This window comes from Nicotiana tomentosiformis, chromosome 1 (assembly GCF_000390325.3).
Source record: "Nicotiana tomentosiformis chromosome 1, ASM39032v3, whole genome shotgun sequence".
NCBI classification, from domain to species: Eukaryota; Viridiplantae; Streptophyta; class Magnoliopsida; order Solanales; family Solanaceae; genus Nicotiana; species Nicotiana tomentosiformis.
Window position 1 is genome coordinate 159,147,225 of NC_090812.1, and position 64,846 is coordinate 159,212,070.

The 64,846-nt window shown below is 39.0% G+C and overlaps 3 protein-coding genes across 6 annotated transcripts in view; 1 reads left to right on the forward strand and 2 right to left on the reverse strand.

The window, feature by feature from the left end:
- The window catches only part of LOC104110861 (protein EMBRYONIC FLOWER 1), a 6,927-nt gene extending 3,036 nt beyond the window's left edge, over nt 1-3,891 (forward strand). The window contains exons 5-8 of one of the 2 annotated variants that reach the window (XR_011413395.1): nt 1-984; nt 1,842-2,805; nt 2,952-3,729; nt 3,793-3,891. The exon at nt 1-984 is cut by the window's left edge and continues 404 nt beyond it. Coding sequence is in view for 1 of the 2 variants with exons in the window: in XM_070192685.1 (XP_070048786.1) it covers nt 1-984; nt 1,842-2,805; nt 2,952-3,424 (2,421 nt within the window). In the remaining variant the exon portion in view is untranslated. Of the gene's footprint in view, nt 985-1,841; nt 2,806-2,951 lie in introns of both variants that reach the window. The other variant, XM_070192685.1, reaches the window with a different exon arrangement.
- Nucleotides 3,892-13,824: 9,933 nt separating this feature from the next.
- LOC104110860 (TOM1-like protein 9) lies at nt 13,825-48,414 on the reverse strand. Of its 3 annotated transcripts, XM_070192688.1 has the most exons (11): nt 48,126-48,414; nt 45,549-45,696; nt 45,068-45,146; nt 31,567-31,665; nt 31,355-31,468; nt 26,364-26,524; nt 18,212-18,293; nt 17,884-17,969; nt 16,068-16,256; nt 15,218-15,648; nt 13,825-14,764 (listed from the first exon to the last, which is right to left on the reverse strand). In XM_070192688.1, exons 4-11 carry the CDS (start codon nt 31,621-31,623, stop codon nt 14,106-14,108), a joined length of 1,779 nt encoding a protein of 592 aa, XP_070048789.1. In that variant the 5' UTR covers nt 31,624-31,665; nt 45,068-45,146; nt 45,549-45,696; nt 48,126-48,414; the 3' UTR covers nt 13,825-14,105. The 3 variants fall into 3 exon arrangements, with proteins under 3 accessions (XP_070048789.1, XP_070048788.1, XP_070048787.1); XM_070192687.1 differs by lacking the exon at nt 45,549-45,696 and having other exon boundaries at nt 15,224-15,648; nt 48,126-48,413; XM_070192686.1 differs by lacking the exon at nt 45,549-45,696 and having other exon boundaries at nt 48,126-48,413.
- A 2,368-nt stretch (nt 48,415-50,782) lies between these two features.
- Nucleotides 50,783-57,905, reverse strand: LOC104104693 (D-amino-acid transaminase, chloroplastic). Its single transcript, XM_009612835.4, has 5 exons — nt 57,618-57,905; nt 56,882-56,931; nt 53,615-53,793; nt 51,982-52,655; nt 50,783-51,176 (listed from the first exon to the last, which is right to left on the reverse strand). Exons 1-5 carry the CDS (start codon nt 57,787-57,789, stop codon nt 51,082-51,084), a joined length of 1,170 nt encoding a protein of 389 aa, XP_009611130.1. The 5' UTR covers nt 57,790-57,905; the 3' UTR covers nt 50,783-51,081.
- Between the last annotated feature and the right edge of the window lie 6,941 nt (nt 57,906-64,846).

Below are 64,846 nucleotides of genomic sequence, written 5' to 3' on the forward strand. Positions count from 1 at the left end.
GGACAAGTCAATTCAGAGACTAGGCATGCCAAAGCAGAGCGTAGTTCATCGAGTACCACGCCCACGGTGCCTTCTGAGCAAGAAATAGTTGGTGCTTCTAAAGATAAGGGATCCTTTCAGAAGAAGAGGAAGTTGTCTCAAGAAGATGACAGAAATCTGTTGGAGATGGGCATACAATGTAACGTGACTAAAAGGGTCAGGTCCTCTCATGGAGGAGCTGGGAGGAGTTCCATGGCAATCGAAATTGATGATTCACGTTCAGATGAGAAGGAATCTGATGGAGAAGGTATAGCGAGTGGTACCAAAAGTCTGCAAATTAAGCATAGAAATGGAATAAATAAAAAGAAAAACAAGCAGCTTCGACCTGTCGATGGATATTCTCCTGAAATGCCCTGGAAGGATACAACCATAGAAGATTGCGGTTCAAAGGGATATGGTGCTGCGAATAGCCTCGTTCATTCCGCGCAATGTTATCAGTCATTGGTAGGAACATATAGAGACTCCGATTTGTGTTGGAACAGTAGTAAGTTTCCTGAAGTTGGACGTGTTCCCTCAAATCTTATGCATCCGGACAATAATTCTCTGGGGGAAAGTTCAACCAGGAGGAAAAATCTCGTACTGGTGACACCTGATATGGAAATGGTGACCTCTCAGCCAGCGCATGAATTGTCTGATAAAGTAAGGCTAGACCTGTCTTTGAACAGCTTCAGAGACTCTGACAAATGTGCTGAGAATGATATTACCCAAAAAAGAAATATGACAACCTGGCCGTTCATTCTGCAGAAGGGAAATAAGAGTAGCGATCCTCGAGGGAAAGATAATACTCTTGTCGGACAGTCAAATGTGACTGATTCACAATCTTCAAGGAAAGGAGTGATTCATGACCTCAACCAGGGAATTTTCCAGACATCATCAATGTGGCAAGGGATCCAAAACTCTCCAAATCTGCTTCAGAAGGGGAACCTTCATGTTTCCGATATAATGGTACTGGTTTATTTCCGTGTTTTACTTTTAGCCTCCCTTTTGTTTGCGATGATTTAGTTTCCTCCCCCTCCATAATGTCCTGTGGGGTCAAAGGATCTAAATCAAATGGCTAAGAATGCATCTTAATTGAGTTGATTTAGAAACATTTCTTTTCTTTGGTTGCTCAGGCTATAAAGTAAAGCTGATACTTTTTGTAGTTCTTGAGTGTAGTTTTATATACCTAATGCTACTTTGTTCAGAGATGATGGAAAAGAAAAAATACTGTTAATAAACTAGCAATGATATCTTAAATAGCCAGATTGATTGTTTGGATCCAACACATGGGATTGAGGGGGGTTGAAAAGCTTTTGGAAAAGGGCAGCAGGATAACTGAGATCTGTTTTCTATTTCAAAATCTTGTTCTTGATATCTTAGAAGACTGATTGATGAAAGAACGTCTTCATTTGAGAAGTTGAATTTCGTATACGCTACAATGTCACAGGTGAAAAGAAAAGATATTCACATTAGACAGTGATGCCCCCTTTTTACGTTAAATTTCTTTTTATGTTCTTAAACTATGAAGTTACTTAAGTGACTAGCTAAATATCCGATCCGAGTGCTAAGAGACAATATCATTACATTTTCTGATCTGGTCATGCTTATTAGTGCGAGCCTGAGTTTATTTGGTATTGTTTTATATGCTTAATACTTCTCTATAGGTCTTTTAGGTGAAACAAATTTCAATCAGTGGACGTGTGACTTCTTGTTTTATTATTTCTGTTTCATGAATGTTGTAGAGTAAGTCAATGCAACTTATTAGCACAATTTTTAAGGTAAGTGTTTGTATTCAGTGAAGTCACAGAGATTTGCCTTTGCAGGAAATGCCTCACCGGCATAATGGAGCCAATCTTAATGAATTTCTAGAGCATTCAGATGTAATTAAGCATCACAGAAATCAACACTCTGAGAAGGCTTTAGAACGAGGGTTGTCAGATGATATACCAATGGAAATAGTGGAGCTAATGGCGAAGAACCAGTACGAGAGGGGTCTTACTGAGACCAAAACCAAATGCATGATTGAAAGAACTGATGGTATTGCAAGGCCATATGCTGAGATACGCGAGGGTGAAGCAGTGACATGGTCACGTCCTGGTTTAATTAGTTTCCATCCATCTAATTCAAATACAAAGACCGATGTTGGAGCAAGAAGAGGAAGCTCCCTCCAATTCTCTCATGTTAAGAGGAACCACCTCGGAATGGCCCAGGTTGAAAGACTGCCGGTCAAACTGTTTGGCACCTTTCCACAAACTCAACAGGAATTATCTAATGTAGGCCAAGGTTCTGCTTCCATGAACATCAGATCCGGTTTGCAGCATAGTGAAGAAGCAAACCCGGTATGGTTTTCAAATGTGCAGAACACACCATTAGGACTTGGAATTGCACAGAAATCCATTGGTCAGCCAAATGACAAAATGATTCAGAAAGGGAGGACTATTAGTGACATAAAGAGTGTTGATGTGAGAATGCAGAATGAGCCTCATCTTGTTTTACCCAAATCAGGAGGCAATGCCGATTTGAATGTGAAAAATATGGGGTCTTTAGATCCTTATAATAATGAGACAATCCCAGCTATGCAGTTACTCAGCCTTATGGACCGAAGGATGCCATCAAGTCCTCCTTTCAATCTGGATACAAACAAGCTCCGGGAGAAACCTTTTTCTCCATGCAGTTATCACCCGAGGTTTCAAACGGATGGTAAGCAGAGTATTCTCAATGGATCGTATTTATCACATCATCAGTTGAAGGAGTCTTCCGGGGTACACCCTGGTGGTTATCATGCAGGTTAGAGCTCTAGATAATCTTTTTGTTCCTTTATTGATTAAGATTCAACTTTCTTAGAATATTTTCATCTTCATTTCCGGTCATTAATTGGTCCCATCATCGTTCCATGTGTAAATGAAACAAACTCTAATAAGCTGATTTTACAGATCAAATATCTTTCAAGTCTCGAGGACAAGAGAAATCAAGAAAATCTCACGCATCTTCGCGATGTGGTGGAAGCAAATCGGAGAGATTTGTATCTTCAAATGGCCTGCTAAGCATGATTCGACATTCTTGTCCTGAGAAGGATGAGCAAAACAAAATCCTTGGCACATCAAGTTCTCAGGTGCTTCCACTGCAGGATCATAATGCTTCAAAATTCTTTGACTTGGAGGGCCACAGTAATGCTAGAGCTGTATTTCCAGTCAACGGAAGTAATGTTTGCAGCCTTAACCGAAACCCTGCTGAATTTAGTATTCCAGAAGAAGGGAACCCCTTCACTAGGAGTGTAAAGGATCCAAGAATTGGGAAGAAAATCTCATCAAGAGAGAGATCTCACACTGTTGATCTGAATAAGCGAAAGCAGCGGAGAATCACAAAGGAAAAAGAAGGGAGACTACTACCATTAGGCCGTGCATAGTGAGTTCCACAAATTGTCTATCTTTTTGCTGTGGAGAATCAATTCTGCTGAAAGCATACCTCCCAACTTATACTCGGGTATATGGTTAATGCTGGTTGGTTTCCCAGCATATAATTTCATTTACTATACCAGTTAAAGTTTTCAGGGTAAATTAAATCTGTGATAATAAGAAATGTTTCAAAATGTTCAGAAACTTTGAATAGAGTTATACTCTGGACACAAACTTGAACTGATTCAAAAAACCGGAGCTCTTGATTCCGGATCTTGATCCAGCTTGGAGGCATGGTGAATTTTAGATAACTTGTGTGTTGTTGTGCTTCTATTGTAAAAAAAAAAAAGAAAAAAAAAAGAAGAAGAAGAAGAAGAAGCTTAAAATGTGTATCTTTTGTATGTTGAAAAGAGAAAACATGAGATAAAATCAGCTTTGCTCTTCAATATTATAAGGGTACCTTCTATTTTCTGGTATATATTCTGTTGTTCTGTTTTGATCTTCATATAGTCGACTCTAACTAGTCCGAGACTTTAGTTCTACAGATGATGCTTGCTAGTTGCAAGCCTGAAACACTTTAGTAGTGTTCTTTTACACTTTTGTTTCAATTTTGAACAACAAACATTCTCAGATAAATAATATATATAGGGATAATTGCAGTTTTGATCCCTCAATTATTGGTAAATTTTGATGAATCTGGATTAGTTCGTTACTAGGTTTCGGATGCCATATGGTTAAACAAAAAAACTACAAAAAATTGAACGAAAAAAGTACTTCTTTAAGGGTCAGTTTGGACAAACTATAGTTAGATTCATGTAATCAAGAGAATTAATTAAAAGTGGAACAACATCCGACTGCTCCCAGTTACACTTGATCGAGTGACAGAGGCAGAGTCAAGATTAGAAGCTTATGGGTTCGTAATTTGTACATCTTTACTGGATTTCTTAAGACAAATACAAAGTTTAGACCAAAACGAACCCGTAACCTATACTCATTCTCCGCCACCGTCAAGGGAGAGTTACATAAATAATTTATATGGTCCATACTTGCTACAAATGACTGCTTGTAATTAGGTTCTAATTAATCTAATTAGTATAAGACTTTCGAAATACTCAATTTTTTCATGATCTTCTTGTACGATCTTGAGGTTTTGTAAAAGAAAGACAAGGAGAGGACTCAAGAGGAGTGCTGTAGAGTTAAAATCCACCTATTCCCTGAGTGAATGTTACAATCTTTATACTTGTTGAAGAGTTCTCGCCAACCCTTCAGTCGTACTCATAATTAGAGGCGAATTCAATATTTAAGCTCTATAGATTCAATTTTAAAAAATTTAGTGTTAAATATATTATACTTTTAAAATTATAGGTTTAATCTACTATTTATTACTATAATTTTAGTGACTTTTTACACATAATTTTGTGTCCACATTGAAAGAACTAGGCTAAAATGAACTAGGAAAACTTTAGACGCGAGAACTTCATACGAACTTTAGACGTAGTTGTTTGAAACTTGCACTATCATGAGGGAGAACTTCAGACACGAATATTACCCGAAATTTGTAACTTCATATCACGAAAGAACCTCAACGCGAAAGCTGCCCGAATTTTATAACTTCAGATGCGAGATTTTTGTAACTTCAGTTGCATATGTTCCAAAGTGGGTAATTTGCAAATATTTGTATAATGCAGTTATGACTTCAATAGTCGTCACAAAACTGGATATTTCTTCTTTTTTTCTTTCTTTCTTTTTTGTGGGTCCAATCTGATGATATATAGCTGAAAATTTGATAATATTGGTTTGATTCTGAAAGATCTGATGCTCAAATTAAATACCTAAACAAGAAAGAATATATCTAAATTATATATCTTCCATATTTGTTTTAAAAAAATTAGGAATTTAATTATGAATTCTGGAGTCTGGACCAAAAGAATGTGACTTTAATTATTTGACTGCAATCGCGCCAAGTTAATTGTGATACTTTCCGCATTCTTCAATTGTCTTATTAACTTCATTCATATCACACAGAATTTCTTGAATAGACTATTCTTTTAAAGTTCTATGCAATGCGAATCCGAAATAGTTGGACTAGTGGAATATCACAACTTATATGTCGCTTGGCACCAGTATTTTAAAAGTTTTTTTGGAACTCGCCTCGGGGCACTATCAAAACGCGTTGAGGCTTATGTGTGGGGTTTAGTTCTGTGAGACTTACGCCCTGAAGCGCCCGACTATGCGCCCAAAACACGCGTAAAGCTCAACGTCTGGGGTTAACTCAACAGTTCCTATGCAAATCGTGTGTCGAATTCACTAATTAGTACTTTTTACTCTCAAAATTCTTTAACAATTGAATAATTAAAGTTCTTTCATCTATATAAATATGAAAATTTTGAATAACCCAAATAATGAAGCATAATATTGCATATTTATTAATTGAGAACATTATGAGGTGTATATCATTTGAATATTTTTTTTGAAAATAGATAGCCAAAATTTATATCTTTACTTGCTAGATCTTCATGTCTTAGTTCAATGTCTCTCAAAATTATTATACATCTATTATTTTGCTATTTAAAAATAATTTTGTATTTACTCATGAAGGAGTAATAATTTTAAATTATAGTATTGATAAAATTTATAGTGTATTTATTATTAGGGAGGTAAAATATGTAGTTTGATAATATTTTTTAGAAGTTATAATTTATAATTGTTTGAAATAAAGACGTTATAGTTGATTTATTAGTAACTTTAACATTATTGCATTATTTATATTTGTAAAACCTGCTAGATATTTTATTTTCTATGAGTTTCTTTAATATTTTCAGTTTTCTTGAACTTTGAATTTACTTTTTATATTTTTTGTTTTACAATGCTATATTATTAATTTATAAATTAAAAAATTTAAAGATCCGTGGGGCTTACGCCTCGCCCTGTATCAAGTAAAACGCCCCGCCTCACGTCCTCGCCTTTTAAAACACCGCTCGGCACTAATCTGATTTCACTGCACATTCAATCGATCTTCAATTTATATACCAGTGCCATTTTCATAGGAATGAAATATATGTATTCTTTTGTGATTCATATGTTGCTATCTTTGCCCGCAGCCCCACTCCGGCATATGCCGTCACGTCTTTAATTCTACCCAAAGACAAATTTAGAATTTAAATTTGATGAGTTCCGTGTCAAAATCTTGTCATTGAACATATTAAACACTAGAAATTAAATTTTAGTAATATATATACACACGCGCGCCTCAGGTTGTTTTCTATGTCCACGTCCAGAATCCTAAAGTTATGGCGTTCAAATATATTCTGCCATGCATGCCTTAAGACCAAAAGGTACGTAGAAAAAACAGCATTTTTCTTAACCATAGTTGCTTTTATTCTTTTATTTCTTCACTTATAATTCATTTTGGGGTAAAACGAAGTAATATTACGGGTAGGGGCGGAGCTAGAGTGTCAGGAGTATAAGAACAAGAGAAACACAAAAAGCTAATTACTTTATTGAATCAAAGAAACCTTTAAATACAAGAGTGAAAAAATCAATTCCCTAAACTAATTTCTCTGGAAGAGGAGGACTCAACTACTTGCTGAACAAACTCCTTGAATAAGGAGAAATTTTTGAAAAAATAAAGGACTAACAAAATCCTAACTACTAACTAAAGAATGGGTCAAAACAGTAAAATAGCGGGTGATTAACTTACTGAGTATAAATATGAACAATGCGAACTTGATTATGTTGGACTTGCTTTCGAACAAAGTGAAAGTCCACTGCAATGTGTTTCATGCGGCTATGGAAGACTGGATTTTCGCACAAATAAGTTGCACCAACATTGTCACAGTAAATGGTTGGTGCTTGTGGAAGTGAAATATGTAGTTCATTTAGCAGATTCGTCACCCAATTTGTTTCAGCAAGTGCACTTGCAATCACTCGATACTCTGCTTCGGTTGATGAGCGAGCAATTGTTCTTTGTTTCTTGGATGACCAGTTCACAGGATTTTGGCCAAAAAACAGCATGTAACCAGTAGTGGAGGCTTGATCACTCGCATCTCTAGCCCAATCCACATCAGAATACATATGTGTAGCTTGAAATCATTATCTCTTTGAATGCGAAGACCAAACTGAATTGTTCCTTGAAGATACCTGAGTACTCGTTTGAGTGCTTTCCAGTGTACTTCAGATGGGGAGTGCATAAATTGAGACAATTTGTTCACAGAGAAACTTATGTCTGGACGAGTGAACGACAAGTACTATAGTTTTCCAAGAACTCTCCTGTAGCGAGTGGAACTCATTGGAGTTTTTGCGGAATTGCAGTCTTTCATATTTTCTTCAGAGAGGATTTCACTGATGTAATTGGATTGTGATAGAGTAATTTCATCTGCAACACGGAGCACCTCAACAACTAGAAAAAAGTTAAGGTTTCCGAGATTCTTAATGGAAAAACGGCCTGCAATACAACGTATAGCCTGATTTACATATGAGCTATGGCTTCCGGTGATGATGATATCGTCGACATAAACCAGCACATACAACACGTTGTTCGACACTTTGCGAATGAAAGGCGATGCATCAGATTCGGACTTGACAAATCCCAAATAAAGAAGGAACGTCTTAAGTTCATTGTACCAGGCCCGAGGAGCTTGCTTGAGTCCGTATATAGCTTTCTTTAGGCGACATATATGTGAGGGGAACTACTCGTCTTCAAAACCCGAAGGTTGGACCATGTAGACTTCTTCTTCTAGGTAACCCTGCAAGAACGCGTTGTTGACATCAAGCTTACGTATGGGATAATTCTGATGGACAACAATCGAAAGCACCAAGCGCACAGTAGTCGGTTTGACAACCGGACTAAAAGTAGCATGAAAGCCAATTCCAGGACGTTGTGTAAACCCCTTTGCAACAAGACGAGCCTTGTAGCGATCGATTGTTCCATCAGTTTTTCTCTTTAACCTGTATAAGCACTTGCACGAAACAATATTTTTTGTGGGGTCATATGGTACCAATTCCCATGTCTGATTATTCAATAATGCATCAAATTCACTTTTCATTGCTCTCTGCCACTCTCGGTGTTTGTTAGCTTGTTTAAAGCTGGTAGGGGTGATGGTGGGGGATAAGTGAGCCATGAAGTCAAGGATCGTTTTCGGTTTGTGAATGTTGTTTTGTGAACGAGTCACAACACGATTTGGAGGAGGGAGAGAAGGTTGTGTGGGTTGCGGAGTTGAGGCAGTGGTATGAGCAACAATGGTTTGGCCAGTAGTTGTCATTTTGGTCGTTCTGCGATTGTATACAATTGAAAAAGATGGTGGTTGAGGATGTGGGACTGAGGTGAATGGTTGTTGAGAATATATAGGTGTTAAGGAAGGTGGTGGTGATAATGTACGTAGTGATTGTAGAGGAAATGAGACATTTGAATTTCTTGGGATAACTGTTGGGGATGGCAATGGGGGATAAGATTGGGTATCATTAAGATCGGGAGGAACAACATAATTTGTAGGAGGAGAAGTAGAAGACGTACATGTAGTTGCAGATTCTGTTGGAGCACAGGCAGAGGATATGGTGTCTTTGTGAGCGCTGGTTTCTGTATTTGGGATAAGTATAGGGTTGGGTAATTCACTAATTATGGGAGGAAAAAAAAGAAGGAGATTTTGTTGGTTTCAATTAGGTTTTCCCACGCAAGAGTTTTAAAATTTAAGAAAATATTTGAAAAGACATTCTAAAAAGGAAAATTATTTTCAATAAATTTTACATCTCGAGATAATATATTTTGGAAGATTTCGGATCAAAACATTGATGACAATAATAATTTAAAGAATAACCTAAATATACACAAGGTGTTGACCGTGGATCTAATTTATTTTTTGAATAGGGTTTGAGCCAGGGATAACAGAGATACCCGAAAATTTTTAAAGAATTATAATCTGGATCGTTACCAAACAATATTTGAAAAGGTGATTTATTTTGTAAAAGCGAGCTTGGTAGGCGATTTATAAGATAAACCGCATGTTGACAAGCAAAAGACCAAAGAGTCGGTGGAAGCGAAGCTTCATGAAGTAAAATTCTTGCCATTTCAATAATATGTCTCTGACGTCTTTCGGCAAGAGCGACTCTTTGGGGGGTGTATGGGGGAGATAAAAGATGTTCAATACCCTGAGAACGTAGGTATGGATCAAGACTTTTATATTCGTCACCACCATCTATATAGATAGAAAGAATTTTTATATTGAAACATCGTTCCATTAATGCTTGATAATTTTTGAAAAGATCTTTAACCTCACTTTTACTTTTTAATGTATATAGCCAAGTATATTTGGTGTATTGATCAACAAAAATACAGTAGTATATTTTTTTGTCAATCGATAAAACCGGAGAAGGACCCCATAAATCACTAAATATTGTTTGAAACGGTTTGGAACTTGATAAAGTAAGATTCTGAAAAGGATGGCGATGAGCCTTATTCGATGAACAAGAATTACAAACTAAAAATTTGTCTCTCGAGCAAGGTAGCGAGAATTTATTCAAACAAAACTTAAAACTCTTGCATGCGGATGACCCAATCAACGATGCCAGATGAAGATGGATGTGTTGGTGGAGGCCAAATGTGCTTTAGGAGAAGATATGGAAGGTGAGGTTAGCCACTCATAGAGACTCGTCTCTACTCCTCCGACCGTGCACCAACGGATTCCGCGTTTCCAGGTCCTTCACAGAAAAGTGAAACGGAAAGAATTCAATAGAGGTTAGGTTATCTTGACAAAATTTAGAAATGGAGAGTAAGTTGCGTTTAATGTTAGGAGCACAAAGAGTGTTAGAAAGTTTAAAATCATTTTTTTTATGTATGTAATTGAGTTAAACCAGTGTGAGTTATTGGTATTTTGTTACCATCACCCATGGAGATCTGCTCCATGCCATTGTATTACTGCAAGTTGTGAGGATTATCAGTTATGTGATGAGATGCTCCAGAGTCGAGAATCCAAGGATTTGCTGATGCGTGCATTCCCAAAATATAGTTGGCCTTGGCCTCAAAATGATTGTGAGATCTAGATTTGCATACACTTGCAACATGACCTGGTTTGTTGCACAAAACTGGCAGCGAACACCATCATAAGAGTTGTTGGTGTTCGAAGATCGCCCCTGATTTTATGAATTAAAGCGATTGTTGTATCACCATTGTTGGTTGCTGCCATTGTTATTGTTGGAGCGACGATTATTGCGATTGTTCTAGTTTCCACATTTGTTGAATGTAGCAGCAACATCAGTAATATGGCTAGGAGCTTTCTTTACTCTTCATGTCTAAGGAAAAGTTCATGATCAAGAAGCTTCTCATAGAGTTCTTCATACGTAATAGTGGAGTCACGAGAACGAATTGCAGCAGAAATCTTACGAAACTCTAGTCTAAGACCACTCAGGATCTTAACAATGAGTTCAGAGTTTGTGACAGGGGCACCAGTAGTAAAGAGTTCGTCAGCCATGGATCGAATATTTTGCAAATATTCAGTGATTGGTTGGGAGTCTTTTATGAGCCGCGCAAGTCGATCGCGAAGACTAAAAATTCTGGTTTGGGACTTGTTAGCATATGCAGTATGCAATGCATCCCAGGATTTTTGTGTTGAATCAACAACTGCAACAGTAGTGGCAAATGTTGGCTCAATGGATGCCATAAGTGCATTTTGAATGAGTTGGTCTTGACGAAACCAAAGAGCAAATGTAGGATTGACACTAAGGACTGTGCCAGTTGTGATAGTGCAAGATGGAGCAGGGGTAGACCCATCTAGATGACCATAAAGATCATGACCGTGCATAAGCATGGAAAATTGCGCCTTCCAAATTGCAAAGTTGTGGCTGCCTTGTAATTTTATTGGCAATTGTGACGCAAGATTAAATTGGACGACCATCACACCACTATTGTTATCAGCATTAACAACTCCAGTAGTGTTGGCCATTTGTTGAGGGTGGGTGGGAGAGAAAAAAGATAGGATCTTACTCATTAGAGTTTGTTGAAGCTCTGATACCATATAAGAACAAGAGAAATACAAAAAGCTAATTACTTTATTGAATCAAAGCAACCTTTAAATACAAGAGTGAAAAAACTAATTCCCTAAACTAACTCCTCTGGAAGAGGAGGACTCAACTACTTGCTGAACAAACTCCTTGAATAAGGAGATTTATTTGAGAAAATAAAGGACTAACAAAATTCTAACTACTAGCTAAAAAATGGGTCAAAGCAGTAAAGTAGCTGGTGGTTAACTTATGCTCTAATAGGGAGCGGGTTCGGCCGAACCAGTAGCTTTGGTTCGAACCCTGTATTTGTCTTAAAAATTTCATTGAATATGTATAAATTATTAATTTAGAATCCAATAACATCAAACGATTAGAATCCTGAACCCATAAGCTTGAAGTTTTGGTTCCGCCTCTGATTACAGGTAGATCGTAGGGGCGCTGGTTGTGCCATGCATAGTGATGGCAATAACATTACCAGTAACATGCACTAATATTGCCAAGAGTTGCTAGGCTATTACAAACAGTAGTAGATAAATTCCTAGTTGTAATTACCTCGTTGTCTCCTAAAAATTTCCACTATTCCAGGAAACCTAAAATATCCAATTGATCTAATGGATTATGAGGAAAAAAGCTAAAAGGTCATTTGAATTGCATGTCAAAGAATATATCATTTCCCTTTTAAACAGTTTTTATTAGTTTTATTTTCTAAAATTAGTGAATTTTTATTTTGTTTTTTTCCTCCTTTTGCTAATTGGTGATTTATCTCCTTCGTCAATGGCAACTTTGACACTATGTTATAGTTACAAAAAAATTATTTTCAATTTTGGTCATCAATTAATTGACTAAATTGAAAAGAAGAAAAAGAAATTGACTAATACTTGGCATCGGAAAAACAAGTTCTAAAGAGTAGCAGGACGCTCCCAAGTCCCAATAGTTTACAACGGAGAGCTATTGGAAGTAGTACAAAATAATAAATGAATAATTAACCTAAGTGATCGTCCACCTATTATCTGAGAGTGTGGACAGATATAATATATATATATATATATATATATATATATATATATTTATTTATAAATTATGTAATAAATCAAACAAAAGTTTCTATCGACATTTGAATGTTCTTATGATAATGGTTAACCATTTCTACTTTAGTAACATTGCCAAAAATGAAGATATCGAAAATCAAATTAGGATCAATATAAAGCACCGAAGCGTATAGAAAAATAGAAACATCAAAAGTAATAGAAACAGTGAAACACCATTTAATTATCTTATCATCCAATGTCATTTTACGGAATAAACAAATAAGATTTCCCTTATTTCTTTTTTGATTTCTCACCCCATGATCATTGGGACACGATTAAATCTAGACTCGTGCTAGAAAGTCCCGTAAAAATAGTACGGACTAGCCAGTTTTCAGATTGGTAATTGAAAAATAGCCAGCGTTTGCAAAGTCATTGAAAAATAATCACTATTTTGGTGCAACACGGATCGGTCCAGCACAATATACTGGAGATTGGTGCACATGTGCATGAGCTTCCAGTATATTATACTGGAACTCCAACACGCGGAAAGTTCCAGCATAATATACTGGAGATTATAGCACCTGTGTATGAACTTCCAGCATATTATGCTGGACCGATATATTATACTGGAACTCAAATATATTATACTGGAATATTTTTCGGATTTTGATCAGTATTTTCGTTCAGATTTATCTTTACATGAAAAGTGACTAAATTTCGATTATTTTTGAAATTATGGCTATTTTTCAATTAACACTTGTAAATCTGACTATTTTTAAATTTCTCCCTTAAGTTCCACATTGAGCGATAAAGCTCTCCGTAACAAAGGCGACTCCATACCCATGAATCGAACTCGAGACCACTCCACAAGAATCCTAGTTGGTAGGACTTCTCATTTACAACACATAAACCCGGCAAAAGGTCATCACAGACATCTGTGGGCCAAGACAAATTTTGGACAAGAAAAATGACACCAATAAATCTCCTGTACAAGTTCAGACTTAATAAGAAATGTACAAGTCAAACAACTAGTAAAACATCACAAAGAACAAGATTTTCAAGAGAGATCAAAGGAATCAAGTAGAAAGAACAGCCAAGAGAATATAATGCAGCAAAAAGCTAGATTTTCTTTTAAATCCAGGTTCAAAAATCAGTTTAGTACATTGTCCAGATGCTAATATGATGAGTATACGGATTAATATGCACACCTCTAAGTACGATTATGTAATGCGAGTCCACATTCAAGCAAGATTTCACTATTGAGACATAGAAGTCTCTTCTGTTTACACCGTCTCACCAAGCTCATACAAAATATTTCCAAAGAAACATACAACAGGATAACTAAATATAACAGAACACTTGAAAAAAAAGAAAGATATAACAGCACAAAATTATATCACCCGAAACTGCATTAAAATGAATAATTGAATACATCCTATACATATTCAAGCTAGAGCGAAGTTCCTTGACTTTCTTTCTTCCAGAGCTAGTTCTTCACTCTATAAGAAATGTACACAACTCTCATCATCTCGTGAAGAACCATTAAATGCATATGGACTCAAAGGAGAATGTGTAAATATAAAATGAAGAGACAACAGAAGCTTAAGAACCAAATAGAAATGCTAATTATTAAAAAAAAAAAAAAAAAAAAGGGTGGCAAAACCAGTTACTGTCACGTGCTACCAGCTCTGCTGGGAGCAGCATTGGCTGGTTTGAATTTTGAAAGGTCAACTAGGTCCCCAAACAATTTGTCTTGCGGCTTTGAAGGCTTTCCAGATGGCACATATGAAGGAGCGGAAACTGGATAGGAAGAATTGTTGAGGACACCATTGTCCCTCACAGAGAGCCCAGACATTCCTTGGTTAAGGAACTGAGTATTTTGTTGTTGAGCATTACCATAACCATAACTGGCCATTTGGTTGGCATACATTTGTTGCGAATACATATAAGCCATGTGCCCAGATGGCATTTGTTGAGGAAATAAACTCCCTGGTTGCCCACCTTGGAACTGTTGAGGATACATGCCTTCCATCTGATTGCCTTGCATAGCCTGATTGCTCATTATAGCAGGCTGTCCAGCTGTGCCCGGATGTGCATACATACCATGGAGGTATGTTTGCTGAGCGTTCGCTGCAACCAGCTGATTATTTTGCGGTGATAAAGCATGCGAACCGCCAGGCATCATCTGATTATTGTGCATTGCTAAAGCTTGTGAACTACCTGGCATGGGATTATTTAGCATCGGTCGAGCATGAGGGCTACCTACTATTTGGCTTTCTTCTGCCTCAGCTTCCCATGGAGGAAGTGGAAAAGGATTAGTGCTTTGAGTTCCTATTCAGAAATTGAACAAGATATAACTATTCAGACACTGAATGAGCAAGAGTCTTAAAACATGGCAATTCACAGAACTTGAACAAGGAAAGGATCTTAAACAATAGGTAAAAGGGGCTTTAAGCATTAGGCAATGGATAAGGATATATATTGAACTCTTCCCTAATATGACATCTATCTAAAAGGTCGTTTTTTAGGCAATAGATTAGGCACACAAAAGTGCAAAAGGACAGAATTCAAACTACGGTTTAACACAACAAGCCTTTTTATATATCAGTCATATTGGGCCAGCTTGCATGCACCTCGATTAATCCATCAGGTAGATTATCCAGCCAACAGGCAGGTTTGCCAAGGTACAAAACGGGCATGTTTCCATAATATTTCTTTTGTATTTTTATCAGGTCCTCAATACTGTATTTAAGTGGAAAGCACGCAGGATAACAAAGGAATCACCATAACCTGGAGAAGCTGGCTGTTGTTGCTGTGACATCTGCCCATTCCAGGCAGGATTGGAGCCTTGGGCGTAGGTCATACCAGCGACACTTCCATTTGGGTACAAAGATGGTTGCACAGAATGAAAATTCTGTTGTTGCTGAAATTGAGGGGATGAAGGATTTGCCTGACCAACTGAATAAGTAGAGGGGGTGATGCTTGGCTGCGAAAACATGTCGAGAATAGCAAGGGCATTCTGCTGCGAAGGACTTGCTGGTTGAGGTTCTCCAACAGGAACAAGCGCAAGAGCATTCTCAGCTGTTGGTGAGCCAAAGTCTCCGCTCAGAAGATCCATCTTAGGGTCAACTTTTGTTGGAGTTGCTGATGGACCATTTGCTGATGTAGGAGCAGGAAGAAGCAACTGTGTCCCTAAACTAGCAATTGATGTAGATCTGGAAAGCACAACATACATGCCTTAGATAAAAAAAACATTTCTTCCAACCTGACCTGTTAACACTCTGAAACTTAAATCAATACCCGTCAGTTCTTATTCCTTTGGGTTTGGTGGGGGGAGGGGTGGGTGTGGGTGGGTTTCAGTTAATATTTCTTACAACAACAAATATGTTCAACTACAGAACTTTGTTAAAATCTGAATTTAATTGACAATACACTTGAAGGTCAAATTTGTTCTAGACAAATATTTGATAACTATCTACACAATTCATGTCTGACGATTTTAGGCATGACAAACTGATATCCATATCTCAGTCCTTGAGAACCAAACCACTAATTCAAAAGTCAATTGTAATAAGAAGTGAAACACTCAACAAGAGTACATTGATTGGCAAAAAAAATAACAAAACTAAGTTACCCTTGGTCTGACTGGTTGCTGGTTCCAGTATCAATAAGAGGAGCATCAACATCTACAAGGGATCGAGCAGCTTCAGGTTTTGATGATTCGCCTTTAATAGAAGTTCCTGATGCAATAGCTTCATGCTTGGCCAATACACGCTGTAAGTCATCATTCAGCGATAGTCCTTGGCATAGCAGTGACTCATCCCTGGATCAGGTAAATGTAAGGATTCACAGGAACCACACCTGTGGCGCGTAAAAAAGATGGGAGAACAGAGAGAACAGACAAAATGTTCATCTTAAGTTCAAAATTGTTTTAAGTTCAATAGTAACAGTAAACATGGCCAGTTTCAGCAAGTTCCAAGAAGTTAATGAAAAACCCATCTCTGAAAAAAAGTTAACTCAAATTACTTGAACTTTATAGTATATACTAGTTCGTGGGCACGCACGTTGCACGTGTACCCCCATCAATAAGTATAATTTTTTAAAGAATTACATAAATACTACAACTTTCGTCTCATTTTACGTAGCTTTATTTGACTGAACACAAATTTAAGAGAAAAAAAATTGAAAATTATGATATAACACAATCCAGAGACATTTGTGTCTATAAATTATCTCATTAAAGTTGAATTGTTAAATATAAGAATTATGTCATTCTTTTTGAAATAGACTAAAAAAAACCACCACATAGATTGGTACAGAGGAAGCATAAAATCATGTATTTGAGTTACAAAAATTCAACTCTTAAAAATGAATGTCAAATTTAATTTAACTAACTCAATAAAGGAAGAAACTGTACCACACAAAAGTCCTGAAATACCTTATTGAATTATCCACAATATTACCGAATTTCACTAAAAAAACATAAATGCCACCTTTCCATCAAATTGACTCGCAGATTTATAGGAAAATAAAAAAATAACTATGTGAAAATGATACACGAGTCTATTATAAAATATATATTCTTATTAAGGCAGTAATAAAAGGCAAAAAGTAAAAATTGGTTAAAAACTTTTAGTAAGAGTTTACCATCTGGATTTAACTATAAAAGAATATCCATATAATTGATGAATCAAAAAACAAAGCAAAAACAAACAATTAACTAGAGTTCCCCTAAAGAATAAAAAGCAACCAGTCCCATATAATAAGGGCTTAGTAATTTATCTTCCAGGTCCAAATATTGCATGTTGGATGTAAATTTAAAGGAAAAAAATAATTTTTGGTCAAAATTTTCTCTTTAGTGTCTAGAGATATGATGTTTCCGCATTTCTGTTTCCACAGAGATGTTCCTCTCAATTTGTTTCGACTTTTCAACTACACTTAACTTTTCATTTTGAAAAAACTCAAACAAACACTTCTTGCAAAAAATAAAAAACTGAAAATTAAATGACAATGATTAGATATAATTTGTACCTTTACAATAACTAATAGGAAATGAAAGTACTTTTACTTTTATTGGTAGTTGAATTTACTATTTGGCAATACAAAAATATTACAAGAAATTAAAAGAGAGGTAAAAATGTCTTTCTGTTTTTGATGGATAATTTAGTAATTCAACTTTAAATTTGGCCTTCGTACTTATAATATAGTATATGAATATGAATATATAAACAATAGATGGGAGATGAATGTTCGGCCATCAAATTTTATTCCTAGCAAGAACAAACCCAGGTTATACATGTCAGAAGCTTCAAATGAATATTTACACTGACCCTTTCATTAGAGAGAAATATTCTCTAATTATAAGAATTAAGGTTAATTTAAGAAAAAAGAAGCATATCACAATATCCAGAAAAAATCACAAGAATCAGACAAGTAAAACAAGGCCTTACGTAGTCGAGTTTACAAGGTGTACCAATCTCTGCTTGTAGGTACGGCATTGTTCCACCAAATCAACAATGACCTCTTGTCTGAGTTCCTGTAACCCCACATGCAAATATGTTGCATCAAATATAAAGAGGACAGAACTCATAAAAAATTAACTGAACAGGAATGAAAATATCTTAGAGGTGAATATTCCCTTCTTTCAGTTTTTGTCTGCTCCAATTCGCATCTAGCTCTGAACATCTCAATTATTGAATCAAAATCTTTAGTCTCATAACTTCAATAAACTAGCAAGGGAGCATATCCCTTGAGACATACTATGCATATGGATTTTACCTCTTTGTTTTCAGGACCTAATGCATTCAGCATTTCAGTAAGGACATCCATAATACCACGTGCATTCTGGATCTCCGTCAAGCTAACAATAGAAACATGCAGAAAAGAACCAAAGAACATTGATTATCATAGCAAGATAACCTAACAGAAGAAAGATAAGCAATACAGCTATCAGATGGCATTCACCAGCAGCTGAAAATCATCTTTTCTTACCTTTTCCAAATAAAAGATGTGTCGACTACGGGGAGGGTGATAACAAGTGTTTTAAAAGGAGAGGGCGCAAGGCGAAACATTTTATCAAGTACGGGGCGAGGCGTAAGCCCCATGGATCTTATTATTGTATAATTCAATAGCACATAAATATTTTTAAAATACGAAAAACATACAAATATTTTTTAGAAATCAAAATTTATCAAAAAGGCAGGAGATTTTAGTATAATCTATAAACATGCTCAATAAAGTAGAGGCTATAACTTTTAATAGACCAGTCAATAAAGTAGAAAGGAACTTTTCTAAGAAAACTTTCTTTGCGAAATAACTAAAAGAACATGTAAATCATTTAAGAACTTGAAAACGACAAAAGAGAACAGCCCGGTGCACGAAGCATCCCGCATTCACAGAGTTCAGGGAAGGGCTGCACCCTAGAGGGTGTGATATAAGTAGCCTACTCTGATGCAAGTGTCAGTGGTTGATTCCACGGCTGGCACATATGGTGAATTGCAAGATGACACGATGTTTTAGGCCAGTGGGAGAGTGTCGTTGCTTTCTTCGTCAGCCCATTTTCAGTTGGAAAAAAAGGTCAACATATGATTTTTGAATCACAATCATCTTTTTCGCAAATTCTCTCCCCTACAATTTCTCTCAAAATTTCTCCCCATGTCCTTCTCATGGTTTTGAGAGTTCATCTTCTTCCCCAAATTACCAACATTCGAAACCCAAATACAATTTTCTTCAATAGCGTATTTGGAAGGGATTAGACCTATATTCTTCTTCCATCCCTAGAGCCCTTTGTTCTCAGCGAGTGAAATTGAAGCAATACGAAACTATTTTATTTACACGACTGATACTTTCCAAGTTAGTGAAATAGTTGTATTTGCATGTTTGTGGTAAATAAATAAACCCTAATGTTCTCTTCTTCTTCTTTAGGATTTTGCCCTACATTTGCTTGAGTTTTCTGTGTGCGCCCTGTCAGGGAGGAGTAATACACGCCTGGGCATACGCAATGTTATCAAAGGCGAAAAGCTCTAAAAGCACTTTAGGTCTATTAGGGATTTAAGCGCAAAGCGCACTTAAAGTGTTAGGCTTTAGTAAAAAAAGGCGCAACTATGGGAAAAAATAAAATATATATGTAATTCAAGGACAAAGTAATAAATTCATTTATAATGTTTTTCTTTACAGCTAATACATTTATTTTCTGATTATATTTGTTGTTTAGTGCCTCTTGATTCCCAATAAAACTCATGGGCAATGAGGCGCATGTCTTAGTGCTTTGCCTTACACTGAAGTGCAGCTTAAGCGAGGCGAAGCGCCCTCCCTGAGCTTTTCTGAGCTTCAGGGCTTAAGCGCGCCTTAAATGAGCCTTTGACAACACTAGGCATACGTCTTAGCGATTGGGACGCCCGGCCACCAAATCTGTGCCGCCTCCACCTTAGGGCAGTTTCTGACCGCCTTGTCCCGAGATGTGCCTTTTTATGCACTGGTCATAACACCTACCCTCCCGTGAAGATTGGAAGAAACAGTGCAGATACAGAAGTTTCACAAGAAAGTAAATCTTTTAAGGAAGAAGAAAAAGAAAAAAAAGCAAGAAGTGCCCCCTCTAGCCTAACAAGATTGACATCTCAACATTTTTTCTTAAGAATTGGGACCCAATATGGAATAAGTTAGAAATATCTAGGGTTTGACTACTATGTAAGGAGACTTCAATGACAGCTAGAAGTTAGTTCAGATTAGCTTAACATATGAAAATTGAGTCCACATGTGATGAACGTAGCTCGAAAAAGATAGCCCATAAATCCATTTTGCTAAATCCACACATATCATACGCAACACATTTTCGCGAGTGGAAACAAAAGCAATAAAATTACATATGTTATCCTTATGGTATATTGTTATTCATACTTGTTTATGAATCAATTGTTCTCACAATTTATAACAGAACAGGATGTAAATAAACAACCAAAGAGAAAAACTCGTATAGTTAGAAATAGCGGTACGATCAATAGGTTGTTATTGTACTGTTAGTTTACAACTATGTATATAGTGTAGTATTGTCCCACATTGGTAGAGGAGTAGTATGTCCTTGTATAGTATAGCTATAAATAAGGATCTCTTGCATTGTATTGAATCATCCAATATCAATAACATATTTTCTCTCGTGCTTTCTCGCATGGTATCAGAGCAATTGTGAGAGACTTATCGCTGTGCATAAATTCCAGCGATTCCGGGAAAGAGAAATCAGTACTTTTTTAAGGCTGTTTTCTATCTGCTTCATCTCCGTCAGTGTTGTGCAAAATCCAACATTACCACAAGAGTCGTCACTGTCCGGCGACCAAACCCCAGTGAAAAGCTCCGGCAACAGCCTCCTCACGCGCCACCAGAAGCTCACGCGCGTGAGCTCCCGCGCCGGCGCGTACGACCATTTCCGGCCATTTTTTGAAAATCTTACTTCAGAACAGTTGGGTCGCCTGGTAATTCCGATCCTACCCCTACTATTTTCATTTCATTCCGACCACTTTGAGTTTTTTCCGACAGCTACAGATTTTCAGTATTCTGTTTCTGTGTTTCCGTACTCTGCTTCAGTGGATTACAGTTGATTCTTTCTCTTATTTGGTAATAATTTGCAACAATGTCTTTGGGATTTGATGTTTTTGGGTCTAGAAACTTGAGTTCTGGAAGCTTTAGTGCTATTATTACCTCGGAACCTTTAATGGGAAGTTCAAACTACTTAGCTTGGGCTTCATCTATCGAGTTGTGGTGTAGAGGTCAAGGTGTTCAAGATCATCTAATCAAACAATCTAGCGATGGAGATGTAAAGGCAATAGCACTTTGGGCAAAAATTGATGCTCAGTTATGTAGCATCTTGTGGCGATCTATTGATTCCAAGTTGATGCCCTTGTTACATCCATTCCAGACATGTTATTTGGTTTGGGCAAAGGCACGCACCTTATACACTAATGACATATCTCGCTTCTATGATGTGATATCGCAGATGACAAATTTAAAGAAGCAGGAATTAGATATGTCTACTTACTTGGGTCAAGTACAGGAAGTCATGGAGGAATTTGAGAAGTTGATGCCAGTTTTTGCTAGTGTTGAAAAACAACAAGAGCAGCGACAGAAGATGTTTCTCGTTCTTACCCTCGCTGAACTTCCTAATGATCTTGATTCAGTACGCGACCAAATTTTGGCTAGTCCGACTGTCCCGACAGTTGATGAATTATTCTCTCGATTACTCCGCCTTGCTGCAGCACCAAGTCCACCAGTGATCTCATCACAGATACTTGATTCCTCTGTTCTTGCATCCCAGACAGTTGATGTTCGGGCATCTCAAACTATGGAGCATAGATGAGGAGGAGGTCGTTTTGGAAGATCTAGACCCAAGTGTTCTTATTGTCACAAACTTGGACACACTCATGAAATGTGTTATTCCTTACATGGTCGTCCACCCAAAAATACTTACATTGCTCAGACCGAGACTCCAGGTAATCAGAGATTTTCTTTATCTAAAGAAGAATATAATGAGCTCCTTCAGTATCGAGCAAGTAAGCAAACATCTCCACAAGTAGCCTCAATTGCTCAGACTGATACTTCTGATACTAGTAATTCTTTTACTTGTGTTTTTCAGTCTAGCACTCTTGGCCCATGGGTCATGGACTAAGGCGCTTCTGATCACATCTTTGGTAATATATCACTTTTGTCAAATATTGTATATTCACAGTCTCTTCCCACTATTACTTTAGCCAATGAATGTCAAACTAAGGCAAAAGGAGTTGGACAAGCTAATCCCTTGTCTTCTATCACCCTAGATTCGGTTCTTTATGTCCCTGACTATCCTTTTAATCTTGCATCTGTTAGTTCGTTTGACTCGTGCCCTCCATTGTAGTATATATTTAATTGACGATTCTTTTATTATGCAGGACCGCAGTACGGGACAGACCGGACGTGAATCAGAATATCTTTACTACCTTAACTCACTCAATCCTTCCACAACATATCTAATTACAGATCCTCCAGATCTAATCCACAGACGTTAGAAAATCCGAGTTTATCCAAACTTCAGAAGATGGTGCCTAGTTTATCTAATTTGTCTACATTAGATTGTGAATCGTGTTAATTTGGGAAACATACCCGAGCTTCCTTTTCGCGTAGTGTTGAGAGTCATGCAAAGTCTGTCTTCTCCTTAGTTCATTCTGATATATGGGGTCCTAGTAGAGTCAGTTCATCCTTGGGATTTCGTTATTTTGTCAGTTTCATTGATGATTATTCAAGATGTACTTGGCTTTTCTTAATGAAAGATCGTTCTGAGTTATTTTCTATATTCCAGAGTTTCTGTGCTGAAATCAAAAACCAATTTGGTGTTTCTATTCGCATTTTTCGCAGTGATAATGCCTTAGAATATTTATCTTCTCAATTTCAGCAGTTTATGACTTCTCAGGGAATTATTCATCAGACATCTTGTCCTTATACCCCTCAACAAAATGGGGTTGCTGAGAGAAAGAATAAGCACCTTATTGAGACTGCTCGCACACTTCTAATTGAATCTCGTGTTCCGTTGAGTTTTTGGGGCGATTCAGTTCCCACAACTTGTTATTTGATTAATCGGATGCCTTCATCTCCCATCAAGAATCAGATTCCGCACTCAGTATTGTTTCCCCAATCACCCTTATACTCTCTTCTACCCCGTGTTTTTGGGAGCACGTGTTTTGTTCATAACTTAGCCCCTGGGAAAGATAAGTTAGCTCTTCGTGCTCTCAAGTGTGCCTTCCTTGGTTATTCTCGTGTTCAGAAAGGATATCGTTGTTATTCTCCAGATCTTCGTAGGTACCTTTTGTCAGCTGACGTCACATTTTTTGAGTCTAAACCTTTCTTTACTTCTGCTGACCACCATGATATATCTGAGGTCTTACCTATACCGACCTTTGAGGAGTTTACTATAGCTCCTCCACCCACCTTCGACCACAGAGGTTTCATCCATACCAACCGTTGAGGAGTCTAGTGTTGTTCCCCCTAGTTCCCCAGCCACAGAAACACCACTCTTGACTTATCATTGTCGTTCGCGTCCTCCATCAGGCCCAACTAGTTCTTGTCCAGCACCTGACCCTGCTCCTGCTGCGGACCTTGCTCCTAGTACACCGATTGCACTTCGGAAAGGTATACGGACCACACTTAACCCTAATCCTCATTATGTCGGTTTGAGTTATCATCGTCTGTCATCTCCCCATTATGCTTTTATATCTTCTTTGTCCTCGGTTTCCATTCCTAAGTCTACAGGTGAAGCGTTGTCTAATCCAGGATGGCGACATGCTATGAGTGACGAGATGTCTGCTTTACATACAAGTGGTACTTGGGAGCTTGTTCCTCTTTCCTCAGGTAAATCTACTGTTGGTTGTCGTCTAAGCTGCTCGGATACGGGTGCAGGTGTCCGACACGGGTGCGGATCTAGAGGTCGGATCCTTCGAGATGTAAATTCTAAGATTCGGGGATACGAATCCTAGTACCAATACGGGTGCAGGGATCCGGTTAAAAATAATTCAAAAATATAAAAATATAAAAAATATCTCTAAATTATCAGAAATTTTGTGGAATACTTGTGTATAGCTTGTAAAGTGTGGATTTCTTTTTTATTCTCAAGTTGTAGATAAGTAAAGGATTGGTTTCCTAGATAAGGTATGCTATTTTCTTCAAATTTACCCTAGTTTTGGTTTTGATTTCAGGAATTAAATTGTATATTGTCTCGAATTTTTTCGTCCGTCGTGGTCAAAGTACCCAAAATTATTTGACCAGATCCGGTACGGATCCCATACCCACACCCATACTAGTGTCGTGTCGATACGGGTGCGGCACCTAAACTGCCATGTCGGAGCAACTTAGGTTGTCGTTGGGTATATGCAGTCAAAGTTGGTCCCGATGGACAGATTGATCGACTTAAGACCCGTCTTGTTGCCAAAGGATATACTCAGATATTTGGGCTCGATTACAGTGATGCCTTCTCTCCCGTGATTAAAGTGGCTTCAGTCCGCCTTTTTCTATCCATGGATGCGGTTCGTCATTGACCAACTATCAGTTGGACATTAAAAATGCCTTTCTTCACGGTGATCTTGAGGATGAGGTTTATATGGAGCAACCACCTGATTTTATTGCTCAGGGGAAGTCTCGTGGCCTTGTATGTCGCTTGCGTCGGTCACTTTATGGTCTAAAGCAGTCTCCTCGAGCCGGTTATCCAGGAGTTTGGCATGACTCGTAGTGAAGCTGATCACTCTGTGTTTTATCGGCACTCTGCTTCAAGTCTCTGTATTTATCTGGTAGTCTATGTTGATGATATTGTTATTACTGGCAATGATCAGGATGGTATTACCAATCTGAAGCAGCATCTCTTCCAGCACTTCCAAACTAAGGATCTAGGCAGATTGAAGTACTTTCTAGGTATTGAGGTTGCCCAGTCTAGCTCAGGTATTGTTATTTCTCAAAGAAAATATGCTTTAGACATTCTTGAGGAGACGAGGATGATAGGTTGAAGACCTGTTGACACTCCGATGGATCCGAATTCTAAAATTATGCCAGGACAGGGGGAGTCGCTTAGCGATCCTGCAAGCTATAGGCGGTTGGTTGGAAAATTAAATTATCTCACAGTGACTAGACCCGACATTTCTTATCCTATGAGTATTATAAGTCAGTTTATGAATTCTCTGTGATAGTCATTGGGATGCAGCTGTCCGCATTATTCGATATATAAAATCGGCTTCAGGCAAAGGGTTAATGTTTGAGGATCGAGGTCATGAGCAGATCGTTGGATACTCAGATGCTGATTGGGCAGGATCACCTTCTGATAGACGTTCTACGTCTGGATATTGTGTTTTAGTAGGAGGAAATTTGGTGTCCTGGAAGAGCAAGAAACATAATGTAGTTGCTCGGTCTAGTGCAAAAGCAAAATATCGAGCAATGGCTATGGCAACATGTGAGCTAGTCTGGACCAAACAATTGCTCAAGGAGTTGAAATTTGGTGAAATCAGTCGGATGGAACTTGTGTGCGATAATCAAGTTGCCATTCATATTGCATCAAATCCAGTGTTTCATGAGAGAACTAAATACATTGAGATTGATTGTCACTTCGTCAGAGAAAAGATACTTTCAGGAGAGATTGTTACAGAGTTTATGAGGTCGAATGATCAACTTGCACATATTTTCACCAAGTCTCTCACTGGTCCTCGTATTAGTTATATATGTAACAAGCTCGGTACATATGATCTGTATGCACCGGCTTGAGGGGGAGTGTTAGTTTACAACTATGCATATAGTGTAGTATTGTCCCACATTGGTACAGGAGTAGTATGTCCTTGTATAGTATAGCTATAAATAAGGACCTTTTGTATTGTATTGAATCAACCAATATCATTAAAACCTGTCGGAGTCATTTCTACCACTTTCTGCTTCTTAAAGATTTTCATATAGCTTCAAAGTACTCGGATCAAGAGCTGGTAATGCAGGTTTACATTCAACAGACATTGCATGCTTGGAAGACCAATGATTTACTAGAAATCGAACTCAGAAGCTTTTTGCCTCTTAGCACCTTTTGAGGGTTAAGATGGTACTAGCACTAACTGAAGAAATTAGTGTAGTCCTAAACCTCTCGTAAGCTCAAACTGTCCAGACGCTAGTGAGTAATAAATTCAGATTTCTCAAGTTGAGCTTGTCCATGAGAAAGTGTCAAGCCATGCACTATAAATGACTAATCTATCAAGTCAATGCAAGGATAATGGGAGCATTTTCCTACAGTGATCCTCCATTCTCATATTGTCCCACCAACTAAACTAGCTACATTTGCTGAGAACTGGGCAACAGAATTAAAGAAACAGAAAGAATGTTGGAAATTCCTCAGTAAACAAAAATGGTCATAGTTTAGCATCCTTCTTTATATTAACAGAAAAACAGTCACCTCAAGGTGGGATATTCAGCATCTGCTGAAGACTCTGCTGTATCCTGTCTAGATTCAGGCTTCTGAAGATTCTGTGGATCAGATGAAAGTGGATGTGTTTGAGTAGGCGTGAACACAGGTGCTGATCTCTCAGATCTCTGAGGGAATACTGCTCCAATGCGCTGTAAGTCAAGCAATACATTTGCAAAACATCATGTGAGATGTCAAACAAACATATAGAAAGTACATAAAACCAGCATGGACAAAACTACAAGTATTAGTGGAAGTTCAGTCAGTACAGAAAAGCATAACTTTTACTGCTCCAATGCACTGAACTCAAGCAATACATTTGCAAAACATTTTTTATATATTGAGGTGTCAACCAAGCATATAGAAAGTATTATCATAGCAACTGGGGATGGACAAACTCCACTTAGTTGTATAAGTTCAGTCAGTACGTTCAAGCATTTGGTTTTGGAATTTTCGCAACCAACACCAATCGATTATCAACTGGTACAAACCATTAGTATTGTTTGGAAGGCGTCAGAATAACTTTTGATAACCGATAAATCCCCGAGAGCCAGTATACATGGTTCAAAACTCAGAGGATAATGGGCCGTCCCTCTACTCTTCTCCACTTAAATACCAAGAAACTGTTGCCTGCAAAAGGGTTCAAACCCATGACGTGTGCCTAAACCCACAGATCATGTGATGGGCTCTCCACACGTCGGCCCCATAATGACTTACCCAAGGAAAAGAAAACTTTTACTCTCCAAGTAAACCCTATTGATTATATAGTTGCTGCTTAGGTGATAAAGTTAGAAAACTGAAATTTTATGTCTGGGTCCATACAGAACTTGTCGGGGTGCTCCGTCACATAAATACAAATAATGTTGTGAAAAGGCACGGGAGAAAATATGTTATTGATATTGGATGATAAATACAATAAAAGATGTCCCTATTTATAGCTATACACTACAAGGAGATATTACTCCTCTTCCAATGTGGGACAAGACTACACTATACATATCTATAAACTAACACTCCCCCTCAAGCCGGTGCATACACATCATATGTACCGAGCTTGTTACACATGTAACTAATACGAGAACCAGTAAGAGACTTAGTGAAAATATCTGCTAGTTGATCATTCGACTTTACAAACTTTGTAACAATATCTCCTGAAAGTATTTTTTCTCTAACAAAGTGACAGTCGATTTCAATGTGTTTAGTCCTCTCATGGAACACCGGATTTGACGCAATATGAAGAGCAGTTTGGTTATCACGCACTAGTTCCATCTTGCTGATTTCTCCGAACTTTAACTCCTTGAGCAACTGCTTGACCCAAACTAACTCACACGTCGCCATAGCCATGGCCCGATATTCGGCTTCGGCGCTAGATCGAGCAACTACATTCTGTTTCTTGCTCTTCCACGAGACCAAATTACCTCCTACTAGAACATAATATCCAGACGTAGAACGTCTATCAAAAGGTGATCCTGCCCAATCAGCATCTGTGTACCCAACAATCTGCTCGTGGCCTCGATCCTCGAATAATAATCCTTTGCCTGGAGCTGACTTTATATACCGAAGAATACGAACAACTGCATCCCAGTGACTATCACAGGGAGAATCCATAAACTGACTTACAATACTCACCGGAAAAGAAATGTCAGGTCTAGTCACTGTGAGGTAATTCAATTTGCCAACCAACCTCATATATCTCGTAGGGTCTCTAAGAGGCTCCCCTGTCCAGGTAGAAGCTTAGCATTCGGATCCATAGGAGAGTCAATGGGTCTGCAACCCATCATTCCAGTCTCCTCAAGAATGTCTAAGGCATACTTCCGCTGTGAAATAACAATACCTGAGCTAGACTGAGCGACCTCAGTACCTAGAAAATACTTCAATCTGCCCAGATCCTTAGTCTGGAAGTGCTGAAAGAGATGTTGCTTCAGATTAGTAATACCATCCTGATCATTACCAGTAATAACAATATCATCAACATAAACCACTAGATAAATACACAGATTAGGAGCAGAATGCCGATAAAACACAGAGTGATCAGCCTTACTACGAGTCATGCCGAACTCCTGAATAATTGTGCTGAACTTACCAAACCAAGCTCGAGGGACTGTTTCAAAACATATAGTGACCTGCGCAATCTGCACACACAACCATTAAACTCCCCTGAGCAACAAAACCAGGTGGTTGCTCCATATAAACTTCTTCCTCAAGATCACCGTGGAGAAAAGCATTCTTAATGTCTAATTGATAAAGAGGCCAATGACGTACAGCAGCCGTGGACAAAAGAGACGAACAGATGCTACTTTAGCCACGGGAGAGAAAGTATCACTATAATCAAGCCCAAAAATCTGAGTATATCCTTTTGCAACAAGACGAGCCTTAAACCGATCAACCTGGCCATCCAGGCCGACTTTGACTGCATAAACCCAACGACAACCAACAGTAGACTTACCTGCAGGAAGAGGAACAAGCTCCCAAGTGTCACTCACATGTAAATCAGACATCTCGTCAATCATAGCATGTCGCCATCCTGGATGAGATAGTGCCTCACCTGTAGACTTAGGGATAGAAACAGTGGACAAAGAAGATATAAAAGCATAATGTGGTGACGACACGATGATAACTTAAACCGACATAGTGGGGATTAGGATTAAGTGTGGATCGTACACCTTTGCAGAGTGCAATTGGTTGACTAAGAGGAGACAAGTCTGCAGTAGGTGCAGAATCTGATGCAGAGCGTGAATCACCTGGGCCTGATGCTGGATGTGGACGACGATAATAAGTCAAAAGTGGTGGAGCTGCAGAAGGTTGAACTGGATTATGTGGAGGAACTGGAACTATAGGTGGTGGAGATACAACCGGAGTTGTAGGTATTATGGATAAAACAAGTGCTTCCAAAGACACGGGGTGGAAGAGAAAACAAAGGTAAGTGGGGAAACATGACAGAGAATGGAACTTGGTTCTGGATAGCTGAAGATGGCATACGATTAATAAGATAGCAAGATGTATGAACGGCATCCCCCCAAAAATGCAACGGAGCATGAGATTGTATGAGTAGGGTACGAGCAGTTTCAATAAGATGTCTCTTCTTTCTTTCAGCTACCCCATTTTGTTGAGATATGTACGGACAAGATGTTTGATGAATAATCCCATGAGATTTCATAAACTGCTGAAATGGGGAAGACAAATACTCTCTGGCATTATCACTACGAAATGTGCGAATAGAAACCCCAAATTGATTTTGAATTTCAGCGTGGAAGGTCTGAAAAATAGAAAACAGCTCAGATCGATTTTTTATCAAAAATATCCAAGTGCACCTGGAATAATCATCAATGAAACTGACAAAATAACGGAATCCTAAGGTGGAACTGACCCGACTAGGACCCCAAACATCTGAATGGACTAAAGTAAAAGGTGACTCTGCTCGATTATCAAGACGCACGAGGGAAATGGGAGCGAGTATGCTTACCGAGCTGACATGACTCACACTCTAGAGCTGACAAGTGAGATAAACCAGATACCATTTTCTGAAGTTTTGACAAACTGGGATATCCCAACCATTTATGTAATAAATCTGGTGAATCAGTAACAGGACAAGTTGTAGAAGGAAGACAAGATGTGAGTCCATGTGATTTAGCAAGGATAAGGTAATAAAGTCCGTTTGATTTACGCCCGGTATCAATGATCCGCCCCGTACTGCGTTCCTGTATAAAAACATGGTCATCAAGAAATAAAACAGTGCATTTAAGTGATTTGGCTAAGCGACTAACAGCTATGAGATTAAAAGGACTATTGGGAACATAAAGGACTGAATCTAAAGGTAAGGAAGGAAGTGGGCTTGCTTGACCTATTGCAGTTGCCATGGTTTGAGACCCATTGGCCATTGTGACTTTTGGAAGAGATTGAGAATACGAAATAGTAGTGAAAAGAGATTTGTTACCAGAAATATGATCTGATGCACCCGAATCAATGACCCAAGACTCAGAGGATGAAAATTGGGAGAAACAAGTCACGCTATTACCTGTTTGAACAACAGAAGCTATCTCAGAAGATGTCTGCTTACATACTTTATACTGAAGGAACTCAATATACTCTGCTAAAGAAACCATCCGACTATTCAAAGCATCGGTTCCCATGTCGCTACAATTTGTAGTAGTAGGGTTAACTTGAAATAGTGGAAATAAGTAACTCCTGTGAGAAGACTGAAAAAATAGCTTGAAAAACATTGTTTACAGCAGGAAAACAGAACACTGTTCTGTGCCGGAAACACTGTAGCTCGCCGAAAAATTCCAAAGTTGTCGGAATTTGTTGTAACCAGGATGGATAGACTCGGAATTCCTTTGAGAGCAAGCTGTCCTGAAGAAATATTTTCAAAAAATGGCCAGAAAGGTCACTGTTCACGCCGGAAAAATATAAAAGTGGCCGGAATTTGATTTGAATTAGATGGGTAGGCTCGGAATTTTGAGGAGAGCACACTGTCCTGAAGAAGTTTCACGAAAAAATGGCCGAAACCCTCGTCGGAAAAGTTGTTGCCGGCGCGTGGAGGAGCGTGGCGGCTTTTCTGCCGGATAAAATTTCAGGAGTTGGTAGTCAGAGGGTGATCTACCTCGTGGTGGTGTTGGTTTTAGCACAACACCGACAGAAAGTGACTTTCACTTAGACAAGCCTTAGGTCACCGGAAAAATTACACGATGACTAAGTTCTTTCTTCCCGGTTAACGCTGGAATGACGCACAACGATCTTTTCTCACTAATGCTCTGATACCATGTGAGAAGGCACGGGAGAAAATATGTTATTGATATTGGATGATAAATACAATACAAGAGGTCCCTATTTATAGCTATACACTACAAGGAGATATTACTCCTCTTCCAATGTGGGACAAGACTACACTATACATATCTATAAACTAACAAATGTCAACCCTAAATAGTGATGAAAAATAACTTCAAATATACACCTAATAGAAGAGTTAAAAACAATCTTACCAACAACTCCTGGTAGGATCCATAATATTGTGGATATCTCGCCCTTGGTCCTCCAAAAGCTTCTTGCCAAATGTCTACCAAAATTAATATCTTTTCTCTGACGTGAAAGTCGGGCTGCTTTTGCAAAACAGTATAAGATTGATGCCAGAAATTTATTTTGGGGGGGGGGGGGTTGTAATATAACATAAGGGAGGCTTAGAGTCTGCAATCACCTTCTTCTTTACAATTTTCACCATCTGGTGAAGAAGACCTTTCTCAGCAACATGCATATGCACAATGTCCCCACAATTCTTCACAATTGCTTCCAATAGCTGAAAAATGGTAACATCTCAGGTTAACCGTGAGTCCAGTTAATTTTTTTACTTTGCAGGCCAAGCAAAGAGAATAACAAAATTCTCAAGGAACAGCGTAAACCCCTATAAAACTGAAGTGATAAACAAACGTAACCAACCACCTATTTATTTATTTATGATTAGTCAACAATAACGATCCAGTTTATTCCCACAAGTGAGGTCTGGGGAGGGTAAGATGTACGCAGCCTTACCCCTACCCTGGACGGACAGAGAGGTTATTTCCGATAAACCCTCAGCTAAAGAAAAGATGAAAGAAGCACGGATAGCAAGTAATAACAGTACAAGATATTAGAAAACTGAGACTAAAATAGCAAAATACAAGATGAAAGAAGCACTGATAACAAGTAATACAAAACAAGATATGTAGTAATAAAATAATACCATACTAACACTAATACTACTGAAACAAGGAAGACAAAGGGAAACACTTGACTGCCTACTAACCTTCTACCCTAATTCTCAACCCGCACTCCCTCCTATCAAGGGTCATGTCCTCGATTAGCTCAAGTTGCGCCATGTCTCGCTTGATCACCTCTCCCCAAGACTTCTTTGGCCTACCTCTACCCTTCCTCTGACTCCCCAAGGACAACCTCTCACACCTCCTGACTGGGTCATCTGTGCTTCTCCTTTTAACATGTCTGAACCATCGAATCCTCGCCTCTCGCATCTTATCCTCCACGGGGGCAACTCCCATCTTGTCCCTAATAACTTCGTTCCTATTTTTATCTAACCTAGTATGCCCGCATATCCATCTTATGGACATGGGAGTTGAATTCTTGACTGGCAAACACTCTGCCTCATATAACATAATCGGTCTAACCACTACTTTGTAGAACTTACTTTTAAGTCTCAATGGCACATTCTTATCGCACAAAACATGGAAGGGAGCCTCCACTTCATCCCATCCCACTCCGATACGATGTGTGACATCCTCATCAATCTTCCCATCACTCTGAATCACACACCCCAGATACTTGAAACTCTCCCTCTTGGGAATGACTTGAGTTATTTATGATTAGTCAAATAAATATATTACAATATAAATACACCAAGATAGTGTCAAAAACACTTGCATATGATTTTGTGGCTTGACCACGATCATCTAAATGATCCCCAACTTTTTTTTCTAGAGTAAAAGTTGTCATCTCAACATCCATATCTTCATGCAGATTATCTTCTTCTTTTTGTTAATATGTATCTTTCTGCAGATTGTCTTGTCAACAAGACATATTGGGAAAGCACCAACAAAGATATAACAAACAGACATGCAATTTTGTATCGAAGAGCTGCATGTATATATGTCACTTAAGAGACTATCATATACATTTATAGTTTACTAGAATGAGGGACGCAGTTAATGCAAATGCATATTTTTTTTTTAAATTCGTCATTGTTACTGTTTTAAAAAAAAAACAAAGACTTTTGACAAATAAGCTAAATCTATGAAGAAGTACGAAAATTTTCCGTACAACCAACAATTAAAGATGCCAAGAGTTCCACATGTTCCTTCATCTTTCTATCTCCTAATTAAAACGTGAATGTTAAAAATTGCAATAGTTTCCAAATGGCATATACAGAATGATATCATCTCTTCAGGATAGATTTAAAGGGAAGTGTATTACACGTTAATATGCCGCCAAGGGTTCCAAGCTCTCTTCCTCCATGCTACCCTACTGATGGTTCTGGACATTCCTATAGCAGCGGGGTGTTAATTTCAGAGGTTGCTGCCCCTCAAGGAAATGGTGAGACCCTTTCGGAGGTTAAAACTCCTAGTGCTAGCAATGCTATGGTCTTGTATTCTGGTAGTAGCAAGGAAAGGGTACATATAGAAGACGCCTGCCCAATTTCGTCACGAATTGGAGGAGGGGATATGTCTTTCTTGATGGAGGATAAACTATTAAACTTTGGGTGGTGTTTCTGTTGAAGGGAAGGAAGATAGGGTGTTAGAACTGTTGATGGAGATTGAGCAACAATCTCTTTATGATGGTGCAGGGAGGGAGTTGGATAAAGGTGTTAAGCAAAATAACTTAGGGGATGTAGTGGTGTATCAGAGAAGGAGGCGAGTATGTGACACGGAGAAAGGGACCTCGGCTGGGGGGTGGGGAAATGGGGGCTATTGTCGCTTATGGAAGTTAAGATCCTTTCATGGAATGTGAGGGGGATGAATGCCCAAACAAAAGGGCCATCATCAAAGTGGGAGTTAGGGAGTGGGGTGCCAACTTAGTTTGTTTTCAGGAGACCAAAATAGAAGTTTTGTCGGATTCGATCGTGAGAAGTGTCGGGGGAGGTAGTTGGGTGAAATATGACTAGGTCCCAGCAGCGGAAAGTGCCGGCAGCATTCTACTTATGTGGGATGATAGAAGCTTGGAGGTAAAGGAGATTAGGAAGGGAGTTTTTTCTTTGACAACTCTCGTCAAAGATAGAGTGAGTGGGATGGAGTGGAGATTTGGGGGAGTGTACGGGCCGGTAGGGGAAGGGTCCAAGGTGTCTTTCTGGGAGGAACTGGCCAATATTATGGGGGAATAGGACATTCCATGGGTTCTAGGGGGAGACTTTAATACTATTAGATTCCCGGAGGAGAGATTAGGGTGTAGTTTGATTTCGAGGGCCATGGAGGAGTTTTCTGACTTCATCAATGATCACTTTCTCATTGACCTTCCTCTGTCAGGGGAAAGGTTTACTTTGGCCAGGGCGGAGGATTCCAACTCAAGGTCTAGACTTGATAAATTCCTGATATCTCCCTCATGAGATGAGCTGGTGCCGAATGTGCTGCAGATTCTTTTACCTAGGCTGACTTCAGATCATTTGCCTATTTTACAAGATGGATGCAGATGGAGGGGGGTGTGTGTTCCCTTCCAATTCGAAAACATGTGGTTGAAAGTGCCAGGATTCGGTGACAAGGTGAAAGAATGGTGGACAAGCTACGGGGTATCAGGGACACCTTCATTCCGTCTTTCGAAGAAACTAAAATTGCTCAAGGGAGATATTATTAGATGGAATAAGGAGGTTTTGGGGAGGGTAGAGGTTAAAATGAAGGAGCTTATGCATGAATTGAGGGAATTAGAAAGAGGGAAAGGGGCGAGGGAGTTGGATGAATCTGAGAAAGCGAGATTGGGGGAGGTTAAAAAGGGAAATGGTCGAGTTAGCAATAGCTCAGGAGACTAGTTGGCGGCAAAAATCGAGGGCGCTCTGGTTAAAGGAGGGGGATTCGAATACCAAGTTTTTCCATAGGGTGGCGGTTGCAAATCGAAGGAGAAACTTCATAGAGTCCTTAGTTGTAGATGCGGTGAGGATTAAGGGAGAAGAGGAGGTAAAAGGGGCGATAGTGGGGTTTTATGAGAACTTATATAAAGAGTAAGTTAGTTGGAGGCCGACTTTGGGGGAATAGAGTTCAACCATATAGGGGAGGGAGATAACGAGTGGCTAGAAAGGGTTTTCGAGGAGGAGGAGGTGCACGAGGCTGTGTCGAGTTGTGCTAGTGATAAGGCCCCCGGGCCTGATGGTTTCTCCTTGGTTTTCTTGCAGCTCTTTTGGGACACCATCAAGGGGGAGTTAATGGAAGCGCCATTGAATACTTCCATGTGAATGGTGTTTTCGAGATAAGTATCAATGATTCCTTTATTACTATTGTGCCTAAGAAAGAAGGTGCATATTGTATCAGAGATTACAGGTCTATTAGTCTCGTGGGGAGCATTTACAAGATTATTTCTAAAGTGCTTTCCAACAGACTTAAGAAAGTTCTTGACATGACTGTTCCGTCCTCCCAGAATGCGTTTGTGGAAGGTAGGCAGATCCTGGATGCTGTTTTGGTGGCAAATGAACTTGTAGACTCCAGAAGGAAAAATAGAGAACCCGGCTTACTATGCAAGTTGGACCTTGAGAAGGCTTTCGACCATGTCAATTGGGAGTTCCTGGACTTCATTATGATGCAGATAGGGTTTGGGGCAAGATGGAGGGGATGGATCAAGTTCTGCATTTCCTTAGTCAGATTCTCTATCCTGGTTAATGGTAGCCCGTGTGATTTCTTTGGCAGCTCCAGGGGTCTCAGGCAAGGTGACCCCCTATCCCCATGCTATTCATTCTAGTGATGGATACTCTGAGCAAAATGATGGATCGTGCGGCGGGCGGAGGCTTCTCGAGAGGATTCTCAGATCCGATTGGGGTGCTCAGTGCCCGAAGAGTCTCACATTTGCTTTTTGTGGATGACACACTGGTTTTCTGTGATGCCGATATGGATCAGTTGACCTACTTGAAGCAGGTCCTGCAGTAGTTTCAGTTAGTATCAGACTCAAAATCAACATCGGCAAGTGTGAAATTTTTCCGGTAGGTGAGGTTGCTAATATTGATGCCTTGTCTTATGTTCTCAGATGCAAGGTGGGCTCCCTTCCCACTACTTACCTGGGCCTCCCATTGGGCGCTTCTTATAAGGATACTACGGTTTGGAATCCAGTGATCGAGCGGGTTGAAAAAAGATTAGCAGGCTGGCAAAAATGGTATTTGTCAAAAGGCGGTAAGGAAGTGCTTATCAAAAGCACTTTATCGAGTATGCCCACCTATTACTTATCCCTATTGCAAGCACCGGTGAGCATCACAGAAAAACTGGAGCGACTTCAAAGGAATTTTCTTTGGAATGCGGCACATGGAACTAGAAAGTGTCATCTAGTGAATTGGCAGACAGTCACTTCCCCAAAGAAGTGGGGTGGACTTGGAGTGAAAGATCTTAGGGTATTTAACAGAGCTTTAATGGGGAAGTGGCTGTGGAGATTCGGGGTGGAAGAGCATGCTCTATGGAGGGAGGTCATAGTAGAAAAATGCGATTCCACGGGAGGGAGTTAGAGGACCAAGGCAATCACAACACATTTCGGGTGTGGCATGTGGAGGAGCATCGTGAAGAATTGGGAAGCATTCAGTAGCAACATCACTTATAAGGTGGGAGATGGAAGGAGAATCAGCTTTTGGAATCATAGGTGGTGTGGAGAGGATACTCTGAGGGTCTCCTTCCCCCACGTCTTCAGAGTTTCAAACCAGAAGGAACTAATAGTCCAACAGATTCGTAAAGAGCATGAAGGGGAGGTAGTATGGAGCCTCTCATTCAGACGGAACAAGCAAGATTGGGAGATTGCGGAGCTCCAAGATTTGTTGGCACTGCTATATGGGCAAGACAGCCCCAGCCATCCTACGACTCTTAGAGATGGGGCTTGCGTGGCGATGGTTTGTTCACCGTAAAGTCCTTTTACCAGAGTATGTTGGTGAGAGAGGAGACCACTTTTCCATACTCCACGATCTGGATTCCTAGGGCGCCCACGAAGGTGTGCTTTTTTGCATGGCTAGCGGCGAGGGGAGTGATCTTGACTGCTGAAAATCTCCGAAAGAGAGAAATTACACTTGTTAGTTGGTGCTACATGTGTAAAAGCTCAGGGGAAGAAGTTGATCACCTTTTGTTGCATTGCCCTGTGTCCTCTGCTTTGTGGAGGGCAATCCTGAATCTTTTTGGTGTTCAATGGGTGATGCCAAGTACTGTAAAGGAAATGTTATATAGCTGGACCGGTTTCCGTAGAAGAAGAAAGCTGTGAGAAGGCACGGGAGAAAATATGTTATTGATATATTGAATGAATGAATAATACTACACAAGAGCCTTATTTATAGCTATACTATACAAGGACATACTACTCCTCTACCAATGTGGGACAATACTCCACTATGTACATGCTGTAAATTAACACTCCCCCTCAAGCCGGTGCATACAAATCATATGTACCGAGCTTGTTACATATATAACTAATACGAGGACCAGTGAGAGACTTGGTAAAAATATCTGCAAGTTGATCATTTGACCTCACAAACTTTGTAGCAATCTCTCCTGAAAGTATCTTTTCTCTGACGAAGTGACAATCAATCTCAATATGTTTAGTTCTCTCATGGAACACCGGATTTGATGCAATATGAAGGGCAGCTTGATTATCGCACACAAGTTCCATCCGACTGATTTCACCAAATTTCAACTCCTTGAGCAGTTGTTTGGTCCAAACTAGCTCACATGTTGCCATAGCCATTGCTCGATCTCCTGCTTCTGCACTAGACCGAGCAACTACATTCTGTTTCTTGCTCTTCCAGGACTCCAAATTTCCTCCTACTAAAACACAATATCCAGACGTAGAACGTCTATCAGAAGGTGATCCTGCCCAATCAGCATCTGAGTATCCAATGATCTGCTCATGACCTCGATCCTCAAAGAGTAACCCTTTGCCTGGAGCCGATTTTATATATCGAATAATGCGGACAACTGCATCCCAATGACTATCACAGGGAGAACTCATAAACTGACTTACAACACTCACAGGATAGGAAATGTCGGGTCTAGTTACTGTGAGATAATTTAATTTTCCAACCAGCCGCCTATAGCTTGCAGGATCGCTAAGCGGCTCCCCCTGTCCTGGCATAAGTTTAGAATTCGGATCCATCGGAGTGTCAACAGGTCTGCAACCTATCATCCCCGTCTCCTCAAGAATGTCTAAAGCATATTTTCTTTGAGAAATAACAATACCTGAGCTAGACTGGGCAACCTCAATACCCAGAAAGTACTTCAATCTGCCTAGATCCTTAGTTTGGAAGTGCTGGAAGAGATGCTGCTTCAGATTGGTAATACCATCCTGATCATTGCCAGTAATAACAATATCATCAACATAGACTACCAGATAAATACAGAGACTTGAAGCAGAGTGCCGATAAAACACAGAGTGATCAGCTTCACTACGAATCATGCCAAACTCCTGGATAACCGCGCTGAACTTACCAAACCAGGCTCGAGGAGACTGCTTTAGACCATAAAGTGACCGACGCAAGCGACATACAAGGCCACGAGACTCCCCCTGAGCAACAAAACCAGGTGGTTGCTCCATATAAACCTCATCCTCAAGATCACCGTGAAGAAAGGCATTTTTAATGTCCAGCTGATAGAGGGGCCAATGACGAACCGCAGCCATGGATAGAAAAAGGCGGACTGAAGCCACTTTAGCCACGGGAGAGAAGGTATCACTGTAATCGAGCCCAAATATCTGAGTATATCCTTTGGCAACAAGACGGGCCTTAAGTCGATCAATCTGTCCATCGGGACCAACTTTGACTGCATAAACCCAACGACAACCAACAGTAGATTTACCTGAGGGAAGAGGAACAAGCTCCCAAGTACCACTTGTATGTAAAGCAGACATCTCGTCACTCATAGCCTGTCGCCATCCTGGATGAGACAACGCTTCACCTGTAGACTTAGGGATGGAAACCGAGGACAAAGAAGATATAAAAGCATAATGGGGAGATGACAGACGATGATAGCTCAAACCGACATAATGAGGATTAGGGTTAAGTGTGGTCCGTATACCTTTCCGAAGTGCAATCGGTGTACTAGGAGCAGGGTCCGCAGCAGGAGCAGGGTCAGGTGCAGGACGAGAACCAGTTGGGCCTGATGGAGGACGCAAACGACGATGATAAGTCAAGAGTGGTGTTCCTGTGGCCGGGGAACTAGGGGGAACAACACTAGACTCCTCAACGGTTGGTATGGACTCCTCTGTGGTCGAAGGTGGAGGAGGAGCTATAGTGAACTCCTCAAAGGTCGGTATAGGTAAGACCTCAGATATATCATGGTGGTCAGCAGAGGTAAAGAAAGGTTTAGACTCAAAAAATGTGACGTCAGCTGACATAAGGTACCTACGAAGATCTGGAGAATAACAACGATATCCCTTCTGAACACGAGAATAACCAAGGAAGACACACTTGAGAGCACGAGGAGCTAACTTATCTTTCCCAGGGGCTAAGTTATGAACAAAACACGTGCTCCCAAAAACACGAGGTGGAAGAGAGTATAAGGGTGACTGGGGAAACAATACTGAATGCGGAATCTGATTCTTGATGGGAGATGAAGGCATCCGATTAATCAAATAACAAGCTGTGAGAACTGCATCGCCCCAAAAACGCAACGGAACACGAGATTCAATTAGAAGTGTGCGAGCAGTCTCAATAAGGTGCCTATTCTTTCTCTCAGCAATCCCATTTTGTTGAGGGGTATAAGGACAAGATGTCTGATGAATAATTCCCTGAGAAGTCATAAACTGCTGAAATTGAGAAGATAAATATTCTAAGGCATTATCACTGCGAAAAATGCGAATAGAAACACCAAATTGGTTTTTGATTTCAGCACAGAAACTCTGGAATATAGAAAATAACTCAGAACGATCTTTCATTAAGAAAAGCCAAGTACATCTTGAATAATCATCAATGAAACTGACAAAGTAACGAAATCCCAAGGATGAACTGACTCTACTAGGACCCCATATATCAGAATGAACTAAGGAGAAGACAGACTCTGCATGACTCTCAACACTACGCGAAAAGGAGGCTCGGGTATGTTTCCCAAGTTGACACGACTCACAATCTAATGTAGACAAACTAGATAAACTAGGCACCATCTTCTGAAGTTTGGATAAACTCGGATGTCCTAAACGTCTGTGGATTAGATCTGGAGGATCTGTAACTAGACATGTTGTGGAAGGACTGAGTGAGTTAAGGTAGTAAAGGCCTTCCGATTCACGTCCTGTACCAATTGTCTGTCCCGTACTGCGGTCCTGCATAATAAAAGAATCGTCAATAAAATATATACCACAATGGAGGGCACGAGTCAAACGACTAACAGATGCAAGACTAAAAGGACAGCCAGGGACATAAAGAACGGAATCTAGGGTGATAGAAGACAAGGGATTAGCTTGTCCAACTCCTTTTGCCTTAGTTTGACATCCATTGGCTAAAGTAACAGTGGGAAGAGACTGTGAATATACAATATTTGACAAAAGTGATATATTACCAGAGATGTGATCAGAAGCGCCGGAGTCCATGACCCATGGGCCAAGAGTGCTAGACTGGGAAACACAAGCAAAAGAATTACCAGAAACAGAAGTATCAGTCTGAGCAACTGAGGCTACTTGTGGAGATGTCTGCTTACTTGCTCGATACTGAAGGAGCTCATTATATTCTTCTTTAGATAAAGAAAATCCTTGGTTACCTGGAGTCTCGGTCTGAGCAATGTAAGCATTTTTGGGTGGACGACCATGTAAGGAATAACACATTTCACGAGTGTGTCCGAGTTTGTGACAATAAGAACACTTGGGTCTAGATCTTCCAAAACGACCTCCTCCTCGTCTATGCTCCATAGTTTGAGATGCCCGAACATCCATTGTCTGGGATGCAAGAACAGAGGAATCAAGTATCTGTGATGAGATCACTGGTGGACTTGGTGCTGCAGCAAGGCGGAGTAATCGAGAGAATAATTCATCAACTGTCGGGACAGACGGACTAGCCAAAATCTGGTCGCGTACTGAATCAAGATCATTAGGAAGTCCAGCGAGGGTAAGAACGAGAAACATCTTCTGTCGCTGCTCTTGTTGTTTTTCCACACTAGCCGAAACTGGCATCAACTTCTCAAATTCCTCCATGACTGCCTGTACTTGACCCAAGTAAGTAGACATATCCAATTCCTGCTTCTTTAAGTTTGTCATCCGTGATATCACATCATAGAAGCGAGATATGTCATTAGTGTATAAGGTGCGTGCCTTTGCCCAAACCAAATAACATGTCTGGAATGGACGAAACAAGGGCATCAACTTGGAATCAATAGATCGCCACAAGATGCTACATAACTGAGCATCGATTTTTGCCCAAAGTGCTATTGCCTTTTCATCTCCATCGCTAGACTGTTTGATTAGATGATCTTGAACACCTTGACCTCTACACCATAACTCGACAGATGAAGCCCAAGCTAAGTAGTTTGAACCTCCCATTAAAGGTTCTGAGGTAATAATAGCACTAGAGTTTCCAGAACTCATGTTTCTAGACCCAAAAGCATCAAATCCCAAAGACATTGTTGCAAATTATTACCAAATAGGAGAAAGAATCAACTGTAATCTACTAAAACAGTGTACGGAAACACAGAAACAGAATACTGAAACCTGTAGCTGCCGGAATAGTACTGTAGCTGCCGGAATAGTACTGTAGCTGCCGGAAAAAACTCAAAGTTGTCGGAATAAAATGAAAACAGTAGGGGTAGGATCGGAATTACCAGGCGACCCAACTGTTCTGAAGGAAGATTTTCAAAAAATGGCCGGAAGTGGTCGTACGCGCCGGCGCGTGAGCTTCTGGTGGCGCGTGGAGGCGCGTGAGGCTGCTTCTGCCGGAGTTGTTCACTGGGGTTTGGTCGCCGGACAGTGACGACTCTTGTGGTAGTGTTGGATTTTGCACAACACTGACTGAGATAAAACAGACGCAAACAGCCTTTAAAAAGTCGCCGGAAAAAGACTTCCGGTGACTAATTTCTCTTCCCGGAATCGCTGGAATTTATGCACAGCGATAAATCTCTCACAATTGCTCTGATACCATGTGAGAAGGCACGGGAGAAAATATGTTATTGATATATTGAATGAATGAATAATACTACACAAGAGCCTTATTTATAGCTATACTATACAAGGACATACTACTCCTCTACCAATGTGGGACAATACTCCACTATGTACATGCTGTAAATTAACAAAAGCAAAAGGCGTGGAAGTTCGCCCCGTTAGCTCTCATGTGGATAGTATGGGGGGAGAAAAATACGAGAGCTTTTGAGGAGATTGAGTCTCCTTTTTCACATCTTAAGAATAGTCTTTTATCTTTGATCGCTTTTTGGTGCACTCATTTAGCCCCTACTTATATAGAAGATTGGGCGTCTTTTGTAAAGAATCATGTTCTGATGTAAATTCTCTACTTTTTGGTATACTTCGTGTATACAGGAGTTCTCTCCCTTTTGATTAATACAATTTACCTTATCAAAAAAAAAAAAGGGAAGTGTATTACATAAATGAGACGTTTAAAAATAAATCGTATGTTAAGAATTTCTTAGTCAAAATGAAAAGAGATAATCCTTCTGTTTCAATTTATGTGTCTTACTTTCATTTTTAGTGTGTTAAAAAAATGCAACTTTCTATGTTTAGTATAACTCTCTAATTCAAACGTTACACATGGCATGTTTAAGACCATAAGTTCAAGGGGAATTATGGTGCATTACACAAATCTTTAGTTTAAGGCCACAAGACCTAAAAGTCTACCCTTACTTTCTTAAACTCTATGTCCAGTCATACTAATACACATAAAATAAAACGGGGGAGCATAAAACAGGAGATAATTAGATAAAAAGTAAGAAAAAGTCAAGTACACTGGAGAGACCAAGACAATTTACAAATCCAGTCGTAGGATTCTTGAGATTAATAATTGGAACATTGGGACAACTGGGCGACTACACAGTGAAAAGAAACCAATATTCTGCATTGTTAGAGCTTTATTAGTAGTAACAGTAGCATATTGGTTCAAGTATTTCATTATATCAGTACTTTATTAGTCTTCCAAGATAATCATATGTTGATTTAGCATGATTCAAGGAGATTTAATTTAGCATTATTTAGGAGATTGTTGATTAACATGATTTTAGAAGATTTGATTATATTTAGGAGATTTGATTTGATTTGATTTGACAGCTATATTGGTTGTATAGATTTATTTTATTTCCTAAATTAGCATTAGGAGCTTTGTATAAACTCCCTTGCTCATGGGATGTAAACATACATAGAAATACAAGAAGCCTTTTCTTCTTCTCAAAATCTACATGGTATCAGAGTCATTGCTGCCTTTTTTAGGTTAGTTATCTCCCTCGCAGCACTAGGGTTCCGTTTTTATCAAATAGGTTGAGTTTTCTCTCTCTTGGTGGCTGTCCGCAACACAAACTCCTTCTGGTCAATTTTATTTTTGCAATTTTCTTTTCTATTAGGGTCGCTGGAGCATTTCGAGCCTATCCCTACCAGTTTTGATTTTTCCGTTCATCAGAGTTAAGGTCCGTCGAGACAGATTTGGTTTCCAGCGAGACAGATTATTTTTGAGCAATTTTCTTCGGATTTCCTTCTGATTGGGTAGAAATCTGGAGACATGAGAAAAGGCTATGCCCAATCGGGGAAGACTGCGGTAAAAAGGATGTCCGTTTGTTGATGGCTAGCTCGTACACGCAAATATTGGACCTAGGTTTGTTGATGGATCTGGTCTTGTCGAACAGGTCCGGATTCGAGGTTCGAACACAAAAGGTGGAGAAATCTTGTCTTCAGATAAAATTCAGCTTCTCCGTCGCCTCCTAGCCAAACTTGACTCCGCTAATGTTGCAACATCCAATCATGTGCAATCAGGTACTGCTTTTGTTGCTCACCTTAATTCTTGGATTGTTGATTCCGGAGCAAATAGACACATGACAAGCTCTTCTAAAAGCATTCAAATTATTCTCCGTGTCTCAAAGGAGATAATGTTAAAATAGTCAATGGTTCTTTAATACCTATCTCTGGAATAGGTTCTATCGTTTGTCCTCCTAATATTAAGCTATCATCTATGCTCCATGTCCCTGAGTTCCCCGTCACTATCTTTTATCGGTTAGTGCCATCACCTAAGCTCTAATCTATCATCTATGTAAAGTGTAGTTGCTAGATCAGGTGCGGAAGCAGAATATGAGCTATGTCCCAGGGTGTTTGCGAACTGCTTTGGCTACAAAAGCTACGAGAGGAATTGAGACTGTCTGAAAAAGGAAAACTTTCCTCGTACTGTGACAATAAAGCTACCATCAGTATAGCTCATAATCCAGTCCAGCATGACTGAACAAAGCATGTGGAAATTAATCGACACTTCATCTAAGAAAAAGTTACAACTGGTGTCGTGAGTTTGTTTCATGTGCTATCGGAAAAATAGCTAGCTGATGTGTTTACCAAAGGTCTCAAAAGCGAATTTTCCATACTCTGAGTTTCAAGTTGGGCATGTGCGACATCTTTGTACCAACTTGAGGGGGAGTGTTGATTAGCATGATTCAAGGAGATTTGATTTTATTTAGGAGATTGTTGATTAGCACGATTTCAGAAGATTTGATTATATTTAGGAGATTTGATTTTATTTGATTTTATTTGATAGCTGAATTGATTGTATAGATTTATTTTATTTCCTTAATTAGCATTAGGAGCTTTGTATAAATTTCCTTGCTCATGGGGTGTACACATACACAGAAATATAAGAAGTATTTTTTTCATCTCAAAATCTACATCATATCTCGTTGCTAATAGTAAAGGAGAAATAGCAAACATATAAAGAAAGAAGGCAGAGAGATAGCAAAATGACAAATGAATGTAGATGGAAATCTTAGCTCTCTCATTCAAAACAAATAAAGGAAAACTAACAAAAAAGATGGAAGGTAAGGACTTGACAATCCATATAGTTTAAGCAATTTGTGGATAAAATAGTTTCAAAAGCTTACTGTCAGGGCGAGTAGCTGGACTTTTGGTTTCTTACTGCGAAGACGCTTTTTTATTCCTTTCACAACATCTTTGGCTTGCCTGGTGAACCAAAATAAAACAAACGATAAGAACTACTTTAACCAATCTCCAGTCCAAACAAAGCAAACACCTCAATGATTATACCAAATATTTGAAATTAGAAAACAAAAGAAAAAGGGGAAATTGCATTGAGCACCACAGCATGACACCACTGAAGTTTTTATTATGAAAATATTAGAAGTCCAATAAACACTGTCTCAATTTTCATTAAAATAGGTCAGTAAAGAGGCTAGAACCTCATATCTTAATTTACTAAATTAAAAAAAAACGTGTAATTAGAAGTTCAGGTCGTCCAAAAAAGAATGGACTTGCTGAAGCGACTTGATGGCAATTTATTTGTAGGTTAGCAAATAATTAACCAACCGCTTCACCAATAAAAATCTGTCAATACTAGATTAATACCCTGGTTGCTTGGACCTGCGCCATTTTTCCTTTAGGTCATCTCAACTAAAATAATCAACGCATGAAATGCCCTCGGGATTGGCTCCTTCCACTGGAAATGTGAGGTTGCATCTTCAAGATGATTATAGTCTCATATATGATAATCTACCTATCAAACAAATACCAGTATTTACTTGTCTACTTTCACCACCAAAAAAGAGAAGAAAAAAATATCTTCGTCTTCCCTAAAACCCTTTTAATCCCAAAAGAAAGACTCTCATGAGAGTGTTATAATATACTAGCCTCTGATAATAGCCTACTGCGTAATTAAAAATAGTCAGATGTCATATAAATAACCAGCAGCACCAGAAACATGAGGGCACTCCAATTAGGAAACATAAAAAGCTGTAGCAATTAGCTACCAGATAATCTCAGCACAAACCAGTAAACTGCGATAAGAACAAAATTGTATCTAATAGGTAAGATACCATAGCGGCTGAAGGACCGAAGATAAAAAAGTAGAAATATAAAACAAAACAAAAAATAAAAGAAAAAACAACATAAATAGAAAAAGGAATAACAGTAGTCCCTCTAGAGCCTATACGGACAATTTGGAGAAAAAGAAATAGGAAAACATTTTTTTTGTAGATCGTTAAAACTGACACCACTTGCCACAACAAGCTCTGGCCCAATGGTGAAGCGCCTTACTTATTAGAGTGAGGTTGACGTTTTGATTCTCTGGCTCAAAAATTTACTCGTATTTTAAAGTTTTGCGCCCTTATCTCAAAGGAAAAGTTTGTTGTCATGCTTGAACCGCCAACCACTTACTGTTTAAGTACAAAACTAACCACCGGATCGACAAAGTAATTCATTACCAGTGTTGATAATAAATAATTTAAAAAGTTTGGAACGGAATCATCCAAGTTAACTAAAAATTAGTAATAAAATTTGAATTGTGTCTTTTTTATATTGTGTCAATTAGAGTGACTTGTTCATTTGTTTACTTTTTAGTTTTTAAATGTTGACACTGCTTGCAAAAAATCCTGCATACAGCCATACACCGCTGCTGAAACACATTTGAACCCACCATTAAATTACGGATCTAGCAAGATAAACAAGGAACATTACTGTTAAATCGTTATCAATAAGGTCTGCTGCAATTATAGATCAACTGTTTCCATCTTAGTTTCTTCTTCAAAAATTCATTTAAAGAAAAATTACTTTTAAAGCACCAGACAACAAACATGAATTGTGATCTCTTTAAAATCCTACATTCCAGCTTCCCACAAAAACAAAGGTTACAGTAACACATGGCAAAACAATGACCCTCAGATGTAGATGCAAACCTAGTTTTTGAACTCACTCTATACCGTCCAGCACAGTCCCATAATCACAGAAAAATACTACTAAAATCAATCAATCAACTATGCCTCAATCCATAACTAGTTGGGTCAACTATATCTCCTCTGTATTACCTTCGGGAAAACTATATCAATCCTCTATATCCATTCCGGTTAACTCGATGCCACTTCATACCAATACTAGCAAATAATTCTCTAATACCTTAAGTTTTTATATTTCACCCCCAATTCAAACTAGTCAGGATCGACTATATGAACCCTTTGTGTCCATTCCACTCTATTCAAGACCATTTCTTCAATACTGGCAACTAATTTGTCTTCTTGGACATGCCTTTATCGCCTCTTTTTAAATGACGGTGTTGTATAGACCAATTTGCATGTATCTCGATTATCCACCAACCTGCGTCCTCCCATAGTTACCGAATAACTCTGTCCACCAAGATTTAGACAGATGTAAAGAAATCACCTAATCTTTCTAGCACTACTAGGATTCCAATCCTTGTCTCCCATGGTCTTCATTTCAACTTCATCAACCATTAGGCTAAGCCTTTCTTTTTTTATCTAACTAAGCCTTTTTTCATAATTGAGAAATCTCTTGTTTTGAGCTTCCAAACTCTTTCTAGGCCTTTTGTCTAAGATCAAGCGTTAGAATTTGTCTTTTATGACAAAATAAGGTTCCCTAAAACTACAAGTTCTTTAAATCTCACACTTGTAGCTACGCTGAGATAGAAGTCTCTAACCAGAGATTACTACTATAGAAAACTTACAACTTTTTTCCCTTACATATATTCAGCAAAACAGAAAACTGACTCATACATTTTTTTTTTAAAATAGGTAAAAGAAAAAATATTTACATGCAAAAGCAGAGAAACAAATTACTCCCTCAGTCCCAATAATGTGACTTTGTTTGATTGGACGATGTAACTTGTGGTCTAAAATAAGTCATAAATACTTGCGCGGCTAAAAATTATTTTATTAAAGATAAAATGAGAAATTTAAAGTAAAATTATTTCTAATTATAGAAATGTATCATTTTTTGGAACAGACTAAAATAAGAAAATGTATCACATAAATTAGTACTAGTTTTTAAAACTAAAAGGTTGACATACAAGTAACCAGAAACTATTACTACTACTGAAAATTACAACTATTTCAGTAAGAAATGGAGCATTCAATAAAACAGAAAGCCGAATCATATTTTATGTAAGAAAAAGAAAAAAATCCAAATTTTACATACCCGGGATCGCGATTGCATATATCGCAGATCTCGACATTCATGGCCCAATCAGGCCCAATAAGCATATCGCTCGTCGCTCGTTCCACCAAAAAATTCACCATCCTATAATTATTTTATTTACCGCCAAAAAATAAAATAGAAAATTTCCGCCTCCGATCACTTGAAACAAAAATGTGGCCGCCGGCGAATTCTCCGGAGTTAAAATAATTCACTGGCGATATTCCAAAAACGAATCAAATCATCTGAGCTCTCTCTCTCTCTCTCTCTCTCTCTCGTGTTCTGTTATGATGATTAGTTTATTTTCCAATCAAGAAAAAGAGAATTAAAAAGAAAGTGGAAGTAGCCAATGAAAAGAGAACACGTATAAGTCTAACTATGTCAAGATTTCAAGTTGATAAACTTAAGCCCCTAAGGTTTGTAGAAGTTAAAGAAAAAACCATGTAATTTTGTTATTTGACATTTGGACCTTTTAAACTTTAAATGAAATTCGTAAGGTAGTTAGTAGTTACTATTATCGATTTCTTTTTACTTTTCCAATTGGATTCCTTATTTATTACTCTGTACGGTCTACTTTAATTGATTTTTTGGCTTTTTTATGATCCATAATATTTAATTTTTTCAGATATCAAGAAGTAATTAACTTCTTATTTTCAAAGTTGCCCTTCGACTAAAGAGTTTTAAAGTATTTGTTATATTATGAACAAATTAAGGTTAATATGATCAATTTTATTGTTAATTAATGCTAAAATGTAAATTTCTTAATATGTGTAAAAACTGTCAAAAAAATTAATTAAAGTGGCTATGAGGGAGTATCATCTAATAATCTATAGCATATCCTAGCATTCAATAGACATGATATAAATATTTTCTTGAAGTTTGGTCTATATAAGATATAAATGCTCTATCTAAGATATAAAATGAATTTATTGTTGAGAAGAATTTCGTATAACTATGTTCGAGAAGCATGTTCGTCTAATCTATAAGGTAGGTTATTTTTACAAAAGAACGTATTGAGCTTAGCTTCAAGATAGATATTTCTTACCTTTAATTCTTAGAACTTTTTGTAAGAATTGGTGTACATATTGTGAATTTTTATTAGCCTAACTTATTAATTAGATCATCTTGAGTAGATAGTACTATTTTGTAAACCTTTCTCAATTGTTTGATTTTGCTGGTTCTCCTTGTGGAAAATTTATTGGCTTTGGCTATAGGAGGAGAGTATTGGCGTAACAGATAAAATTGTTGTCGTATAACCAGGAGGTCAAGAGATCGAACTGTGAAAACAACTTATTGCAAAAATGTAGGGTATGCTTGTAACTGGTAAAGTTGTTGTCATGTGACTAGGAGGTCACGAAATTCGAGCCGTAGAAACAGCCTCTTGCATAAATACAAAGTATGACTGCGTAAAATAAACCTTTGTAATCCGACCCTTTTCCGAATTCCACACATAATGAAAACTTAATGCATCGGCTGCCCTTTGGCTTTGTCTCTATTCTTGTTGGCTTCTACACTTACATATTCTTATTTTTCTCTTGATGGACTGGAAATGATATTTGATAATTCTCAATTATTCATCAGTGCATGGAACTTTTCAATCTTTTAAAATTGGAAAGAACTTAACTCATTTCAAACGGAAATAATAACGAACATCATTAAATACCATAAAATCTATGGATAATGAACATGGCCTATCCTCTTCTCCATTTAAATACCAGACTTGATTCCAGATGTGGACTCGGGATTTGAGCATAACGGGACACCACTGTATGTTAATCACTAGCGATAAATTAAATTCGACGTGCGACTCTTTGAAAACCTAATATTATAATGACTTATCGTTCAAGTATAATAAAAAGTTCTAAAAAAACAGAAAGCACTGAACAGAGAGAGATTCCTTCACAAAATGGATGTTATGGGAAGGGAAGGTGTTTGATTAAGCATGTTTAACACTTTAAATTTCTAGTATTTTAACACAAATGGGTATGTTTAAATTATCAAAACTTACTAAAGAAATCAAGAGTATTGGTATGTTAATAGCCAAAGAACTGAAGAAGAGTTTCAAACTAAAGAGACAACAACAACAACAACAACCCACCTTGCTCTCTCCCTCCGTCCAAGAGAACTCCCCACCTTGCTCTTGGGATGACTCGAACTCGCAACCTCTTGGTCCCCACCTTGCTCTTGGGATGACTCGAACTCGCAACCTCTTGATTGGAAGTGGAGGGTGCCTAACACTAAAGCAACCTACTCTTGTCATGACTAATTAAGTTGACTATTATGTATTAGTACTAAGCTATAGTTGGATTCAAAAAGAAGATAAAGTTAAAATTAAAGCAATTTGCTATTAAGTCTAAAAAATGTTGTATTCCAAGAACTAAAACAAAAAGGAGAAAAGGGGTTTTGAACCCACGCCATCTCGACAAGAAGCGAACTTAAATGTCCAACTCAACCACTTCTCCATCCACCTTTTTGTGTTTGGGTCACATCTTAAATATTTAAGGGGTCCCGTATATATGGACAGATATATATAACACATATATACAGTATTTTTGCCGAGGCTAACGGGGTCCCGTGACCCCTCAACCCACAACGTAGGTCCCCCTCTGCTTGATTCATAGCAGGATCCAAATTAAACTCTGAGTCGTGACATGTGCATGGCCATATACATTCGGCGTCGTATCGCCTTTTCCATTTAAGCAAATCTCATTCAATAAATGCATAGACAAGGGTGGAATGTGAGAAATACAGTTGAGGAAAGAACTTAAAGCTGAATATTCTTTGGCCATAGTACAACTATTATGAAGAAAATAAGAAAGCAAGCTTATTTTAGCAAAGCTTATCTGAGAAACATTTCTGTAGCAGCAGCAGCAGCAGTAATTCCTAATCAAGAGTTGAGATTGTTGAATCTTGAATTTCCAACCACCATATTGCAAGGGAAGATATGCTATTATCCATTTTAATAGGGAACGCGAACTCGCACTGATGCAGGCCCTGACTTCATATCCTCCAAGAGAAGATTTAGCAAAGCTTGTGTCACAGGACCTTCTCTACCTACAGTAATGAGGAAGAGGCAGAAAGTAAATGAGAATACAATCAAGTAAAATAACCAAACTCATTTTAAAACTACTTCAATGATCGTAAATTTATATGTCGCTCTTGCATACTTATGAAACAAGATTTAGATGGGACCAGTGTTTAGAAAGAGCGACAATGAGTGAACATATATTGGTATCTAATATCTGTCTAGTCTCAGTTTGTCAAACATTACTTTCTTTGGACCGCGAAATTAAGAAACATTTCTTCCTGCTCGAATTTTGAAATATCATATTTGGAGCAGCATATGAAACCATAGCAAATTGACGTAAGTTTACACTTCAGGTCTGAAAATGCATCTTAGGCATAACAGTTACTATGGATAACAATGGAACACTACACAGCAAGGAGATTACTCTTTATATGCATGAACATGAAAGAATAGTATGAGATGCTTGTCCTTTGTGATCTTTGTCCAAATATTATTAAGAAGTCAAGTTCAAAATTCTGTTTACGAGCTACCAACGTGACAAAGAGACAAGAGAATAGTATGTGATGCTCATCATTTGTGATCGTTGTCCAAATATTATTTAGAAGTAAAGTTCAAAATTGAGCATTCGAGCTTCCAACATGACAAGGAGAGCATCCATTATTCATTACCGGTTGAAATACGCTTCTATGTGCTTGGATGAAAAAGTTTTAAGCAGATGTAAGGATATAAGAAAATTAAGTTACTGACTATAGAAAGACAATTGTAAAAGTGCAAAGCTCATTGTTTCGATGGAAGCAAAGAAACTGAGAAAGGCGGCATAGAAAGGCTTACCATCACCTATGATTTCTTCATCCCACTGCACCACCGAGCGGACAAGAACTCCACTGCCAATTAGCATCATCTCCTCTGCTCTTTTCCCATCCTCTTCCGACACGTTATCTACTCTAATGCCCCGAAGCTTACCTTCTTTTACTAGCTTTGCTGCAAGAACCAGAACTCTTTTAGCCGTACAGCCACTGAGAATTTTGTCAAAACTAGGCATCAGAAGTTCCTTTTCCTTTGTAACAAAAGCCACATTCATATTAGGTCCTTCAGCGACAAAGCCGTCGCCATCCAACCAAATTGCTGCATCCGCATCATTTTCTTCTGCTTCCATCTTGGAAAGTGCATTCGGCAGATAATTTACGCTTTTCATGACGGCAAACTGTGGGGGTTTTATTGGGACGGATGAAGTTACAACTCTGATTCCCCTGTGATCGGGAGGTGATTGATCTTGTATTACAATGGCGTAAAGAGCTGCTCGAGGACAGCCCGATGGAGATAGTTGGAAATCACCGGGTCCTGCCGAAAGCCAGTATCTTAGAGAACCTTTTCTGCACTTGGAAACACTTACTGTACGAATGAGAATTCTTCTAATGATTTCCCTATCAAAAGGAATTTGTATTTTGGCCATGGTTGCAGATCTCAGGAAACGATCGAGGTGTTCGTCCAACTCATAAAGGCATCTGAGGGTAGATAAAAAAAATAAGGAGAATAAAACAAGCCCAAGAATCTCAACTATATTTTAGCTTCTCATTCTTGTTGACTACCTAACCAAGAATAAGAAATTAAAGACATGTACAGATTTACCAGTCCACACTGTAGAGTTGCTCACATAATTTTCCTATAACTAGGCATTTGTCGAACATAGAACGTAAGAGGAGTACAATTAGTTCCACATTTCAGAGTTGTGCACATAATCTAATCCTATAAACAGACATTTTCCTAAGATAGAACTAGAAGAGGTAATTGCGCACAAAGGGCGAGAAATTAGGCAAGTTAGACATACAACCTAGTTATGATCTATTTGCCAGAAAATCAGACCCCATATTATCTCAACTTATAAGTAGAAAACACACGCAACATAAAAGGGTTTAAAATAACTATTTACTATCGACAAATTAGACAGATCCACACAGAATATTTCTATGGAAAACTACAAGATAGTAAATTGACAGTATTAAACAAATTTCATCAAGCAGATGCACGAGCATGACCACTTGGATATGTGCTTAAAGTAACCAAGCAGCGGCAGAGCCACATGTATTCAAAGGGTGTTAATTTTCCGAAAATTATACTATTTAGCCGGATAAAAAATTCTTTTTAAGTATACATACTACTCCATATATTGACTCTCCCTGGCTTCTTCGTGAGTTCACTTCTTTATATTTTGACCCACCTTAGTGAAAATTCTGGCTCCGACACTGTAACCACTAGCTTTTCGTTGTTGAAGGAAAGAGACTTTAAACCTCATCGACGCCAACACACAAGTGTTGCTACATCTCTAGGTATACTTATAGGCCTTCCCAAGAACTGATTTATGTTACATAAAGGAATGAAAATCTACATCATAAATCAACCTTGATGGAAGAAAGATGAAGAACCAAAATTAAATGGCTTAACCTATAGAGTTAGATATACTAACCCATCCATAATGGCAGCGGTATCAAAAACTCCATGTCCTCTATGAACCATGTGATCATCCATGGGGACCACCATGGCATCTGTATCAGTTGTGATTCCACCGAAAACGCTAGAGTACATTGCCAAATAAAGCTGCTTGGTTTCGTGACCTTCTCGACTTGTTCTCATTCTCTGAATAACCTTTACCGGGAAAACAAAAGTCAAAAGTCTTTTTTTCTTTCTTAAATTACGTGCACAGACAAACACAATCAAATGAAATGGAACAGATGGAGTAGTAAATTCGGGAGGCAGGTAGTATTCAAGTTCTATTTCTGCAGCTTTAAAAACAATTACTATGCCTTTAATTAAAACATTAAGAGGTTGTTTGGTTGGAAGCAAGTCATCCCAGGATTAATTATCCCGGGATTCAGAGACGGCCCTTCCATAAAGCAAGTAAAGCAATTACTTTAGGCCCCACATTTGTGGGGGCCCCATCTTTTTTATACCTAATAAGCTATATATAAGTTTAAAAAAGTTTTGTGAAGTGAAAAAGTTTGATTTCTTTCTTTAACAAATATAGAGATAAGGATTTGCAACTGTTATGATTTCTGCCAAGAAAATTGCATTTAAAATGAATATTGAATCCTAATTTCGAAAGAAATGTGCGATATATAGGAAGAAACAATTTGAGGAGAATGTGATAATGAAATCTCAAATCTCTCGAAGAGTCCTATACTCCCTCTAGTCTATAATAAGTGACCTTTTGACCTTTGGCACACCCCTTAAAAAATGCGACTCCTAGAGGAAAAAAGGTATTTTGACTAAATTATCCTTAATTAAAATTTATATGTTGTTAACTTGACACATTGAGGTATGTAAATAAGGGCAAATTTTGAAAAAATAAAGTTAATTCCTTCTCGATTATATAAAAGGACACTTATTTTGGACCCAAAAAAGGCCAAAAAAGTCACTTATTATGGACCGAAGAGAGTAGTAGACAAGGCTATTTTTTCACTTCAAAATAGATTTGAACAATTAGAAGCAACAACAACAACAACAACAACCCAGTATAATCCCAATAGTGGGGTTTGGGGAGGGTAGTTTGTACGCAGACCTTACCCCTACCCTGGGATAGAGAGGCTATTTCCGATAAACCCCCGGCTCCCTCCCTCCAAGAACTCCCTACCTTGCTCTTGGGGTGACTCGAACTCACAACCTCTTAGTTGGAAGTGGAGGGTGCTCACCAATAAAGGAATCCACTCTTGTCATTTGAACAATTAGAAGCATATGAAAATATTTTTGGTTTTCTATTTAGCGGTAAAAAAAATTGAGATCACTAGATGATGGAAATTTGAAAAAATATTGGCTTGATCTTGAATGTTCCATAAAGCATAATAATCAACCTGATATTGATAGTTTAGATTTATTTTTTGAATTAAAAGTGTTAAGGAAAATAGTACAATTAATAAAAGTTTAATTGATATACTCAATCAAATAAAAAGATTTGAATCTTTTTCAAATGCCTATATTACTTATAGAATAATGTTAATAACTCCTATTACCGTTGCTTCAGCGGAGAGAAGTGTTTCAAAATTAAAATTGATAAAACCTTACCGAAGATCATAATGTCTCAAGAGAGATTAAATGAATTAGCTATATTGTCAATTGAGAAAGACTTATTAGTAGAAAAATAACAACAACAACAACAACAACAACAACAAAACCCAGTATGTTCCCAACAGGTGGGGTCTGGGGAGGGTAGTCTGTACGCAGACCTTACCCCTACCTAATGCAGGTAGAGAGGTTGTTTCCAATAGACCCTCGGCTCAGGAAGGATAACAAGAAGAAGAGGAAAGCAAGGAAGGAAGAGAAAAGAAAAAAGGGAGAGATAAAGGATAAGTAGTACCAAATAATAGCAACAAGGAATACAATACCTGAGGCGAACAAAACCACATAACGTAATAAAAATCTAAGAATATGAAGGGACATGCGTCCTACTAAGACTATCGGTGAACAACTAAAAACTACCTACTAACCTTCTACCTTAATCCTCAACCCTCACACCCTCCTATCAAGGGTCATGTCCTCAGTGAGCTGAATCAACGCCATGTCCTGTCTAATCACCTCTCCCCAGTACTTCTTAGGCCTACCTCGACCTCTCCTCAAACTCTCCATGGCCAACCTCTCACACCTCCTAACAGGAGCATCAATGCTTCTTCTCTTAACATGTCTAAACCATCTCAGCCTCAACTCCCGCATCTTGTCCTCCACGGAGGCTACTCCCACTCTGTCACGGTTAGCTTCATTCTTAATCTTATCTCTCCTGGTACACCCACACATCCATCTCAACATCCTCGTCTCTGCTACTTTCATCTTTTGCACGTGGGAGTTCTTGACTGGCCAATACTTAGCCCCATACAGCATAGCCGGTCGAACCACCACTCTATAAGATTTACCCTTAAGTCTTGGCGGCACATTCTTATCACATAAAACACCGGAAGCGAGCCTCCACTTCATCCATCCCGCTCTGATGCGATGTGCGACATCTTCGTCAATCTCCCTGTTACCTTGGATAAGAGACCCGAGATACTTAAAACTCGCTCTCTTACCCTTAAGTCTTGGCGGCACATTCTTATCACATAAAACACCGGAAGCGAGCCTCCACTTCATCCATCCCGCTCCGATGCGATGTGCGACATCTTCGTCAATCTCCCCGTTACCTTGGATAATAGACCCGAGATACTTAAAACTCGCTCTCTTGGGGATAACTTGAGCATCAAGCTTTACCTCTACATCTGCTTCATGGGTCCCATCATTGAATTTGCACTCCAAGTATTCTGTCTTGGTTCTACTCAGTTTGAAACCTTTAGACTCTGTCTCCAAACCTCCAACCTCGCGTTAACTCCGCTTCGCATCTCGTCACTTATTAGGAGAAAAATGATTGTAAAAAATTATTAATAACTTTGCTTATAAAAAAAAACTAGAAAAATATACTTCAAATAGATATAATTTTTTTAATCAAAAAGTTTAGGCCCCTCATGAAGTTTGGCTTTAGGCCACAAGATTCGTCGGGTCGCCCCTGCCGGGATTAGTTATGCCGAGACTGTTATCCCACCCTCTCATAGGGATAAAAATAACACTATAATCCCGGGATTAGTTATACCGTGATTTTATCCCAACCAAACGTGGGATAAATAAACTCATCTCAAATTTAATCACGGAATTAATTATCCATTATCCATTTTCCCTCGTACCAAACGAGCCCTAAGAACATAAAAAGAAGACAGACCTCTGAGGAAGAAAGAACTGGGACCTCAAACATCGGACTGCATTGTCCTTCTGCAACACCAAACAGCCATGTTAGTATTAGCTCAAATTAAACTTCTAATAACAGCTAACCATCAATAAACCAAAAACTCGGAACACTAACAAGAGTTGCTTAAGCTAAATTATTGAACAACTTTAAGAAATAATTAGAACATATATAACCCCAATTACCAAAATAACATAACAACATCAACTACTACACCTCAGTCAAAACAAGTTTGGCTATATAATTTTTATTTATTTATAACATTAGTATCCGGGCCAGCTTGCATGCACCTCGACTAATTTCACGATATACGTGCTACCTTCCACCAGCAACAAGTATCAGGTAACTCTATCCGCCAAGACTTGATAGATGAGAAAAAATCACCTGTTATTTTTTGTCTTCACTGGGATTTGAACATAAGACCTCATGTTTTTCACTCACTTCATTACGCACCAGGCCACACCCTTGGGTGCAATAAATACAAGTAAAGTTCGGCTATATGAATATGTTAATCCATTTAAACTCATTTCATGCCAATATAATATAAATACAATTAGTTCTGTATATTTTCTAAATGTACAGATCTCCAGCTAAACCATTCTTAAAAAGCATAGGACCTACAATCAAAGTGCTAATGTCTAGAAAATATTCTTTGACAAATATCCTGCCCCGCCAAAATAAAAGAATTAAGCAAAAAATATTTCAAATTTACCAGATGAAAACTGGGTTTGATTTGAATTCTTGATAATATTTGATCGGGTCAAAGGTCTGATCTTTGGTCTTGAAATTGAGATGTTCTTCAGAAAAATAACGGAATCCCTTAATTTTGGTAATAAAAAAGAGGCGTCGGATATTGGTTTTGGAATAGTTGATAAGGAAGCCATTGTAGCTAGCTCTATGAGTTCTCAGTGAAACTGTGACATAGAGAATTAAAAGAGCACAAGTTGAAATATGAAATAGTTTTGCCATTGTTAAAACCAAACAGAAGAAAACAGAACCTTCGTTAAAATATAGGACTGCAATTGTTTGTTTAATATGTCCCTCGCCTTTAGACTTGTTCGATTATATGAAAATATTAGTTTTATCCCTAAAGTATTTCTAACTTCAATATTAGTCCTTATACTAATGAATATTTTGCTCTAATGGTCCTTCCATTTCATTTTCTTTTTTCAAATTTAACTAAAAAAATCCAATAGGCTAATCATCTTCGTCTAATTCCTTTTAGGCTTTTACCCTTTGATTGTAAAACTAATAAACTAGCAAACTAAGATTTGTGATATGACAGAAAATAGTGTATGCGGTTGAAACCTATTAAGTCAATCGTACGGATTGGTCGAGATAACAATACTTCGATCGAAAGGTATATACGTAAGGTCAGGTCGAGGTCCGAAGAAAAGGCTTCGGGATTCGAGCTCCAAGTCCGATCAAGGATCAGTTCGGTATCATTATCGGGCCCATGACCAAATCGAACCACGAGGCAAAAGGTTGTCAAAGATGCACAGACCGACCAACACCCACCCCAAATATCAAGACTTCGAGTCAGGATCGAGCTCGAGTCAAGGCCGATGGCTAGACACGATATCTAGTTCGAGTCAGTATCAAAACTCACAGACAAGGCCGTTACAGCCGCACTAAGGGAAAAAATCCTGGCGAGAATTAGGGAAAAGACAATACATCATGGGCTCTCCACTACGTATTTTTATTGTATATAAAGTAGGATCCATCTACTATAAGGATGGAATGGATTGTGAGCAGAGGGACACATTGTAACAAAAGATTTCTTCTCATATTGAAAGATACTCCCTTATGTTTATTTCACTTTATCTTATTCGTTCTTCTTGCTCACTATTCTCATTCTCATAGTCAGAAATACACGTATTTCTATTTCTCTATACGATTTGTATCAAATTATATCACATATCCTTAGAACCATACACAAATTTAACTTTATCCAATTATTCGGGTAAACAGTTTGGCGCCCACCGTGGGGCTAAGGATAACGGTGGTTATTTGATACGAATCTGAAAAATACGCCATTGTGTTTTGTGCTTGTTTCCAAAAATATCTTAGATTTCATATTAATAACGACTAACTACCAATCAAATGGCTTCACCAATCGACAACGAAGCCGGTCTTCAAGATGAGAACAATAACTTGACACCCAGTACCGAAAGACCACTTGTAAATGCCGTTGGAGCTCGAATCGGAGCGCCGATATATATCAATTCGCATGTAGCTATTGAGGCGAACCTACATGTTGAACTCGAAAATAGCATTCATGGTGGCACTCGGTCTGTAGTTCGAGATACCCATAATGTCGAGGAAAACGGTGTTAGCTTGTGCATGATTTTCGAAATGTTACAAGCCCAGCAAATAGATAGCTCAGTTGAAGAGCCAAACTCAGGTACAAAGCAGGCCGGAGCCCAATCCGCTTAGAGAAATCACCCACATAACGGAGCCAGCCATAGTGAAGTCAAACGAGCAAGAATCGGGGACTACTCCCGAAATTACTAAATTGCTCGAGGAACTCACAAAACGAGTCGAAGCCAACGATAAAAAAGTAGAAACATATAATTCCAGGGTCGATCAGATCCCGGGAGCTCCACCAATGATAATAGGGCTGGATTCGAAAAAATTCATACAAAAGCTTTTTCCCTCGAGTGCAGTCCCAAAACCAATCCCAAAAAAAATTCGTATGCCAAAAATTCCCAAATATAATAGTACGACTGATCCCAACGAACACGTCACCTCTTACATGTGTGCCATCAAGGGTAACGATTTGGAAGACGTTGAGATCGAATCTGTGCTATTGAAAAAATTCGGAGAGACCCTCTCGAAGGGATCAATGATTTGGTATCATAATCTGCCAACAAATTCCATTGATTCTTTTGCCATGTTAGCGGATTCGTTTGTAAAGGCACATGCTGGTGCCATAAAGGTCACGGCAAGGAAATCGGACCTCTTCAAAGTAAAACAAAGGGGTAGTGAAATGCTGAGGGAGTTCGTATCTCGATTTCAAATAGAACGCATGGAATTGCCACCGGTCACAGATGACTGGGCCATCCAAGCTTTCACCCAAGGGTTGAACGAGCAAAGTTTAATAGCATCATGTCGGCTGAAACAAAATTTGATCGAGTATCCATCAATAACTTGGGCGGATGTACACAATCGATATCAGTCAAAAATTAGGGTCGAAGATGACCAGTTGGGAGCTCCTTCCGGATCTATGCATCAGAACAAGACAGCTATTAAAAACCAGAGGGACATCGACAGAGAGCAAAGGTCGAACAGAGACCGATATCAACCGTATGTCGCAGATCGAATGAACAACGGTTCAGCGCGCAATTCTACTCGGAACAATTGAAGGAGTGATCGAGGACAAAATTCTCGGGGGCTTATGAGCAAGAGTGGCTTCGATAAATATGTCGATCCTATAGAGGCACCTCGGCTATCGGAAGAATCAAAGATACTAGGTGGCCCAGACCCAGGCAAGCCGACCCTTCCCAAAGGAACCCGAATTCGATGTGCAAGTATCATAGTACGCATGGCCACAGGACCGATGATTACAGACAATTAAGAGAAGAGGTAGCCCGCCTATTCGATGAGGGCCACCTTCGAGAGTTCCTCAGTGACCGAGCCAAGAATCACTTTAGAAAAAGGGATGCCAGCAAAAAAGATAAACAAGAGAAACCTTTGCATATCATTCATATGATCATCGGTGGGGTCGATACTCCACAAGGACCCATGCTCAAATACGGCAAGATACCGGCCACAGGGGGAAAATGAACTCTAGGTTATATACCCGAGGGCACTTTATCATTCGGAAGTGAAGAAGCCGAGGGCATCTCTCAACCTCACAATGACGCTCTGGTAATTTCTATCATATTAAATAAATCTCAAGTTAAGCGTGTTTTAGTGGATCCAGGTAGCTCTGCGAATATAATCTGATCTTGGGTAGTAGAGCAGCTCGGTTTGCAGAATCAAGTCGTGCCCGCAACTCGGGTCTTGAACGGCTTCAATATGGCCAGTGAAACGACTAAAAGGGAGATTACTCTACCAGTGAATGTAGCTGGAACCATCAAAAATACCAAATTCCATGTAATCGAAGGAGATACGAGGTACAATGCCCTACTCGGAAGGCCTTGGATCCACAATATAAATGCAGTGCCTTCGACCCTACACCAAGTAATGAAATTCCCTACGTCGTATGACGTGAAAACAGTATACGGGGAGCAACATGCTGCGAAGGAAATATTTGCGGTCGATGAGGTAACATTGATACCAACGCTATCGACCTCGGAAAGATCAAGCACTAAAGATAGACGAGAAACCAAATAGCAATCACAGTCACCAGTCTCGACCGAATCGGTGGAATAGGAAATAGAGGACGAGGAAGAGTTTCTGACACCTCGAGCTTTCATCGTCCCCGACAACTCCGACGCCACCAAATCTACGATCGAAGAACTGGAGCAGGTTATATTAATCGAATATCTGCCCAAGAGAAAGGTATACCTGGGAACGGGATTGACCCCCGAACTCAGGGAAAAATTTATTTAATTTCTTATCGATAACATAGATTATTTTGCTTGGTCCTATTTAGACATGGCAGGGATCCCACCGTCGATAACAATGCACCAGCTGAGCTTGAACCCTAGGTTCAAACCGGTGAAGCAAAAAAAAAAGACCTCAGTACGAGGTAAAACACGCATTTGTAAAGGATGAGGTAACTAAACTTCTCAAAATAGGGTCAATTCGGGAAGTAAAATATCCCGAGTGGTTAGCCAACGTAGTCGTAGTCCCTAAAAAGGGGAACAAGCTTAGAATGTGCGTAGATTATAAAGATATAAACAAAGCATGCCCCCAAAGATTCTTTTCCATTGCCTAGCATCGATCGCATGATCGATGCCATAGCCGGCCACGAGATCCTTACTTTTCTCGACGCCTACTCCGGGTACAATCAAATTTGAATGAACCCGGAGGACCAGGAAAAGACTTCATTTATCACCAAGTACGGAACATATTGCTATAATGTAATGCCATTCTGGCTAAAAAATGCAGGAACTACTTACCAACGCCTAGTGAATAAAATGTTCGAAGAACAAATAGGTAAGTCGATGGAAGTTTACATTGATGACATGCTAGTTAAGTCCCTGCGCGCAAAGGACCATTTGGCTCATTTGTAGGAAACGTTCAAGATCTTAAGTAAATACAATATGAAGCTCAAACCCGAGAAATGTGCTTTCGGGGTTGGATTGGACAAGTTCTTTGGTTTTATGGTATCGAATCGGGGAATCGAGATCAACCCCGACAAAATTAAGGCCATCTAAGACATCACCATCGTGGATAGCGTGAAAGCAGTGCAAAGGCTAACCAGGCGGATAGATGTCTTAGGCCGATTCATTTCGAGGTCATCAGATCGAAGCCACAAATTATTCTCTCTACTTAAAAGGAAGAACGATTTTGCCTGGACCCCGGAATGCCAACAGGCGCTAGAACAATTGAAGTGGTACCTATCGAGCCCACCACTACTTCACACTCCGAGGACAGATGAGAAGCTTTACTTATACTTGACGGTATCGGAAATCATGCTAAGTGGTGTCCTAATTCGAGAAGAGCAAGGTTCACAGTTTCCTGTGTTATTATGTAAGTCGGACCTTAGGAGAAGCAGAGACTAGATACCCTCACTTAGAGAAATTAGCACTTGCACTAATAAGCGCCTCTAGAAAGTTAAGATCATACTTTCAATGTCACCCCATATGCGTTTTAACCACTTATCCACTTCGTAATATTTTGCACAAGCCCGAATTATTGGGTCGATTGGCCAAATAGGTCGTCGAACTCAGTGGGTACGATATCGAATATCAACCTCGTACGACCATCAAGTCCCAAATTTTAGCGGACTTCGTGGCCGATTTCACACCAAACCTCGTACCCGAAGTTGAAAAGGAACTTTTGTTAAAATAAGGTACGTCGTCGGGGGTTTGGACCCTCTACACAGATGGTGCTTCAAATGTGAATGGGTCTGGGCTTGGCATCGTACTGAAACCTCCCACGTGGAATTATTAGGCAATCCATCAAAACCACTAGATTAACTAACAATGAGGCCAAGTACGAGGCCATGATTACAGGTCTCGAGCTAGCTAAAAGCCTGGGAGCAGAAGTCATTGAAGCTAAATGTGACTCTTTACTAGTGGTGAACCAAGTAAACAAAACTTTCGAGGTTCGAGAAGATAAGATGAAAAGGTATTTGGACAAATTACAGGTAACTCTACACCGTTTCAAAGAATGGACCCTACAACATGTGCCTCGAGAACAAAATTGTGAGGCTGACGCACTCGCAAATTTGGGGTCGTCCGTCGAGGAAGATAAGATCAACTCGGGGACTGTCGTTCAACTCTCGAGATCTGTAATCGAGGAGGGGTCATGTCGAAATAAATTCCACGAGCTTAACCTAGGATTGGAGGAATAAGTATATTGAATACTTAAAGAACGAAAAACTCCTATCGAACCCTAAATAATTGAGGGTTCTACGAACCAAGGCTGCTCGATTCACGCTGGTTGAAGATGTAACATTATACAGAAGGACGTTCAACGGACTACTGGCAGTATGTTTGGGATCAGGAGACACCGATTATGTTTTACGATAGGTCCATGAAGGCACTTGTGGAAACCACTCCGGCGCCGAACCATTAATTCGCAAAATAATTAGAGCAGGGTACTAGTGGGATAGCATAGAGAAGGACACTAAGGAGTTCATTCAAAAATGTGATAAATATCAAAGGTTTGCACCGATGATCCATCAACCCGGAGAGCAGCTTTATTCGGTCGTTTCTCCATGGCCATTCATGAAATGGGGAATGGATACCGTCGGCTCTCTACCATCGGCCCCAGGTAAAGCTAAATTCATTTTGTTGATGACTGACTATTTCTCTAAATGGGTTGAAGCACAGGCGTTCGAAAAAGTGAGAGAAAAAAAGGTTATAGATTTCATCTGGTACCACATCGTGTGTCGATTTGGGATACCAGCAGAAATAACATGCGACAATGGTAAATAATTTATCGGCGGTAAAGTGAAAAAATTCTTCGAAAATCATAAAATAAAAAGAATACTGTCAACACCATATCATCCTAGCGGGAACGGACAGGCCGAATCAACGAACAAGACTATCATCCAAAACTTGAATAAAAGGTTGAGCGAAGCCAAAGGGAAGTGGAGAGAAATTCTGCCCCAAGTCCTATGGGCATACCGAACAACATCGAAGTCAAGTAGTGGAGCAACTCCGTTTTCCTTAGTATATGGATCCGAAGCCTTAATTCCAGTTGAAGTCGGAGAACCCAGCGCAAGGTTTCAACATACATCAGAAGAGTCGAACCACGAGGCTATGAATACTAGCCTCGAATTATTAGATGAAAAACGAGAAATGACACTGGTCTGAATGGCTGCACAAAAACAACGAATCGAAAGGTACTACAATAGAAGAACCAAACTCCGCCATTTCGAGGCCGGGGACTTGGTCCTAAGGAAGGTCACCATCAACACTCGAGATCCTAATGAAGGGAAGCTCGACCCAAATTGGGAAGGACCTTATCACATCCTCGATATAGTCGGAAAAGGGGTCTTATAAACTCGGAAGAATGGATGGCAAACCGTTACCAAACAATTAGAACATATCACTCCTCAAACGATATTATTTTTAAGGTATGATTTTCTCCTTTCTATAATCTATATACATATTCGGCACTAACTCATTGCAGGAATTCGACAAAAGATATCAAGACCTCTGGTTTTAAAGCACGCGTTGTACTCTTTTTTTTTCTTAGTTCGGCTTTTATCCCAAATGGGTTTTTTCGGCAAGGTTTTTAATGAGGCAACAATTATGTGCTACATGAAGGCAATTCAACAGTATCTGAGGCTTCTTCATAATAAACCCCGAATGCTGG

Excerpts from the sequence above, each read along its gene's own strand:
- LOC104104693 (XM_009612835.4), bottom strand. The coding sequence starts at position 57,789 with ATGGCTTCCTTATCAACTATTCCAAAACCAATATCCGACGCCTCTTTT. Across the intron at positions 56,932-57,617 it reads TCAAACCCAGTTTTCATCTG|AAGGACAATGCAGTCCGATG; the intron begins GTAAATTTGAAA and ends TTGGTGTTGCAG. Across the intron at positions 52,656-53,614 it reads ACCGCTGCCATTATGGATGG|ATGCCTTTATGAGTTGGACG; the intron begins GTTAGTATATCT and ends ATCTACCCTCAG.
- LOC104110860 (XM_070192686.1), bottom strand. The coding sequence starts at position 48,226 with ATGGTGAATTTTTTGGTGGAACGAGCGACGAGCGATATGCTTATTGGG. Across the intron at positions 31,666-45,067 it reads TCCAGCTACTCGCCCTGACA|CTATTGGAAGCAATTGTGAA; the intron begins GTAAGCTTTTGA and ends ACCATTTTTCAG. Across the intron at positions 15,649-16,067 it reads AGCAACCAGTCAGACCAAGG|ATCTACATCAATTGCTAGTT; the intron begins GTAACTTAGTTT and ends TGTGCTTTCCAG.